The sequence below is a fragment of the Schistocerca nitens genome, chromosome 6 (genome assembly GCF_023898315.1).
Source record: "Schistocerca nitens isolate TAMUIC-IGC-003100 chromosome 6, iqSchNite1.1, whole genome shotgun sequence".
NCBI classification, from domain to species: Eukaryota; Metazoa; Arthropoda; class Insecta; order Orthoptera; family Acrididae; genus Schistocerca; species Schistocerca nitens.
Genome location: NC_064619.1, coordinates 54,391,473 through 54,456,307, shown reverse-complemented (window position 1 = coordinate 54,456,307; position 64,835 = coordinate 54,391,473). Strand labels below are relative to the sequence as shown.

General features: G+C 42.8%; 1 protein-coding gene and 1 non-coding gene across 2 annotated transcripts; one reads left to right on the top strand and one right to left on the bottom strand.

Annotated features, from left to right (window-relative positions):
- Nucleotides 1–4,560: 4,560 nt before the first annotated feature.
- LOC126262428 (putative odorant-binding protein A10) lies at nt 4,561–40,345 on the bottom strand. Its single transcript, XM_049959067.1, has 2 exons — nt 40,056–40,345; nt 4,561–5,032 (listed from the first exon to the last, which is right to left on the bottom strand). The coding sequence occupies exons 1-2, from the start codon at nt 40,312–40,314 to the stop codon at nt 4,836–4,838; spliced, it is 456 nt and encodes a 151-aa protein (XP_049815024.1). The 5' UTR covers nt 40,315–40,345; the 3' UTR covers nt 4,561–4,835.
- Nucleotides 31,525–31,599, top strand: Trnas-uga (transfer RNA serine (anticodon UGA)). The gene has a single exon. It is a non-coding gene; the product is annotated as a tRNA-Ser (tRNA).
- Nucleotides 40,346–64,835: the final 24,490 nt, after the last annotated feature.

Below are 64,835 nucleotides of genomic sequence, written 5' to 3'. Positions count from 1 at the left end.
GTCACTGCACTATTTTCCTACATATGTCACACGTCTGAAACACGAGAGGGTCATGTACTCTTCCACTCTGCCAGTATTTAGGAGGCCACATGGGCCCAAGCCAGTAGCTCAAGTTGCAGAGCCATTTCCTCTTACAGTTCCTCTTCAGTGAGCTACATCCACATTCAATGAGCTGCCGTGCTGTGGCCATTAAGAAACCATCAGTGGACCATCCAGCTTTCGCCATCAACAAATGTTTGTTTCTAACTTTGGTCTTAAGTGATTATCTATCTCTCTTAATTTGAACTTCGCATCTAAGTAATCCGTTACCTCTCTTACTTTGGTCTTTGTCTCCAAGCGACCATTTAAGACTCTTATATTTGACTATATGGAAAAAGGGAGTGTTTGAATCTGGTGTTCGGGGATTATGTCTACATAATCATATCTGGACTTGCGTGATTCACATTCAGAGTTTCACACGATCTAGAGTGAATGCACAGTGACTTTGCTAAATGCGTTGATTTTAGTGGGACTGTACCAATCCAACTAGGCGGAACTGCGTGGTTGGCTCGGCCTCTTCACACATACGTTGAATATATATTACACAATGAGTTACAAAGAACACCACAATGGCATAATTTGGATTTCCACCCACACAGTTTATAAAAATTCTTTCCTAAATCCAAAATTTATTTTGGACAGAATATGCACGAAGAGACAACCCGCCAGGGTAGCCGAGAGCGGTAATGCGCTGCTTCCTGTACTCGGGTGAGCGCGCCGGCCCCGGATCGAATCCGCCTGGCGGATTAACGACGAGGACCGGTGAGCCGGCCAGCCTGGATGTGGTTTTTCGGCGGTTTTCCACATCCAGCTAGGTGAATACCGGGCTGATGCCCACGTTCCGCCTCAGTTACACACGCCGCAGACATCTGAAAACACGTCCGCACTATTTCACGATTCACAGTAGATGCAGACAGTTGGGGCACACTGATTCTGTCCTGGGGTGTACGGGGTGGCGGCAGGGTGGCGGCCGTCCCTAAAACTAACATTGCTAAATCTGTTGTAACCACGGCGACCCTACGATCGCTGCGGTACTATGGTGTAAGCGAAAGAAAGAAAGAGAGATGCATGAAGAGACAAGAACTTAACCAAACGTCAACCAAATTGATTTTAATTAAGAATTATTGTCTCTTTAAGTAAAGACATATGACAGGGGACAGTCAGACTGGTATCCCATTGCTGTCCAGAGTGTCTGCAGACACGTCTTCGGCCTGGAATCTTATTGACTGGAGCATAATTGTCTTCAGTGGTGACTCCCGCTTCGAATTAAGCCCTGGTGACCAGCGAAGACGTTTCCAGAGACGCCCCAGTCAGCGAGGGATGGCAACCTGACTGTCGCCTCTATACGCCCGACGATCAGGACTGACGGTCTGGTGGCCATTTCACTTCATAGCAGGGCCCCTTCAGTTGCCATCCGCCGCAACCTTACAGCAAAGCCGTACTTATACAGTGTTATATGCCCCTTTTTGTTCCCTTTCATGGCAGGCTATCCTGGTCTTACATTTCAGCAAGACGATGACCGCCAACACATGGCGAGAGTTTGTACCTTCTTGCCAAACCCTACATTGACCAGCAAGGACATCGGACCTCTCCCCAATTGAGAACGTTAGGAGCGTTATAGGCAGTGCCCTCAAACCAGCTCGGGATTTTGGCGATCTAACATGTCAATTGTACAGAATTTGGTACGATGTCCCTAAGGAGGACAACCAACAACTATATCGATTAGTGCCAGGCCGAATTACTGTTTGCATAAGTGACACAGGTGTATATATATATATATATATATATATATATATATATATATATATATATATATATATATATATATGACAGTTTCACTGGCTTGCTCAACCTTTGAAGAGACGCTTAAACGTAAGATTTAAACGTGAACACCAGTCGGGGGATAATCATTAAGACTGCTCCGACTGGATGACCGCTCCCCCCAAACCCCCTCAAGACAGAAGAAGGGGCGATCCATGATGGCGTAGCTTGTGAGCAGCATGTCGCCCAAACCCTCAGACATCATTGCCAACACATCACGTGGCCGAGTGGACCAAGCTTCAGACTCACACATGTTAATAAAACGTATGATGAGGTACAGGGAATCGAATCCGGGCCCTTTGGCAACCATTTTTCTTGTGTTTTTTCTCTTCCTGATTCTCGGTCGTTTTCTTCTGAAGCTCTATGCGTCTAATATTTCTGAAACTGAAATTGTTTGCCTGTACATGCACATCACATCTACCGATTTCCGCCCTATTCTAACAATTCCTTCGTGGTGCGTCTTTTTTGTCCTACAGAGTATGTGTTGTTAACTAACGATTTTATTTATTTCATTGTTAGTTATAGGAATCTGATGCGCCTTCGTAGCCGAGGTCACTACCGCACGTCTGCGCGGTGGCGTTCGACTCGGAAGATGAGCCAGTTCGAATCCTGGCGGTGCAAAATTTTCGCTGTCAGTGTTCAGCCGACCAGACGAGGAGAAGTGGCGGCCTGAGGTTTCCGATCCCAGTCTTTGGGTCAGTACCCCGCATTAGAGTCCAAACCTCCACACAATGTCTCAGGAAGAGAGTATCTGTGACCCTGTTGACTGTGATCCGTCCGTCGGATGGGACGCTGAGCTCGGAGCGCCCTCGGAGATATTCGCAGGAGTAGGCTGTGTGTCGGCACCAGATTTCACCCTCTCCCTCCCCTTCATCCAGAACAACACAAACTCAACTCTGCGCTGTTCAAGCGCTCCTCACAGTCATCAGCAGGACACAGATACACGCTTGATACTTGATAACAGGTCAGAGGAAGGCAACTCCAGACCACCTTCACTAGGACATTGCATGAGCGGCGATGCAGGAGTCCTGCATTAGCTCCCATACACTCATCCCGTGAGAACAGGTCCACCTTTTGATAGGAATTTTCTTATGACAGCAATCTGTGTACGTAGAAAATGTCCTGCTTTTCATGTGAATGGTATAGATGAACAAAACAAAGCAAAAGGAAAACCATCCGAGTGTAAAGCTTGCCTAAATTGGAGACGACTTGAGGTTGGGACTAAAAGTTCTTTCATGCACCTATTATAGAACACAAAAAAATTATTTCACCTCTATGTTGTAATTTCGTCTTGAAGAATCAGTCTGCGAAGGCTGTTCTACGAGAAGCATTCTGCTATTAGTACCTTTGAATGAAATTTCCCTTTAGTAGTGAAGAAAAGTAGTAAGCTGGAATCTTTGCTTGTCCTAAGATGACAGTTGGAAAAAAAGGTGCATGGACTGCTTTCATATCTGTTACCAAAAACTGTGCAGGAAAAAGAAGCGTTTAAATTGCAAAAACACTGCCAAAACAATCTTAGAAAACTTCAAGAGGTTGTCTTGTAACATGAGTCCACTTCTTACACACACACATATTGACTACTTACCTGACGATCTATGAAATTATAGTAAAGAGCAAGAAGAAGTCTTTCACTGGGAGATTAAGGCGATCAAGAAGAGGCACCAGTTAAGATGGAATGAAGGTATGAGTTGCGACTATTGTTTTAGGTTTTGAAGAGGAGCATTAAATGAATATTGTGCTAGGAAATCAAAAAAGAGAACCTTTGATAATTAAGTGTAACGGAGTACTCGCAATGCTGCGACGAGAACCGTTTGTAGTTTTTTTTTGTACATGCCTAAATAATAAAGACCTTGATTGATATTTTATTTTAATATTTTTAGTCCCATTACTTAAAAAAAAGCACTCCGTCTTCAGGCCACGCGTGGCCTACGGGGACCATCCGACCGCCGTGTCATCCTCCGAGGAGGATGCAGATAGGGGTGTGGCGTGAGCACACCGCTCTCCCGGTCCTTATGATGGTAGTCTTGACCGAAGCCGCTACTGTTCGGTCGAGTACCTCCTCAGTTGGCAACACGAGGCTGAGTGCACCTCGAAAAAAGGCAACAGCGCATGGCAGCTGGATGGTCACCCATCCAAGTGCTGGACACGCCCAACAGCGCTTAACTTCGGTGATCTCACGGGAGCCACTGCAAGGCCATTGCCCAGTCCCATTACTTAAATCTTTAAAATACGAGACCTTATTCGGTGAAAACACGTGATGTGATAGTATAAAATGAAAGTAACTTTCTGAATCAGCATTACAAATTAGTTCTAGAACACTTATTTTGGAGCAATCATCTGAAAAAAAATTGAAGCTGCACGCTTGTGTTATTGTTGACCTCTTTAGCAGAGTTATCTGAATTATTACCCTACACTACAGAACCTATGAAGTCATCTAGTGTACTGCCGAGTAAAAGACATCTGGCAATGGTGTATTCTTGTGTGCAAAGGCGGGAAATAAGAAAGCTGGGAGTATACAAAACCATTCAGTCGTAGCCGATGCACCATGAGACTCTAAATCGACTGTGAGAGCACGCAAAAAAAGAAAGAAACAGAATTCTCATCAGTATCCTACATCTGTTTATGTCGTATGATGTTTGATGCAGTGATGATTTGGAGATAGGAGATACCTTTATTAGTAGATTATCATCACTAGCCAGAAGCGTTTTTACCTCTTTATTCCAAGTACTTACAGTATTTACTCTGGCTATAACGCATAGTTTTACAAAACACAGAAATATAGTAAAAAACTGATAATGTTGTGTCGGTCGGCAGACGAGTGAAGCCGACCCTTGGAGTGGTGGCGTTGTATGCGTGTTGTTGGAGAGGGGGTTGGTGAGTGAGAGGTGGTTGAGGCGGGCAGCACAGATAGTGAGTGAGTGACTGGGAGAGAGGGAGAGAGAGAGAGAGAGAGAGAGAGAAACAGAAGAGCGGCGCTAGATGCGCACGCCCCGCTGCTCCCAGTGTTTACGGTAGCGACTGCGCAGTTCGCCCGTGGGGTCGTAGCGCGCAACCAGCTTGTTCCAGTCCGACTTCCGTCGGGTCGTCAGGTGGCGGAGCACCTTCTCGGCCGCCGCCAGCTGGCTCTCCGAGCACGACGCGCAGTTCGTCTCCACCGCGGACGCCACGAAAGCTGCAACACACGCAAACGAGTTACGTACACCAAGAAGTACCACAAAAGGCAGTGCGATTGGAGAGCGTTGGGCATCAGTGTAGAGACCGGATTATATGCATCATAAAAACCTTAAAATATGATTGCAAATATGCATGAAAAACGCTTAAAAATGCATAAAAAGTGTCGAAATGTACAAGATCAAATAACATGGTAGTTATTGCGTGCATTACATCTCAGAGCCGAACCTGTGCATATCAACTACGAGGAACAGCTCCGGCCACGCAAAAAATCGATATATTTAGAACGTTAATGTGATTTGGTGATGCTGAGGGAATTAGATTAGGAACTGAGACATTTAACCTTCAAGCGCTCGCGCGGGCGGTGAAGTGACCGCCGCCTTTTTGCAATTTCACTCCATACTTACTCCACAAAGGTAACGAGGCGGCGGGAGGGACATTTATTCTCTAGTTGCACCTTTTTTCGACAGATGCTGCTCAAAGTTCGTCCAAGTCGCACCTCTCTGCTTCCCAGGACAAGTTCAAATAGGTCCGAACACGAGAATATTTCTAGCGCGAGCGCGTGAAGGTTAAAGTAGTAAAGGGGTTTTGCTATTTGGGGAGCAAAATAACTGATGACGGTCGAAGTAGAGAGGATATAAAATGTAGACTGGCAATGGCAAGGAAAGCGTTTCTGAAGAAGAGAAATTTGTTAACATAGATTTAAGTGTCAGGAGATCGTTTCTGAAAGTATTTCTATGGAGTGTGGCCACGTATGGAAGTGAAACATGGACGATAAATAGTTTGGACAGGAAGAGAATAGAAGCTTTCGAAATGTGGCGCTACAGAAGAATGCTGAACATTAGATGGGTAGATCACATAACTAATGAGGAGGTATTGAATAGAATTGGGGAGAAGAGGAGTTTGTGGCACAACTTGACAAGAAGAAGGGACCAGTTGGTAGGACATGTTCTGAGGCATCAAAGGATCACAAATTTAGTATTGGAGGGCATTGTGCAGGGTAAAAGTCATAGAGGGAGAGCAAGAGATACAAGCAGATTCAGAAGGATGTAGGTTGCAGTAAGTACTGGGAGATGAAGAAGATTGCACAGGATAGAGTAGCACGGAGAGCTGCATCAAACCAGTCTCAGGACTGAAGACTGCAACAACAACAATGTCGTTTTCTGAATACTTTCTGGTAGAGGTTAGGAAGGGGGTCTTTCTGGGATTAATTTTTTAAAAATTTGCAAAATGGTGACGCATACCACGTTTCAAGAATTGTTCCTTCTTCGCTGTCGTTATCGGTAACAAGCGGATGCGATGCGAGCGAGTCGCAGCGAAGCAATCGATATGCGCAGGACCAACTTCGAGATACATCGCACGCAGAGGGGAACCCTCAAAAATTCCGTAATGTTTTAGTTAAAAAACAACATACAAACATGAATTTTTTAACATCATCAACCTTTAATTAATACTATTGGACCAAAGCATCATTTACAATTCATTTTACATTTTTCCACTGTCGTAAACGTAAACGACCAAGTACTGTTCCAAATCTTCGGTAGCAAGATTATATCTTCGATCACTCAAATACTTTTATAAGCAGAAAAGGACCGTTCTACATCAACTGAGGTAACTGGGCAGTATTTAAATTTGGGTGCTATGTTGGCACTTACTATTTTTGGTCCCATTAACAAAACTATCAATTTGGCATAAGGTTTCAAAGGCTGGGTTATTGTTTATAATGTTTTCAAACTTTTCTTTAAGTTTTATTGGGAATACCTCCGGCAATGAAGAGACCAAATGTTCAAATGTGTGTGAAATCTTACGGGACTTAACTGCTAAGGTCATCAGTCCCTAAGCTTACACACTACTTAACCTAAATTATCCTAAGGACAAACACACACACCCATGCCCGAGGGAGGACTCGAACCTCCGCCGGGACCATCCGCACAGTCCATGACTGCAGAGCCTTAGACCGCTCGGCTAATCCCACGCGGCAAAGAGACCACTAGAATGATTCCATTCATTAACTGAATAGACTCATTCGACACCAAACCTTGAGTTTCAAGCTTTTTAATACTTGCAGGTATATGGGAAAAATGAGTGTTAATCACAGCAATGTCTTTTTTAATACCGGAATCGTTAAAAGCTTCCTCGCACTGGCAGACTGCCAAAGCCTCTGCACTGTCGAAGTCGTTTACTACCCCTCTAATGGCCTCGAAATGTTCATTGAAAAACAATACAGCTTCTACCCACGTACCCCAACGAGCTACCACTGGTTCAGAAGGTGAAGGCAACGTACTCCATGAGCAAAGCACGTCACATGAATCAAATTGGGATAAAATACTCTGAGGGCTTTTACTGCTTCCATCATATAGGGAAAAGCATCTGAAATAAACACAAACACCCTTTCATCTGCAGAAGGTCCTGGAAATATTTTTCTAATGCCCTCATTCACAAATCTGGCGATCGTATAATGATTTAGTTTTTCAAGTTCTTTGTAGGCCCCTTAACAGGAAGAAGAAGGCTGTTCTTTTAAAGCATCAACAATTAAATTTGCAATGTAACGGCCAAACGTGTCTGTAGTTTCGTCAGCTGAAATCCAGATACTGTTTTCCTTGAGTTCACTGCGTATTCCTTCCAGAACATTTACGTAAATTGCCGGTACGTAATTTTTACACAATGTTGATTCATCTGATATAAAATTTTGATTTAAGCAATGTTTTGCGCAGGAAGCCTTTGAGAATAGGGTTCGTAAGTTTGTGAAGAGGAATATTGCTTGCAATGAATGCTTCAAATAGATCCATGTTAAATCGACTTTTTTGGTTACCTATGGACAAATCCCTGCTAATGCAACTTGATGTTGTCAGAAGTGGTTGTCGTGGTCCTTTCTTCTGCATTCCTGCGATATGAAGACTTGTCTTGACATGCTGGTCTATCTGAAACTTTTTTTTTTTTTTTTTTTGCACGTAACCTTTTTTCTCGCAAACTCGGCAATATAAAACAATTCCGTCATATGCAAATGTTCTAGGATGGTCAGCTATCAACGAAACGACGTTTCTTTTTCAGGGCAGTATGGCGCGCGACACATTACACATACCACATCTTAAACACGTTCAGTTGTGTATAAGTAAATAGAAAGCTAAAGTGAAACAATTAACGTGAGACTAAAAGCTTGCGTAGTTTAATTTGAATGTTGCCCACGTGTACGGTATGACAGCAGAGGGGATTAACCAGGGGCGCGGGCGCAGGAGCATTGACTCTGCCTGCCTGTTCCTGTTCCTCTTCTGTAATGATTTCGCTAGGCAGTAGCCTCTCTGTTAACGATTGCACGCAGTTCTAGGTCGCGGTCAATCTGTGAGACATCAAAACTAGATCGAGCTAGGGACCGCCCGTCAAAATTTTAAAAATATTGTAAACATACAGCGAAAATATTCATCGTAGCGTCACCAGTTTTTAGTTAAAATATGCAATAACCAGTGAAAAGGAGCCAAATATGCACATGCATATGTTGTTGTTGTTGTTGTTGTGGTCTTCAGTCCTGAGACTGGTTTGATGCAGCTCTCCATGCTACTCTATCCTGTGCAAGCTTCTTCGTCTCCCAGTACCTACTGCAACCTACATCCTTCTGAATCTGCTTAGTGTATTCATCTCTTGGTCTCCCCCTACGATTTTTACCCTCCACGCTGCCCTCCAATACTAAATTGGTGATCCCTTGATGCCTCAGAACATGTCCTACCAACCGATCCCTTCCTCTGGTCAAGTTGTGCCACAAACTCCTCTTCTCCCAAATCCTATTCAGTACCTCCTCATTAGTTATGTGATCTACCCATCTAATCTTCAGCATTCTTCTGTAGCACCACATTTCGAAAGCTTCTATTCTCTTCTTGTCCAAACTATTTACCGTCCATGTTTCACTTCCATACATGGCTACACTCCATACAAATACTTTCAGAAATGACTTCCTGACACTTAAATCTATATTCGATGTTAACAAATTTCTCTTCTTCAGAAACGCTTTCCTTGCCATTGCCAGTTGAAAGGTGGCTACACTGAGCCACAGCGCCAGAGATCGCGCTAGAGAGTATTGTTCGGCCGCCTCCATTGGCAGTCATTATTGAGAACTCGTAGTGGGCAGTGCTTTGGGAGAACTCGTGGTAGTCAGTGCTTGTTAAGAACTCGTAGCAGAGAGTGTTTGTTGAGATGTGCTTGTAGGGAGTGCTTGCTGAGATGTGATACTGAAAAGTTCTTGTTGAGATGTGGTAATAGCGAGTCGGTGTGGAGATATATTGTAATGATTAGAGTGATTTTGGTCAATATATGAAGGTAACGAAACTTGATTTATTTTTCATTGTTTTCCCCTTCATTATTCATCATACTGTTCTCCTGTATTGGCGAGTTCGCCATGTCAACAATTTCGTCATTCTGACTATCCATCATTTTTGCCTTTTTCATCGATCGCGTAATCATTTACAAAACATACAAAACTCGTCACTGTACGAAAATTACACACAATGCCTCCTTATTTCCAACAATACCATTCACACGAAATGCTTCCCTCAACCACGATTAATCGAACAATTGAAATCTTCCTAACTGCACAACATTGTCAAACCCGTATACAAGATAACAAAATTAAATTCTGCAGAAAAAAATACCATTAGAAGAATGACAATTACCAAATCTACACATGCAAAATAGACTACAATTACTAAACTACAAATTACTACAACAATACTACTGTCTACTATTTTTACAGTCAGAAGAACCCAAGGGACGATCCGAAGCAGCGGTCGCCACGTGCATGGGGGCTTAATTATTATGAAATGCAAATAATTTTAATTTTTTGCTTTAGTAGCTGTCTATCCGTTTACGCAGTCTCGTAAACGGTTGGCCCTGACTAGTATTATTACGCAATCTGACTGCATAGAACAACAACAAAGAATGAAATGGAAATTTTCATTAACACAATTAATTAATTAAGCCCCCAGCAACTATAAAACCTACGAAACCAAAGCATAAGTATAACTGTTCTGTGTGTGGAAGTGTGACTCAACGTACGCATCTGGCACGGTTCTTCTTCAACAACACAAGAAATTTTAAATATCATTTATACTGAATTAATTAAAGAAAATAAAAATACCATAATTACTCAAGAGAACCAGAATTACACTCTAATCCAAGAACACAATCCAGATGCTTTGTTGACTGAACCTGTAATGAAGCATTACTTACGACATTAAACAATGAAAAATAAATCAAGTTTCGTTACCTTCATATATTGACCAAAATCACTCTAATCATTACAATATATCTCCACACCGCCTCGCTATTACCACATCTCAACAAGAACTTTTCACAGTCTACATTTTATATCCTCTCTACTTCTACCATCATCAGTTATTTGCTCCCCAAATAGCAAAACTCCATTACTACTTTAAGTGTCTCATTTCCTAATCTAATACCCTCAACATCACCCGACTTAATTCGACTACATTCCATTATCCTCGTTTTGCTTTTGTTGATGTTCATCTTATATCCTCCCTTCAAGACACCATCCATTCCGTTCAACTGCTCTTCCAAGTCCTTTGCTGTCTCTGACAGAATTACAATGTCATCGGCGAACCTCAAGGTTTTTATTTCTTCTCCATGGATTTTAATACCTATTCCGAATTTTTCTTTTGTTTCCTTTACTGCTTGCTCAATATACAGATTGAATAACATCGGGGAGAGGCTACAACCCTGTCTTACTCCCTTCCCAATCACTGCTTCCCTTTCATGTCCCTCTACTCTTACAACTGCCATCTGGTTTCTGTACAAATTGTAAATAGCCTTTCGCTCCCTGTATTTTACCCCAGCCACCTTTAGAATTTGAAAGAGAGTATTCCAGTCAACATTGTCAAAAACTTTCTCTAAATCTACAAATGCTAGAAACGTAGGTTTGCCTTTCCTTAATCTTTCTTCTAAGATAAGTCGTAAGGTCAGTATTGCCTCACGTGTTCCAGTATTTCTACGGACTCCAAACTGATCTTCCCCGAGGTCGGCTTCTACTAGTTTTTCCATTCGTCTGTAAAGAATTCGTGTCAGTATTTTTCAGCTTTGGCTTATTAAACTGATTGTTCGGTAATTCTCACATCTGTCAACACCTGCTCTCTTTGGGATTGGAATTATTATATTCTTCTTGAAGTCTGAGGGTATTTCGCCTGTTTCATACATCTTGCTCACCAGATGGTAGAGTTTTGTCAGGACTGGCTCTCCCAAGGCCGTCAGTAGTTCCAATGGAATGTTGTCTACTCCGGGGGCCTTCTTTCGACTCAGGTCTTTCAGTGCTCTGTCAAACTCTTCACGCAGTATCGTATCTCCCATTTCATCTTCATCTACATCCTCTTCCATTTCCATAATATTGTCCTCAAGTACATCGCCCTTGTATAGACCCTCTGTATACTCCTTCCACCTTTCTGCCTTCCCTTCTTTGATTAGAACTGGGTTTCCATCTGAGCTCTTGATATTCATACAAGTGGTTCTCTTATCTCCAAAGGTCTCTTTAATTTTCCTGTAGGCAGTATCTATCTTACTCCTAGTGAGATAAGCCTCTACATCCTTACATTTGTCCTCTAGCCATCTCTGCTTAGCCATTTTGCACTTCCTGTCGATCTCACTTTTGAGACGTTTGTATTCCTTTTTGCCTGCTTCATTTACTGCATTTTTATATTTTCTCCTTTCATCAATTAAATTCAATATTTCTTCTGTTACCCAAGGATTTCTACTAGCCCTCGTCTTTTTACCTACTTGATCCTCTGCTGCCTTCACCACTTCATCCCTCAAAGCTACCCATTCTTCTTCTACTGTATTTCTTTCCCCCATTCCTGTCAATGGTTCCCTTATGCTCTCCCTGAAACTCTGTACAACCTCTGGTTCTTTCGGTTTATCCAGGTCCCATCTCCTTAAATTCCCACCTTTTTGCAGTTTCTTCAGTTTTAATCTACAGGTCATAACCAATAGATTGTGGTCAGAGTTCACATCTGCCCCTGGAAATGTCTTACAATTTAAAACCTGGTTCCTAAATCTCTGTCTTACCATTATATAATCTATCTGATACCTTTTAGTATCTCCAGGGTTCTTCCATGTATACAACCTTCTTTCATGATTCTTAAACCAAGTGTTAGCTATGATTAAGTTGTGCTCTGTGCAAAATTCTACCAGGCGGCTTCCTCTTTCATTTCTTAGCCTCAATCCATATTCACCTACTACGTTTCCTTCTCTCCCTTTTCCTACACTCGAATTCCAGTCACCCATGACTATTAAATTTTCGTCTCCCTTCACTATCTCAATAATTTATTTTATTTGATCATACATTTCTTCAATTTCTTCGTCATCTGCAGAGCTAGTTGGCGTATAAACTTGTACTACTGTAGTAGGTGTGGGCTTCGTATCTATCTTGGCCACAATAATGCGTTCACTAAGCTGTTTGTAGTAGCTTACCCGCCTTCCTATTTTCCTATTCATTATTATATCCTACTCCTGCATTACCCCTATTTGACTTTGTGTTTATAACCCTGTAGTCACCTGACCAGAAGTCTTGTTCCTCCTGCCACCGAACTTCACTAATTCCCACTATATCTAACTTTAACCTATCCATTTCCCTTTTCAAATTTTCTAAGCTACCTGCCTGATTAAGGGACCTGACATTCCACGCTCCGATCCGTAGAACGCCAGTTTTCTTTCTCCTGATAGCGACATCCTCTTGAGTAGTCCCCGCCCGGAGATCCGAATGGGGGACTATTTTACCTCCGGAATATTTTACCCAAGAGGACGCCTTCATCATTTAATCATACAGTAAAGCTGCATGCCCTCGGGAAAAATTACGGCCGTAGTTTCCCCTTGCTTTCAGCCGTTCGCAGTACCAGCACAGCAAGGCCGTTTTGGTTATTGTTACAAGGCCAGATCAGTCAATCATCCAGACTGTTGCCCTTGCAACTACTGAAAAGGCTGCTGCCCCTCTTCAGGAACCACACGTTTGTCTGGCCTCTCAACAGATACCCCTCCGTTGTGGTTGTATCTACGGTACGGCTATCTGTATCGCTGAAGCACGCAAGCCTCCCCACCAACGGCAAGGTCCATGGTTCATGGGGGGCACATGCATATGCAACATGCAAATGCATATAATCCGGTCTCTAGGCATCACCGAAAAAAATTTTGAACCCATCGGATGTTTTATCGAAAAGATTTCTCTGAAGTTAACAAATAAGGCAGAATGGGAAACACCTGACGCGCCTTCGAATGCTGCTCAGTATCATGTACACCATATTTACTACTATTTAAAACTCTAAAATTATAATTTAAACACTGAACTTTAAATTCTAAATCGGTACCACATCGGTACGTGATTTCTAGCGTTATTCAAAAGGCGCGGCAAATGTTTCTCTAATCTATCTTATTTCTTTCTTTTGGCCAAAACATTTCACAAAACGTTTGACCGCTTTTTATCAAGTTTTATTCGAAAAGAATTTAATATAATATTCGTTTTCGAAATCTCATTCACTTTCCTACCGTCTTCCGTTCAGTAACTTCCAGTAAGTTTAACAGGTAGAAGATGCGCATGGAATACGCAGAACCAACAGGTAGATCTGCGATTCAGTAGAGCTACACATCCCTGATATACTTCCGCTTCTTGATCACGTGCGTTGTCGGCAAAGGTTTTGACATCAGTTATCTTCTTTCGCCGTAAACCAATGTCGAAAGAAAAACAGCCTTGGTTACAGGGGAACAATTCTTTCATTGATGTGTCTTGCCCCTCTGGAGCACCATCCGAAGATTTTTACATACTGCAATTTGTGGGGACATTACACAAAGAGGTGTCGGTTCAAAAACCGGTGCTAGCATAGGACCACACCTACAGGTTTTGAATCCACGTAGCGCATTCTGTATAAGTTCGCATGCGCCATGTATATAAGGAGCGAGCAAACAGTTTGCGTTTGAGTGCGATGCTGCACCAAGTTCGTCCGGAACCCTCAGAGCGTGAGTCCTACTTGCACTTGTATGGCTTTATTCTATTTTTTTTTAATGTCAGGGAAAACAGACTATATCGATTTCATCTAGTACGTTATCCATTTCACTTAGTACAGAAAAAGCTGCCATAAAACATAATGATTAAGAAAAAATAAGCTAAGGACGTTGCATTTGACCATCCCGCTTTAATTTCTACAGATATGCAACTTTTCAAGGACGGAAAAATCTCCTGTGCATTGCAGCTTGATTCACTGATATTGAAACCAGTATTCAGTTGTATCCACACTATCAGTAAGGTAAGCTAATAATTCAACACGATAATTTCTCCCAAGAAATAAACAAAATCGTCGTTACAATACCAGAGACAAAAGTACGGCCGATTTTAGTTAACGTTGCAATTAAAGAGCAAGTAAAACTTTTCCGACATCTGAGGTCCGAAATACTTAGTTCTACAAGCAAGACATTGAGCCAAAGTTTAACAAACTCCAAGTCACCAAAAAACTTAGTATAATTTCGTGATTTCCGACATATTTAAACTACAACCAGAAACCATATCTAATAGAGCCAAACAGCGAACACAGTCACAAACTTTATTCATGACGGTAACTGCTTCCTGAACTATTATCACCTCCACCGTCCGCCCCTGGTAGATAAGTGGTCAGAGCGACGGACTGTCATACCTAACGGCCCGGGTTCGATTCCCGGGTGGGTCGGAGATTTTCTCCGCCCAGGGACTGGGTGTTGTATTGTCCTAATCATCATCATTTCATCCCTATCGACACGCAAGTCACCGAAGTGGCGTCAACTCGGAAGACTTTCAGCTGGCGAACGGTCTACCCTTTGGGAGGCCCTAGCCACGCGGCATTTCCATTTCCATCACCTCCACCATTTCCTGTCACATTCACTAACGATGCGCTAGACTCTTCGCGCGAGTTCTGGGTTTGCTCTTTTATTGTCAAGGACACTTCGCGAGATGTATGTTGGACGAAGTAATACGTTGCCTGGCTCTTTTAAACTGTACGCTCTCGGAATTTTAATAACTTAGCTGTAAGTGATACACAGTGCCTCTCTTGTAGGGTGTGCCTCTTGCGCATACTAAATAAGCCAGTTGAGGAACGAGCAGAACTTCTTTGGATCTTCTGTACATCCATATTTTACTGTCTTTTGCTGTATGTGTAACAGACACCCCCCGTCTGAAATATCCCGTGGGAATCATTGTAAAACTGTACATATTTTCTTTGTTTCCTTTATTTTAAATTTTCGTTAGTTATTTTGTGAACTTATGTACGTGATGTGAGGTTGTTATCGAAACTAATACGGTTATTCCGAATTATATTATTCTCAATGTAATTGTGTATATTGTCTACATATTTCTGGGAGCTTCGGCCCAGTACAGAAAATTATATCTGTGTAAAAGTTTTACGAACGCGAGAGAGACAGTTGACGACCAGTTAGTTCAAAGCCGAACGGCGGAAGTGTTAAGTCGATCGGTCGCGAGCGCAGTTGAAATTGTTGGAATTTTTCATCACATTGCGGAGAAAATATTTGTTTTAATTGTGCTGAAAGAGGAAAATGTTTGGAGGAAATCCTAGTAGATATTTTGAAACGGGGAACGTCATTATTTGCGAGGAAATGCGAGTCGAGCATGGAACAATCTGCAAGACATCTGTTGCGTTATTGTTGCTACAGTTTGTTAAAAACTTCAGGTGAAGTAGACTTTACTTTAGAGTCGAGGCAGAAGACAAGAAGACGTCGGGAGAAGAAAGAAGATATTACAACAAGAAGATTTAGAAGATCATCGCAGAAGATTCCGAAGAGAATACGTAATACATCAACAGAATCTTCTGGAATCACGAACAATACAGTTACTAGAGTGCTATTTTATCGTGACGCATTTGAAGAAGACAACGAAATTATTGTACCAATCTGCAAGACGAATTAGACGCTCTGAACTTTGCAGTTTCGTGTACTTACGAGTGAAATTTGATTTATTGTGCTCTGTGCTCCGAACTCTGAATCGATTTCTTCAAAACTGCTGCCATTCAATTCTGAGTCAAAATAATAAAACGACGACTTACTTTTCAAATACACAGTTCGGTAGTCGTCTGTGTTACAAGTGAAGATCTGTGTTCGTAGCAGTAATCCGACTTAATCTCATCCTCACGTTTTCGAGAAAGTTGAAAGCTTTTATTTACAGTGTGTTTCGCTACCAAGCAACGGGCCGGAGCAGCGGCAAAATTACATATCACTCTTGATAATTAATATGCTAAATCAACGAAACTACCATCGCCATCTTGCTCCAGCTCAGCGATATTCACGAACAGTCGAACGTAGTCTCCAGAGATCCACGCTGCAGTCTTCACGGGGTAAGCTACATCTGATACCCTGCTGTCACTAATTCGATGCCTTTTGCGTTGCTGTGTCGAACAAAACAAACCCCTAAGTGAACATCACGTCAAAGTGCACAACATGCAAGGAAAAACAGCAATATTTCTTAAGACGATAATTGACCGACAGTGTATTGATTAAATTTTTAGCACTTAGATTTCTCTTGCTGCCTGAACGTTACAAACAGTCAACCCAAAGTGGTCGCGTTAACATTACAGTTTATGAAAGAGGTACTTTCATTTTTCATTACAACAGTACACTTCACTTTATGGAAATGTTTGGAATTAATTTCTAAACAAGATTAAATATTTAATTAATTTACTGCAACTTCCGAGTTTGAAACAGAGTCTGTTATCAAAAAGGACATTGCATTCCGCTGACAGCCATCTTCAGTTGGAATTTCATACGGTAGCAGTGTTATTATTCTTTACATTCAAAAGCTAGTCACTTTTACAACTAATTTAACTCCAGTTATGGTTCACATCAGTATATAGTGAGAGTCCATACAGCAATTAACAATCTGCCATTACGATGATCTGAAGGTTTGCTACAATGATTGTTAACACACGTCAGCAAGACTATTCTGCTCGCTTACTCTATGCATAATTATTCTGGAAAACGCACTTGAGAAACTGATCCACACATCACATTTCGTATTTTACAGTTGACTAACAGAAATTATGACCTTAGCAGCACCTAAAAAATCTTATGCATTTTTATCTGTTTACATGTTTCATTGTGTTTATGTAAATGTGGTTGTGGGTGTGTCGTGTGTCTCATTGACGATTCCAGCCGGGTGAACGGAGGAAAGCTAATTGCCAGAAATTTTATTAAATACATTCATTCAGGTTGCAAGTATTCCGCCGTAAATTAGATTTCACAAAACGGGCGTGGCATCTCAAGTTACTTTTGGTCTGTAAGGTGTTGTGGTGATTATGGTTCAAATGGCTCTAAGCACTATGGGACTAAACGTCTGAGGTCATCAGACACCTAGACTTAGGACTACTTAAACCTAACTAACCTAAATACATCACGCACTTCCAAGCTCGAGGCAGGATTCGAACCCGCGACCGTAGCAGCAGCGCGGTTTCGGACTGAAGCGCCTAGAACCGGTCGGCCACATCGGTGGTGATTATGTTGTACACCGAATCGTTACGTATTCACCACAGAATATTCGTGCTATTAGAGTTTAAATATACTAATACAGAGTAGGGAGCATATTGATTTTGGTCCTCTGACGTATATGGAAACACTCGTGGTGGTTAACCAGAAAGTAGGAGGAGTAGCTAGGGCCGTTTTAAACGTCTCCCCTCATAGCGTCTGCTACTGATGTGTATTCAGCACTTCCGTAACGCTTTTGCACTTACTAAATACACTCCTGGAAACGGAAAAAAGAACACATTGACACCGGTGTGTCAGACCCACCATACTTGCTCCGGACACTGCGAGAGGGCTGTACAAGCAATGATCACAGGCACGGCACAGCGGACACACCAGGAACCGCGGTGTTGGCCGTCGAATGGCTCTAGCTGCGCAGCATTTGTGCACCGCCGCCGTCAGTGTCAGCCAGTTTGCCGTGGCACACGGAGCTCCATCGCAGTCTTTAACACTGGTAGCATGCCGCGACAGCGTGGACGTGAACCGTATGTGCAGTTGACGGACTTTGAGCGAGGGCGTATAGTGGGCATGCGGGAGGCCGGGTGGACGTACCGCCGAATTGCTCAACACGTGGGGCGTGAGGTCTCCACAGTACATCGATGTTGTCGCCAGTGGTCGGCGGAAGGTGCACGTGCCCGTCGACCTGGGACCGGACCGCAGCGACGCACGGATGCACGCCAAGACCGTAGGATCCTACGCAGTGCCGTAGGGGACCGCACCGCCACTTCCCAGCAAATTAGGGACACTGTTGCTCCTGGGGTATCGGCGAGGACCATTCGCAACCGTCTCCATGAAGCTGGGCTACGGTCCCGCACACCGTTAGGCCGTCTTCCGCTCACGCCCCAACATCGTGCAGCCCGCCTCAAGTGGTGTCGCGACAGGCGTGAATGGAGGGATGAAAGTCGCTTCTGCCTTGGTGCCAATGATGGTCGTATGCGTGTTTGGCGCCGTGCAGGTGAGCGCCACAATCAGGACTGCATACGACCGAGGCACACAGGGCCAACACCCGGCATCATGGTGTGGGGAGCGATTTCCTACACTGGCCGTACACCACTGGTGATCGTCGAGGGGACACTGAATAGTGCACGGTACATCCAAACCGTCATCGAACCCATCGTTCTACCATTCCTGGACCGGCAAGGGAACTTGCTGTTCCAACAGGACAATGCACGTCCGCATGTATCCCGTGCCACCCAACGTGCTCTAGAAGGTGTAAGTCAACTACCCTGGCCAGTAAGATCTCCGGATCTGTCCCCCATTGAGCATGTTTGGGACTGGATGAAGCGTTGTCTCACGCGGTCTGCACGTCCAGCACGAACGCTGGTCAAACTGAGGCGCCAGGTGGAAATGGCATGGCAAGCCGTTCCACAGGACTACATCCAGCATCTCTACGATCGTCTCCATGGGAGAATAGCAGCCTGCATGGCTGCGAAAGGTGGATATACACTGTACTAGTGCCGACATTGTGCATGCTCTGTTGCCTGTGTCTATGTGCCTGTGGTTCTGTCGGTGTGATCATGTGATGTATCTGACCCCAGGAATGTGTCAATAAAGTTTCCCCTTCCTGGGACAATGAATTCACGGTGTTCTTATTTCAATTTCCAGGAGTGTATGTGCGTGGCGAAACGGGCCGATCTTCTTTGAAACCTCTCTGGTAAGGGTCCAGCACTAACGAGCAACACTGAGAATCCGGGTGAACGAGCGTTTTATAAGGTATTTCTTCGGTCGGTGAATCGCATTCCCTTAAGATTCGTTCAATGAACATCAATTTAGCATCTATCTCTGTAACAACTACACCGCTCAAAAGTATTAGGGGGACATAATGGTTCATATGGCTCTGAGCACTATGGGACTTAACATCTGTGGTCATCAGTCCCCTAGAACTTAGAACTACTTAAACCTAACTAACCTAAGGACATCACACACAGCCATGCCCGAGGCAGGATTCGAACCTGCGACCGTAGCAGTCGCGCGGTTCCGGACTGAGCGCCTAGAACCGCTAGACCACCGCGGCCGGCTAGGGGAACATAACTTTGGGCGTCCGTCATAATCCATTGAGCAATAATTCGGGAGTGGTTATGTTACCAAATTATACCTTTAACTTTCACAAACTAAGTACACAACAAAGGATCATTACATCCTGGACCGTTGAGATAAAAAGAACTGAAATGTCTGACAAGTGTCATCCTGGGTGCTTTTCATTGGGCTTTGAGAGCTTCAATAACGTGTATGCCCTGCCTGATACCTATGTGGCATGCTCCATATAACTCTACGGAGGTCACAATGTGATATCCGTTCCCATTCTTAATGAGAGACCATGGGAGTTTTTGGAGAGTCTGTGGTGCAACAGGACGACCAACAACACGTCTGCCAAGCTTGTCCCACATATGCACGACGAGGTTCAGACCGGGACTCACTGCTGGCCATTCGATTACTTCACAACACATCACTGTTGATGTCCGCCACACAGTCCCTGCCATTAGAAGTAACTCAGGGCCACAACCGTAAGCAGCACCCACCGCATGGTCCAACAAGATCTGTTCGATGCATTCCCTGGCGGTAAGGCGACCATGGACAATGACAACACTGAAATCTCCCCACGTGACAGAACCTCGGAAATGTGTCGATTTCCTGGACAACTTCTGACAGTAACGCTCGCTACGGGTCTCCGCACACGAACGCAACTAGCATCTAGCGTCCGAGAATATCTGGACTTGTTTGTGAGTAACATGTTTCACCAGTGACGAAGTGGCCACTTGACGTGGGAACGGCAGAACTGAATGTGAGCTGCAAGATGTTGTCGTGTCAAGCGGGGTACTCGAACAGGACTTCTGGGCCCTAAGGTTCTGAAAACATCTTGCACTCCTTTGGCAGTATCTGTACGACGAAGCAGCGCAAATACGGGCAGATACAGGTCTTCACGTGGAGTTGTAATACGTCGTCAACCTATCCTTACTTGCCTTGTGTGCTGACCTGCCTCCCTACATCATGTCCACAACATATGGAAGACACGCGAAGAGGCATTGGCATCTGTAGCAACATGCCCTGAAGTACATCCTTTTCGGATCAAACAGACCGCCCTTGTGACTTGCGCTGCATTAAGGGGAGGTTTATTATCTTTTAGTTCAAATAATCGATTTCTTTTTAAACTGCATTTCTGAATCCATAAAAGTGTTTAGAATCCACCCCTGAAACGGTTTTTCCGAATACGGAACGGAAATGTTTGTTATTCGCGGTTGAACAAAAAAATGCACCTGCCTGAAATCGGCCTTTTTCACGCACCAGTCTTTTTTTCTTTCGGAGGACGAGTTATTGTACCGGTGCTTGGGAGGAAACACACAAAATTCAAATGAAAGTTTGAATGCGTGTGTTTGGGAGTTAGCCCCCAAGCATTTGCATTCTGGTGCGAAGACTGTGGAGATTGCGACTTTCCTGGCAGTGAGTAGCTTCAACGAAGGGTATTCAGCAATTCTGAAGACCATGACAACGATGGACGTCACCCTGGGACTCTATTCGACGCAGTTCGCCAAGCATTCGGACGACCATCGGATTCAAGCGGCCGAAAACCCCTTGTCACCGGCCGTACGAGCGGCTCTGGAGCAGCGCAGCAGGATGACCCAGATCGAGCAGAGCGCCCTCTATGAGGAAGAGGAAGGACTAGTTTATGGACCCGGAATAGCAGATTGAACGTACGTTGCAAAATATTGCATTTACATGTAGTCAAAACTTCAAACACGTTTTTCTCGAAATGACGTTTTTCCATTGCGCGGTATGGTAACTTCAAATCTACCGAACCGATTGGCATGATTCTTTGTTTCCGACGAAGCTAACTACATTGTCTAGGAGTTGTACCATTTTTATTCCGATCCATCAAAATATAAATATTTTTACATTGCTGACAAAGTCTAAAAATCGATGGAAAAAACCCTATTTTTTTAAATGGCGGTCATTTGGTTTCCTATGGTCCGAATAACTTAAGCGAGGTACAACTCCTAAAGAATCTTATATACTTCGCTAATGTCAACTCAATATTGATTTCAGACGAGCCAGCTGACCTATGACATACCGCGCGTGGAGGTCTACATCGAAATTTTGTTTGGTTCCGACGGCACTTTCGCCTTTGCTCTTCGACATTTCAGGTTTGAAAAATTCCAGTTTGTAGTGGATATATCAATAAACATTTTGACCAAATTTAACATTGATATCTATAACACATCCCGAGAAAAAAATTCTCAAAGAACATGCTTTTTTCGGGCCAAAGATAGTAAACCTCCCCTTAAGATGTCGTATTGCATGTGCTTGTTTGAACACAGCGCCCACAAATGGCAACTGCCATCTGTGTGCCTCACTAGAAAACACTTGCACACCGGTACTCACTTCCTTCTGAAGGGTTGCCTGACACTAATGCATAACACACCCAATAGCTAGCGAATGATTTCAGGTGGTGCCTGTACTGAAAGCAACGATCTCAAGCGGTGCAATAAGGCCACAGATACCGCCTAAATCAAAACAGATTTAACATACCGAAAGTTGATAGAAGTGTACCCCTTGTTCTATTGATTAGTTTATTTTTAAGTGTTCGTTACTCCTTAGGTCGCTGTAGGATTCTACCTTATATTTTACGGTTGTCGCTGTTTTCAGTTATTTGCCATCAATAGTGTAATTTATCAGTAATGTTTCTGTTTATTATCGCCCAGTGCGTTATATTATAAGTGAATTCTCAGTACTTGTAACCAACACTCATCTTGTGAATGTCTTCTTGCGTTTCGACACAGGTTTCTGCAATTACAACTTCCGTGTAGACAACATCATTCGTACACTGCATTATAGCACTTCCTGCGTTATCCACTGCAGTTTTCCGAGCTTCTGTCACATCGCAGGGTGAAACGGCATAAACGTTTCAAAGAACTGGAAATAGCTATCTGCTTAATTGGTTATTTGGAAATTCACAACACGACGGATAGCTGCGTAAGCTGACTACGGGGCTGCTGAGTACTGCTGATAATCGCTCCCCACTTTAAAAGACACAGCGTGTTTCTGCCACATAGCGGTTCAGCACAACGCAGCTGCCGGTTGCAGGGAGACTGGTCACTTTCAAAGGCGAAGGTCGCCCGTTCGAAACCTGTCCCGACAAAGCCAGACAGCCCGCCGATAATGCTGGCTGGCCTTTCAGTAGCGCGGCTGTGGGTTCACGCCTCGGCCTAGAATAATGCTCGCCGCTGAGCTTCCATTGGCCGCGATTGCGGCAGGGAATAACGCGCCACTTTAAGAATGGCTATTCAGCAGTGAACGCGTTTATGTATAGACACCTTAAGCGGTATATTGTTTAGGCAGCACTTCGGAATGCAGTACACAGCATGGCTCGGTTGTGAAATCCTGATTCACACGATGGAGTTACTTCCCAAGACGCTGTTTGCCAAGCACACAGATTGCAACAGAAATACTTTTTATAAAATTTGACGAAACGAGTCATCACTCAAATATGATGGAAAAAATCTTCATTTATGAGTTATTAATGAAATTTTACTTCCAATATAGTTCGGAGCAGTTACACCAGGTGATCAAAAAGTCAGTATAAATTTGAAAACTGAATAAATCACGAAATAATATAGATAGAGAGGTACAAATTGACACACATGCTTGGAATGACATGGGGTTTTATTACAACCCAAAAAAAAAGTTCAAAAAATGTCCGACAGATGGCGCTTCATCTGATCAGAATAGTAATAATTAGCATAACAAAGTAAGACAAAGCAAAGATGTTCTTTACAGGAAATGCTCAATATGTCCACCATCATTCCTCAACAATAGCTGTAGTCGAGGAATAATGTTGTGAAGAGCACTCTAAATCATGTCCGGAGTTATGGTGAGGCATTGGCCTCGGATGTTGTCTTTCAGCATCCCTAGAGATGTCGGTCGATCACGATACACTTGCGACTTCAGGTAACCTCAAAGCCAATAATCGCACGGACTGAGGTCTGGGGACCTGGGAGGCCAAGCATGACGAAAGTGGCGGATGAGCACACGATCATCACCAAACGACGCGAGCAAGAGATCTTTAACGCGTCTAGTAATATGGGATGGAGCTCCATCCTGCATAAACATCGTACGTTCCAGCAGGTGTTTATCATCCAGGCTGGGGATGATGCGATTCTGTAACATATCGGCGTACCTCTCACCCGTCACGGTAGCAGTTTTGCTGTCCAGCGCCATCTGTCGGACGCTTTGTGAACTTTTTTTTGTTGTTGTAATAAAACCCCATGTCATTCCAAGCATGTGTGTCAATGTTTGCCTCTCTATCAACATTATTCCGTGGTTTATTAAGTTTTCAAATTTATACTGACTTTTTTATCACCCAGTATACTGAGGTTACAAATTCATGGGATAGCGAGCGATATGCACATGTACAGTACCTGTATGGCTGCTGTATCGCCTACACAAGGTATAAAAGGTGCATTGGCGGTACACTCAGGTGATTCGTGTGAAAACAATTCCGATGTGATTATTGCCGCACTACGGGAATCAACAGACTAAACGCGGAATGGTGGTTGGTGTTCTACGCATGTGACATTCCATTTCCGATATCGTTAGGGAAGTCAGTATTCCGAGATCCACAGTGTCAAGAGTGTGCCGAGATTATCAAATTTCATGCACTACCTCTCACCACTGCCAACACAGTAGCCGATGGCCTTCACTTAACGACCGAGAGGAGCGGCGTTTGCGTAGAGTTGTCAATGCTAACAGACAAGCAACAATTTGTGAAATAACCTTAGAAATAAATGTGGGACGCATGACGAACGTTTCCGTTATGACAGTGCGACGAAATGGGCGTTAATGAGCTCTGGCAGGAGACGATCGAAGCGAGTGCCTTTGCTAAGAGTATGACATACCCTGCAGCGCCTCTCCTGGGCTCGTAACGATATCGGTTGGACGCTAGACGATTGGAAAACAATGCCTGGTCAAATGAGTCCCGGTTTCAGTTCGTAAGAGCTGATGGTGGGATTCGAATGTGGCTCAGACCCCGCGAAGTCATGGACCTACGTTGTCAATACGACACTGTCAAAGCTGGTGGTGGTCCACAATGGTGTGGGCTATTTATTTGGAATGGATTCGATCCTCTGATCCAACTGAACCTATCATTGACTGGAAATGGCTATGTTCGGCTACTTGGAGACGGTTTGCAGCCATTCATGGATTTAGTGTTCCCAAGCAACGAAAGAATTTTAATGGATGACATTGCGCCATCTTAGAACATTCTGGGTAATGCGAGCGAGCCGGCCGGGGTGGCCGAGTGGTTCTAGGCGCTAAAGTCTGGAACCGCGCGACCGCTACGGTCGCAGGTTCGAATCCTCCCTCGGGCATGGATGTGTGTGATGTCCTTAGGTAAGTTAGGTTTAAGTAGTTCTAAGTTATAGGGGACTGATGACCTCAGCAGTTAAGTCCCAGAGTGCTCAGAGCCATTTGAATCCGAGCGAATGATTTGGTCACACGTATCGCCCGACATGAATCCCATCAAACATTTATGGGACATAATCGAGGGGTCACTCCGTGTACAAAATCCTGAATGGATTCTATCGCTATTATGGCCGGCTATAGAGACAGCATTGCTCAGTATTTCTTCAGGGGACTTCCATTGACTTTTTGAGTCCATGCTACGACGAACTGCTGCACTACGTCGAACAAAATGTGATCCAACACGATTTTAGGAAGCAGCCCACGACTTTTATCACCACAGTGTACAGTTTAGAAGGGTTTTTTTTTTAAGTTTTTGCTTGTCACCCGTGGTGCCTCGCCCTGCTGGTTTGCGGAGAGCTTAACTCTGAATGACACAATGTTCAATTTCTCCATATTCATGAAAACAAAGTGTACGGATATTAATTTTAAGTATTTCACTATGTTCATGATTACTACGCGTAATCTGAGTTACACTTAGTGACGATGGTGTTGTGGTTAACATTGCAGATAGGTACTGATTCTTTAGTAATCATGACCTGAAGATGTTTGTTAATCGACTGAAACGGTAACCAGCAAGTTGTAATTTAATTTTTTATTGCAATGACGACTATTAAAAACTTTTAAAATAACATAATTATTCCACATGCCATGCAAGATGTCTGAAACAGGAAAATATACTCTCCAACTTCAAGAAGAATGTAATAATTTCGTTTCATAAAAGGAGGGAGGTGCTGACAGGTACGCATACTAGCTAACCAGCAGTCAGGAAGTCGAAGTTGCAAAATATTGACACGAATTATTCTCAGAAGAATGAAAAAACCGGTAGACACCGATCTCGGGGAATATCATTTTGGGTCGCAGAAAGTTATTGGAACACGTGAGGCAATACTGACCCTACAGCTTATCTTACACAATAGGATAAAGAAAGGCAAACCTACATTTATATCATTTCAACATGTAGAGAAACAATCTGAAAATGTAATCAATCAGAAGGATGGACAAAGAAAATTTTGAAAATATTGTCTGAAATGCACCATTTGAAGTTTTGAAGGTAACAGGATTTATTCAGGGACCAAAACGTTGTTAACAAATTGCACAGACACCAGATAGCAGTTATAACAGTCGAAGAACATGAAATGGAAGCCTTAGTTGAAAAGGGAGTAGCAAATCTCCGATGTTAGGTCTGTACATTGAGCAAGCCGTAGAGGAAACCAAGGAGAAATTTGAGAAGGGAATTAAAGTTCAAGAAGTAGAAATAAAAACATCACAGTTTGTCGATGACAGCAAAATTAAGTCAGAGACGGCTAAGGACTTGGCAGAGTAGTTGAATAGAACGTTTGGTGTCTTGAAGAGAGATTATAAGACGAACATAAATAAAAGTAAAGCAGAGATAATGGAATATAGTCGAGTTAAATCAGGCGATGCTGAGGGAATTAGGTTAGGAAACAAGACACTTAAAACAGTAGATTACTTTTGCTATTTGGGGAGCAAAATAACTCGTGACGGCCGAAGTGGAGACGGTATAAAATGCAGACTGGCTACAGAAAGAAAAGTGTTTCTGAAAAAGAGGAATTTTTCTGAAAATATGTCTTTGGAGTGTAGTTTTGTATAGATGTGAAACGTGGACAGTAGTCAATTAAGATAAAGAAAAGATATAACCTTCTGAAACATGGTGCTCTAGAACAATTCTGAAGATTAGATGGGTAGATCGAACAAGAAATGGAGAGGTACTGAATCGAAATGCGGAAGAAAGCAATTTGTGACACAACGTTACTAAAAAAGACAGCGATTGTTAGGACACATTCTGAGGCATCAAGGAACTGTCCGTTTGGTAATAAAAGGAAGTGTGGCGGCAAAAATTATGGAAGGAGACCAACGTTTGAATACGGTAAGAAGACGAACAGAATATTGATGTGAATATTGTTTGGCTTATCGACGAAGCCCACTTTCATTTGGATGGGTTCGTCAAGAAGCAAAATTGGCGCATTTGGCGGACTTTACCCTCAACAGGTGGCTGTGTGGTGTGCAATGTCCAGTCACGGAGTAATGGCACGGTGACTAACGAACGGTACGTGAAGGTTTTGGAACATGATTTCATCCCCATTATCCAAAGTAATTTCGACAAGATGTGGTTCATGCAAGACGGAGTTCGATTCCATCGAAGCAGGAGAGTGATGTCATGGAGGAGCGCTTTGGAGACAGCCTTCTGGCTCTGGGGTATCCAGAGGGCAGTGGCATGAGCCTCGATTGGCTGCCATATTCTCCGGATCTGAACACATGCGACTTCTTTTTGTGGGGCTACATTAAAGAAAAAATGTACAGCAATAACCGCAAAACCATTGCTGAGCTGAGAACAGCAACTCAGGAGGTAACCTACAGCATCGATGTTCTGACACTTCAAAGGGTCATGCAGAATTTTGTTATTCGTCAGCGCCACATCAACGCAAATGTTGGCAGGCATGTCGAATATGTCGCAACCTAAAACTGAGTATCTGCAACTACGTTTACATGTTGAATAATGCGTGTGCACGCCGTATTTTGTAACTAATTTATGTTTTTTTCACGTAGTTCAATAATTGTCACCCTGTACCACACTGTAGTGTCATGGATAGAGGCGCGGAGCTGCAAAGTCAGACGTAGCTCTTTCGCGACCAGCTTCCAGTAAACAAGTTTTTACTCACGTCCGTAGAATAATGTGCTTTCTTATTAATTTAACAGAAGTATGTTCTGTAATATCCGAAGCCATTTACAGAAAAGAGTGCTCTCTCACAGGAATGAGTTGGTTCGATTTTGTGAACATGCCAGGGAACATGGACCAATGAATTGCAAAGTTGCTTTCTACGTCACGGCCTGATTCGATCGCAGTTAAGTACTGTATTTATTTATTCATTCAAAAGACTTTCCAGACTATGGCGTGCTCACTACCTTTATAAATATCATGTATGACTGTAGAAGCACACATATGCACTGAAGCGCCAAAGAAATTGGTATAGGAACGCGTTTCAAATACGGCGCTGCGGTCGGCAGCGCCTATATAAGACAACAAGTGTCTGACGCAGTTGTTAGATCGGTTACTGCTGCAACAATGGCAGGTAATCAACATTTAAGTGAGTTTGAACGTGGTGTTATAGTCGGCGTAAGAGCGATAGGACATAGCATCTCCGAGGTAGCAATGAAGTGAGGATTTTCCCATATGAGTGTTTCACGACTGCATCGTGAATATCAAGAATCCGGTAAAACAACAAATCTCCGACATCGTTGCGACCGGAAAAAGATCCTCCAAGAACGGGACCAACGACGACTGGAGGGAATCGTCCAACATGACAGAAGTGCAACCCTTCCGCAAATTACTGCAGATTTCAATGCTGACCCATTAACAAGTGTCACCGTGCGAACCTTTCAACGAAACGTAATCGATATGAGCTTTCGGAGTCGAATGCCCACTCGTGTACCATTGATGACAGCACGACACAAAACTTTTCGCCTCGCCTTGGACCTTCAACACCGACATTGGACTGTTGATGACTGGAAACATGTAGCCTGGTCTGACGAGTCTCGTTTCAAATTTATCCAGTGGATGGACGTGTACGGGTATGGAGACAACATCATGAATCCATGAACCCTGCATGTCAGCAGGGAAATGTTCAAGCTGGTGGAGGCTTTGTAACGGCGTGGGGCGTGTGCAGTTGGAGTGATATGGAACCCCTGATACGTCTGTATACGCCTCTGGCAGTTGACAGGTAAGTTTGGATCCTGTCTAATCAGCTGCATCCATTCATGTCCATTGTGCATTCCGACGGACTTAGACAGTTCCAGTAGGACAATGCGACACCCCACACGTCCAGAATTGCTACAGAGTGGCTCCAGGAACACTCTTCTGAGTTTAAACTCTTCCGGTGGCCACCAAACTTCTCAGACATGAACATTATTGAGCACATCTAGGATGCCTTGTAACGTGCTGTTCAGAGGAGATCTCCACCCCCTCGTACTCTTACGAATTTCTGGACAGCCCTGCAGGATTCATGGTGTCAGTTCCCTCCAGAACTACTTCAGACATTACTAGATACCGTGCCACGTCGTGTTACGGCACTTCTGCGTGACGCGGCGGCCCTACACGATATTAGGCAGGTGTACCAGTTTTTTTGGCTCTTCAGTGTATAATCGTGTATGTACGATCTTAAGTGCACACACACACACACACACACACACACACACACACACATATTGCGTTTTCTTGTTTAAAGTCCTATTCTAAAAATTCTTCTAATGAAGAGAATCAGTGATCCAGTAAGAATGCTTTAAGATTTTACTAGGAATGAAGAAATAAATTTTGTATACGTGGAAGCGTATTGTAAATTTGTATCGCTCTGTTTACAGTGGAATTGTTATGGCTAGCAATTGTGCGCCATCCGTTTTCGTAAACAAACCTTGTGACATGTGAGTCAGATGTAGCTGACAACAGCCACTGGCGAGTGCTGTTGGAGAGTCGTAAATCATAATGAGGAGCACGTTCTGTGCTATGCAGTAGCTCATTCTTAAGCTTACACCAACAACAATGTAAGCCTCGTCGAGTGTGCTTAATGATGATAAAACTTGTGAGGAAGACCTGACAGCCACGCAGGCAAACGTGCTAACCATCTGACGCGATCGTTTACGTTGTGTGGACCAGCAGTCGTTTGCTGCTCCATACGACACTTTTCCATCCACTTGTCCTGCGCAGCACGAATAACTGTTGTGCCAGTACACATTATGCCAGCCAACAAGTCATGGTATGAGAAATCCACTTCTCGGATTCTGGTCAATATACACTCCAACACTCTCTTAGACAAATCAAAATGACCCACCACGAAGGAATTATCCGAATGGGACAAACATTGGTAAATGCGACGTGCATGTACAAACAAACAAATGATTACAGTTTCAGGAAAATTGGATTTTTTGTTCAAGACAAAGAGCTTCAGAAACTAAACAAGTCAACGAGGCGTTGGTCGACTCTTTTCCGTTTATGGAAGGCATTGACTGATAGAGTTGTTGGATGTGCTCCTGAAGAACATCGTACCAAATATTGTCCGATTGGCGCGTCAGACCCTCAAAATCCCGAGCTGGTTGGAGGTCCTTGCCCATAACTCACCATACGCTCTCAATTGGGGAGAGATATGGTGACCTTGCTGGCCAAAGTTGGGTTTGGCAAGCACGAAGGCAATTAGTAGAAACCCTCGCCATGTGCGGGCGGACATTTTCTTGCTGAAATGCTCAGGATGACTTGCCGCCGGCCGCGGTGGCCGAGCGGTTCTAGGCGCTTCAGTCCGGAACCGAGCGGCTGCTACAGTCGCAGGTTCGAATCCTCCCTCGGGCATGGTGTGATGTCCTTAGATTAGTTAGGTTTAAGTAGTTCTAAGTACTAGGCGACTGATGACCTCAGATGTTAAACCCATAGTGCTCAGAGTTATTTGAACCATTTGATGACTTCCCATGAAGGACAACAAAACAGGGCGTAGAATGTCGCCGACTTACCGCTGTGTTTTGTGGGTGTCGAGGCTGACAACCAAAGGAGTCCTGCTGTGAAAAGAAATGGTACCCCAGCCCATCACTCCTGGTTGTTGAGCCATATGGCGGGCGACATTCAGTTTACTATACCAACGCAGTATGGGGCGTCTTCAGACACGTCTTCGACCTGGAATCTCATTGACTGGACTAGAATTGTCTTCAGTGATGAGTTCCGCTTCGAACTGAATCCCACTTGCCAACGAAGACGTGTCTGGGAACGCCCCGGACAGCAGTTGGATACCAGCCTGTCACCCGTCATAAGGCCCACATGCATCACATCCAGGAGTGATGGTCCTGGGTGGCATATCTTTTCATAGCAGGACCCCTTCGGTTGTCATCTGCGGCACCCTTAAAGCACAGCGGTAAATCGACGATAATCTACGCCTTGTTTTGTTGTTCTTCATGGCAAGTCATCCTGGGCATATATTTCACTAATATAATATCCCACCCGCACATTCCGAGAGTTTCTACTGCCTGTCTTCGTGCTCACCAAACCCTAACTTGGCCAGCAAGCTCGCCGGGTCTCTCCCCAGTTGAGAACTTTTGGGGCATTATGGGCAGGGCCCTCCAACCATCTGGGGATTGAAACTTCCTGGCAGATTAAAACTGTGTGCCAGACCGAGACTCGAACTCGGGACCTTTGCCTTTCGCGGGCAAGTGCTCCACCAACTGAGTTACCCAAGCACGACTCAAGCCCCGTCCTCACAGTTTTACTTCTGCCAGTACCTCGTCTCCTACCTTCCAAACTTTACAGAAACTCTCCTGCGAACCTTGCAGAACTAGCACTCCTGAAAGAAAGGATATTGCGGAGACATGGCTTAGCCTCAGCCTGGGGGATGTTTCCAGAATGGGATTTTCACTCTGCAGCGGAGTGTGCGCTGATATGAAACTTCCTGGCAGATTAAAATGTGTGGTACTGGCAGAAATAAAACTGTGAGGAAGGGGCGTGAGTCGTGCTTGGGTAGCTCAGTTGGTAGAGCACTTGCCCGTGAAAGGCAAAGGTCCCGAGTTCGAGTCTCGGCCTGGCACACAATTTTAATCTGTCAGGAAGTTTCATCTCAACCCACACTCCGCTGCAGAACGAAAATCGCATTCTGGAAACTTCCCCCAGGTTGTGGCTAAGCCATGTCTCCGCAATATCCTTTCTTTCAGGAGTGCTAGTTCTGCAAGGTCCACAGGAGAACTTCTGTGAAGTTTGGAAGGTAAGAGACGACGTACTGGCGGAATTAAGGCTGTGAGGGCGGGGCGTGAGTCGTGCTTGGGTAGCTCAATTGGTAGAGCACTTGCCCGCGAAAGGCAAAGGTCCCGAGTTCGAGTCTCGGTCCATCCACACAGTTTTAATCTGCCAGGAAGTTTCATATCAGCGCACACTCCGCTGCAGAGTGAAAATCTCATTATGGAAACATCTGGGGATTTTCAAGATCTAAAGCGCCAATTGGACAGAATTTGGCACAATATTCCTCATAAGGTTACCCAACAACTCTATTATTCAAAGCCAAGCCGAATAATTGCTTGCATAAAGGCCAGAAATGGACCGCGTGTTATTGATTTGCTCAATTCCTTCGTGGTGCGTCGTTTTCTCTCCCTCCCTCTCTCTTTCTCTCTCTCTCTCTCTCTCTCTCTCTCTCTCTCTAAGTGTACTTCACTCCCTTGCTGATATTGTGCCTATTAACGTCACCACGGCGCACTTGTTTCCAAGTTTCTGCTTCGTTCGGTGGCTCTCCATTGAATGTTCTTGGTGTAAAATAAGAATGCGAGTCTTTACGGTCAAATTCAGACTGGTATTTTGTTATGAAAATGTGCACTCTAATTTACTTATTGTGTAATAATTTATGTTCACGAATTACTAACTTTGCAACGTTAAAGATCAGTGTTTGCTGTAGAATGTTATTCATGTTGCCTGAAAATCTCAGTATCGAATGTGAGTGTCCACTCCCCACATTACATTTGTGTTTATAGCAGGAAGTGTACTTTGGAGAGCAACAGAAAGTTGTGTGTCAATGTTACTGCGACGCAGTGTACGAGTATCTTTTATGAACGCATAGAGTAGCGTATGCTAAGTGATATCTTCTAGTCTGTCTTGCAATATGGAATAGCTTTCATTATATTCGTACATTGCCTACAAGTGCATCTCGTGCTGCTACTGTGGAGAAGCTAGCATCTTACTCCGTTTACTGATGTGACTTCTAAATGACGTGCCACTCGATACAACCACAAAACGCGAGCCGCGATGGTTCCTTTGAAAAGGCACGGCCGATTTCCTTCCCAATCCTTCCCTAACCCGAGCTCGTGCTCCGTCTCTAATGACCTCGTTGTCGAAGGGACGTAAACACTAACCACCACCACCACCACCACAAAACGCGACAGCCGTCAACAAATGAAGAACTTCAGAGACGCCATATTGGATTTCGTCGTATTTCGCTGTTTTCGTGTTTTAACTTGTGTGTTATGACAGCAGGTCGTTTACATTGCATTGAAGATTTATCATAAACATGTTACTCTTGGCACGATTTGTTATTATAAAATATCAGTTAATGATACATCGGCTTGTCACAAATATTTGGCTGTTTATCTCGCGATTTCCGAGGAGATGGTTAGGCAGGAACCTACGAGCACTACTAAAACTACATATTCTTAATTGTCATTTAACAAAAAAGGCCTTAAATACATTTCTTTTTTCATTTGATGACGTTCCAGAAATTTTTTGAAATGTCACGAAATGTAATAGCAATTTAAGACAATTCGCACTTATTATTTAGTGTGAGTAGCTGCGTCAGCAACGGGTGTCAGTAAGTCATATCAGGGTGTTGCGTATTGCATCCGTGACTGGATTTCTAATAAATCACCAGAGAACTTTATTGTGACTATGTCACAACTTGTGAACAACAAAAGTCTTTACGTAGGGCACACTACCTCGTGTTTCAGGTACAGAAGAGAGGGTACTGTCGGGCCTACGTGTACATCTCGCTGCAATTTTAGACACCTATTGTTCGAACACTACTCTACGCGTCTTCTATAACTGCATTCATACAGGCTCTGTTTTCAAACTTTTTTGTGACTATATGATCTCTCGATAATTCACTAACCATTCGCTATGGCTCGAATGTTCAAATGTTTGTGAATTCCTAAGGGTCCAAACTGCTGAGGTCATCGGTCCCTAGACTGACACACTACTTAAACTAACTAAAACTAACGTATGTTAAGAACAACACACACAACCATGCCCAAGCGAGGACTCGAACCTCCGGCGAGAGGGTTCGCTACGGTCCTACTTTCCGTCTCATGAGCCATCGACAGCTTATTGAGTAACTGATAAAGAAAAGATAAACACTTTTAAGAAAGTTAAAGTACGGGACAAATGCAGTAATTCGATGATACAAATCAATTGTTGTACTAACAACACCAAAACAGCACCAAAGTTGCATCTGGAGATCAAGCATCGTCTGTCACGGTCAAATGGTTATTTGCTAAAGATGTATTTCTCCTCAGTGCGAGACGAATTTTTCCTTGCCGGTGAGTGGAGTGTATAATACAATAATATTTCTATTTGATTTGATTTCTATGCATTTCTGTAACTTAGCATGGGACATGGTGACACACAGAAATTACTACATTAACACACGATTTTCTGCAGTCAAAGTTTAACAAAATATTTGTTTTCGCACTTCATACGCCAGCCTCCCAAGTTTATTTCCGATTTAGAGGGCAACATACATTTGCAAACAGACATATGATGATGAAAAATGGTCAGTTTTCTGTTATCTATCAATTCCGTCAATTGTGAGTCGATTGCACGCCATGAACTTTACGTCTGGTTCTCTCAAAAATTTGGGGAGTGTTGAGCCCAAATGCCGTTGAGTCTCATTTTATGTTGTCCTCAACCGACCTACCAAATATGAGCCTAATCGGATGGCCTTATTTAGGCCTTCACCTTATCAGTGTCCTAAATATCGCAGTCTGTATTCTTACAATGCACCTACAAATTTAACAACGTATTTTTCTTTCTGTAGTGTATATACACGATCCTTGCTGGACTTAACAATTTTAATGGCTAGCAGTGTATTTGAATAACATGTTTTGCATGTGGTATGCAGTGGAGAGCGTTTACTTAGAGGATAGTGTGCCTGGGAACACACGACGTTTGTTGGTCTTTGCTTCAGTCTAGTGACTGGTTTTATAAGCAAACGAAAGAAGGCGCACTAGAGATCGCCTTATTGATTTTTTACCATTTTCTACAGTTTTTCATGTTGCTAGAAATCATGTTCTGTTTTGCTCAGTTTTTTAAATATTTCGCTTTCTGCACATTTAAGAGCCGTATAATATATTGATTTTATCAAGGCCTTCGATAATGTTGATAGAGAGAGACTGTGGAGAATTGTGAAGAAAAGAGTGTATTCACAGCATCTAATAAATATTTCAAAAAGTCTCTATATAAACACATGACTGTAATTTTGGATATGAATGGAACTATAACACAGCCTACAGCCACAAACAGAGGAGTAAGACAAGGGTACAACTTTTCACCCACACTTTTTAACACTCATTTAGATGACGCACTACGGAAATGGAAAGACATTTTTAACACGAGAATTAAGATTAACTACAATTCCCGCTTGAATTGTGTTTCAGGTATATGCAGACGACGGTACACTGCTGGCGCATAATGAAGATGATCTACAAATGAGAATAGAATTAATTAGGTGAGGTTAGGGGAGTGCACCATTTGAAGATTCTAGGAATGAAGACGAAATCAGTGGCTCGCAAACGGAAGTACCCTCTACGGTCAAAAATTGTGATCAACAATAGAACAATGGAACAGGTCTAACATTTTAACTATTTAGGATGTGACGTCACATGTGAGTAAGACGAAGACATAAAGAAGAAAGCAGTAAAGTTTGGGAGTATATGTGGAACAAAGAACAGATGGGTAAAAATATAAAACGAGGAAAGAAACGAGATCGAAATTTGATAAGACAACGGCAGTTTCAGTGATTTTTTACGGGAGTGAAACTTGTGTTATAAGTAAATGTCAAGAAAGCCGCATACAGGCAACGGAAATGACGTTTCTGAGAGGAGTAAAGCGATGCGCAAGAGCCGATAGATTTCGAAATTCGGAAATTAGGGAAGAGCTGGACACATTTAACGTACTCAACAAAATAGAAGAAAGTAGCAGGAACATGTCGAAAGAATGAGTGGAGAAAGATTGCCTCTCCAGACAAGAAGATTTAAGCCAGTCCGGAGAAGAAGTCAGGGAAGACTGAGGAAGCGATGTGCACAGTAGCTGGCAAAACAAGAAAATGGATTAATGTTTGAAGAGAAAATGATGATGATGATGTAATATATTGTTAATTCTTCAAGAACAGAATTTTATGGTAAGATGCTAGATACTTTTTGAACTATTTAACCACTCGTGGACAGTTCCGCCATACTTTGTTGGTCGTGCGCCCGCATCTCGTGGTCGTGCGGTAGCGTTCTCGCTTCCCACGCACGGGTTCCCGGGTTCGATTCCCGGCGGGGTCAGGGATTTTCTCTGCCTCGTGATGGCTGGGTGTTGTGTGCTGTCCTTAGGTTAGTTAGGTTTAAGTAGTTCTAAGTTCTGGGGGACTTATGACCACAGCAGTTGAGTCCCATAGTGCTCAGAGCCATTTGAACCATTTTTTTGTTGGTCGTGCTCCATCTTGTTCCTTGAAACAGAAGGTCTACAGTGGAACACATGACAATTGCAAATAAGCTGAATTTGTTTAATGTCCTGTCAGTCTTACCTGTCTTGATAACAGAAATTTGTGTTAGCTACGAATAGCTTCTATTTCAAAATTTATTTTACTAGTAACTGGTTTTCGATAATACACTTCTGCTAAATTTGGTTTCACTTACTGTTTATTGGGGTGTAGTAGAGTAATAATGGAAGAAGTAAATACGGTACTGACCAGATTTTCTCTACTGCAACGCTATTACATTTCAATCGAATATTTGTTCCCGGGTACATAAACATGTAGTACCCCTTCACATTTGGAAAAACATTAGTTTACGGGGGTAATTTTTGTAATTTCAGAAAAAGACTGCAGTATATAAAAAGTGAATGCCTTCATTTACAAACGGAATAAAGAATTATATTAAACTTCTGTTAGAGAGTGGCCAGAGGCGAAAGCGTGAAAAGTAATCGAACACTTTCCCCTGCCACTTAAAATTTAGCCTCTCACGTGATGAAATAATAGCAAAATAAAGCGGAGATGCTAAGTCTGCAGATAGGCACAAAAAAAAAAGACTGTCACACAACAAGCTTTCGGCCAAGAAGACCTTTGTCAAAAAAAGACAACGGACACACACACACCCATTCATGCATTTACATCTACATCTACATCTATATGCATACTCCACAAGCCACTGACGGTGTGTGGCGGAGGGTACTTTGAGTACCTCTATCGGTTCTCCCTTCTATTCCAGTCTCGTACTGTTCGTGGAAAGAAAGATTGTCGGTATGCCTCTGTGTGGGCTCTAATCTCTCTGATTTTATCCTCATGGTCTCTTCGCGAGATATACGTAGGAGGGAGCAATATACTGCTTGACTCCTCGGTGAAGGTGTGTTCTCGAAACTTCCACAAAAGCCCGTACCGAGCTACTGAGCGTCTCTCCTGCAGAGTCTTCCACTGGAGTTTATCATCTCCGTAACGCTTTCGCGATTACTAAATGATCCTGTAACGGAGCGCGCTGCTCTCTGTTGGGTCTTTTATATCTCTTCTATCAACAGTATCTGGTACGGATCCCACACCGGTTCAAATGGCTCTGAGCACTATGGGACTCAACTTCTGAGGTCATTAGTCCCCTAGAACTTAGAACTAGTTAAACCTAACTAACCTAAGGACATCACAAACATCCATGCCCGAGGCAGGATTCGAACCTGCGACCGTAGCGGTCTTGCGGTTCCAGACTGCAGCGCCTTCAACCGCACGGCCACTTCGGCCGGCTCCCACACCGGAGAGCAGTATTCAAGCAGTGGGCGAACAAGTGCACTATAACCTACTTCCTTTGTATTCGGATTGCATTTCCTTAGGATTCTTCCAATGAATCTCAGTCAGGCATCTGCTTTACCGACGATCAACTTTATATGATCATTCCATTTTAAATCACTCCTAATGCCTACTCCCAGATAATTTATGGAATGCAAACGCAACTCACACACACATGACCACAGTGTCTGGCAGCTGAATTTTTGACAAAGGCCATGTTGGCCGAAAGCTAATTGTGTGACAGTCTTTTTTTTTGTGCCTGTCTGTAACTCAGCATCTCCGCTATATGGTGAGTAGCAGCTACCGTTTTCATAATATTGTTACATTCCATCCTAGATTTTCCATTGTTTAGTAGCAAAATAAAGTTGTATAGCAACCTTTGGTGGTGTATATAAAAATGACAGTAGATGTACGTCTAATAGGAGACTTGGGCTGATGAATAACCGGCTACGTAATCGGGTACTGTGTTGTGAAAATATGCCTCAAGGTTCCAAGCCAGGTCCTGGCCTTTCGAGCCGATGCAGCCCGGATCACTTGCGAGCCAATGCTGCTGCTTGCGTAGTACCAGCCAAACGTTCCTTGCCTGATCTCGACACGGCTGTGTCTCTGCAGAAGCAGTGAGGCTAGAGATTAGCCGGTACAGCACAGTGGGCCCGGAGCTGCGCTGTAGAGTACGTCTACATAAACACTCCGCAATCCACCATACGGTGCTTGGCGGAGGGTACCTCGTACCACAACTGGCATCTTCTCTCCCTGTTCCACTCCCAAACGGAACGAGGGAAAAATGACTACCTATATGCCTATGTACGATCCCTAATCTCTTTTATCTTATCTTTGGGGTGTTTCCGCGGAATGTAAGTTGGCGGCAGTAAAATTGTACTGCAGTCAGCCTCAAATGCTGGTTCTCTAAATTTCCTCAGTAGCGATTCACGAAAAGAACGCCTCCTTTCCTCTAGAAACTCCCACCCAAGTTCCTGAAGTATTTCCGTAACACTCGCATGATGATCATACCTACCAGTAACAAATCTAGCTGCCCGCCTCTGAATGGCTTCTATGTCCTCCCTCAATCCAACCTGACAGGGATCCCAAACGCTCGAGCAGTACTCAAGAATAGGTTGTATTAGTGTTTTATAAGCGGTCTCCTTTACAGATGAACCACATCTTCTCAAAATTCTACCAATGAACCGAAGACGACTATCCGCCTTCCCCATAACTGCCACTCCATGCTTGTCCCACTTCATATCGCTCTGCATTGTTACACCCAGATATTTAATCGACGTGACTGTGTCAAGCGCTACACTACTAATGGAGTATTCAAACATTACGGGATTCTTTTTCCTATTCATTTGCATTAATTTACATTTATCTATATTTAGAGTTAGCAGACATTCTTTACACCAATCACAAATCCTGTCCAAGTCATCTTGTATCCTCCTACAGTCACTCAACGACGACACTTTCCCGTACACCACAGCATCATCAGCAAACAGCCGCACGCTGCTATCCACCCTATCCAAAAGATCATTTATGTAGATAGAAAACAACAACGGACCTACCACACTTCGCCCGGTGTGGCCGTGCGGTTCTAGCCGCTTCAGTCTGGAACCGCGTGACCGCTACGGTCGCAAGTTCGAATCCTGCCTCGGGCATGGATGTGTGTGATGTCCTTAGGTTAGTTAGGTTTAAGTAGTTCTAAGTTCTAGGGGATTGATGACCGCAGATGTTAAGTCCCATAGTGCTCAGAGCCACTTGAACCATTTTTGAACCTACCACACTTCCCTGGGGCACTCCAGATGATACCCTCACCTCCGATGAACACTCACCATCGAGGAAAACGTACTGGGTTCTATTACTTAAGAAGTCTTCGAGCCACTCACATACTCGGGAACCAATCCCATATGCTCGTACCTTAGTTAGGAGTCTGCAGTGGCGCACCGAGTCAAACGCTTTCCGGAAGTCAAGGAATATGGCATCCGTCTCATAGCCTTCTTCCATGGTTCGCAAGATATCATGTGAAAAAAGGGCGAGTTGCGTTTCGCAGGAGCGATGCTTTCTAAAGACGTGCTGATGCATGGACAGCAACTTCTCTGTCTCAAGGAAATTCATTATATTCGAACTGAGAATGTGTTCGAGAATCCGGCAACAAACCGATGTTAAGGATATTGGTCTGTAATTTTGAGGATCCGTCCTTCTACCCTTCTTATATACAGGCGTCACCTGCGCTTTTTTTCCAGTCACTCGGGACTTTACGTTGGGCAAGAGATCCGCGATAAATGCAAACTAAGTAAGGAGCCAATGCAGTAGAGTACTCTCTGTAAAAGCGAATTGGAATCCCATCAGGACCTGGCGATTGATTTATTTTCAAGCCATTCAGCTGCTTCACAGCCCCAGGGAAGTCTGTCACTATGTCCTCCGTACGGGAATCTGTACGAGACTCAAACGGCGGTATGTTTGTGCGGTCCTCCTGCGAGCACTCACCCTTGACTGCCTTCCCCTGCTCTGAGCAGGGTCCGTCGCCCCGCGCCACCACGCAGCGCAGCAGCGCCGTCAGCGCGCGCTCGCTGCCCAGCACGGCGTCCACGTCCAGGTCGTCGGCGCCGGCCGCCGCCGCCGCCCCCGCGCCGCCCCCGCCGCCGCCCCTGCCCCTGCCCCTGGCCGCCCCCCGCCGCTGCGCCTCCACTCCGGCCAGCGCCACCAGCACCACGGACGCCACGAGCAGCTGCAGCGGTCTCGCCATCCTGTCAGTCCGTCCCTCCTCGCACCTCCGGGCTGCCTACTGTCTCCGCGCGGACCGCCGCCCCCGCCTTATATACCGTGCCGCCGGCCTTGGCCGGGAAAGCGGACCGCTGGCATTTCGCGAGCACCGCTGCGGCGCTCCAGAGCGACACGCCTAGCGGCTGCTTCCCCGCCTCCATTGTCAACAACGCCCGCAGTCGCAGCTACAGCTGCGTTCCCGTGCCCGCAATGTGTTGCCGACCCTACTAAACCAGACGTACCTCACCAAGAGATCATAGTTTGTTGTCGAGAAGCCAGTAGCTTCAAACAAGTAGTTTTGGAATTATGCAACGAGTGCCAAGACGAATCTACGTCTACAACTATAGTTCGCAATACCTTCCAGTGTGTAGTGGAAGGTACTTCTGATACTCCTGTCGCTTACCCTCTTCCCTGTTAAATATGCTACTGATCAGTAGGACGAATTTTTTAATCAGTCCTCTGCCTGGTCTGATTCCACAACTTTCTCTCCCGTGCCACCCTCTTCATCTCAGAATAGATCTTAAACCCAGCACCCTTGTTTGTTGGGAGACAGGGATAATGTTGACAATTTTAGACTTATTTCTATGCCATCGGTGTTTGCTAAAGTTATCGAGAAGGTTGTATACAGGGTGTTACAAAAAGGTAAGGCCAAACTTTCAGGAAACATTCCTCACACACAAAGAAAGAAAATATGTTATGTGGACATGTGTCCGGAAACGCTTACTTTCCATGTTAGAGCTCATTTTATTACTTCTCTTCAAATCACATTAATCATGGAATGGAAACACACAGCAACAGAACGTACCAGCGTGACTTCAAACACTTTGTTACAGGAAATGTTCAAAATGTCCTCCGTTAGCGAGGATACATGAATCCACCCTCCGTCGCATGGAATCCCTGATGCGCTGATGCAGCCCTGGAGAATGGCGTATTGTATCACAGCCGTCCACAATACGAGCACGAAGAGTCTTTACATTTGGTACCGGGGTTGCGTAGACAAGAGCTTTCAAATGCCCCCATAAATGAAAGTCAAGAGGGTTGAAGTCAGGAGAGCGTGGAGTCCATGGAATTGGTCCGCCTCTACCAATCCATCGGTCACCGAATCTGTTGTTGAGAAGCGTACAAACACTTCGACTGAAATGTACAGGAGTTCCATCGTGCATGAACCACATGTTGTGTCGTACTTGTAAAAGCACATGTTCCAGCAGCACAGTTTGAGTATCCCGTATGAAATCGTGATAATGTGCTTCATTGAGCGTAGGTGGAAGAAACTAAAATGAGCTCTAACATGGAAATTAAGCGTTTCCGGACACATCTCCACATAACATCCTTTCTTTCAAAGTTTGGCCGTACCTTTTTGTAACACCGTGTATACAAGGTTACTGGAGCATTTAAATTCACATAATTTGCTGTTAAATGTTCTGTTTAGTTTTAGAAATGGTTTAACAACTGAAAATGCTATATTCTCTTTTCTCTGTGAGGTTTTGGACGGATTAAATGAAAGGTTGCGAACGCTAGGTGTTTTCTTTGATTTAACGAAGGCTTTTGACTGTGTTGACCACAAAATATTACTGCAGAAGTTGGACCATTATGGAGTAGCTTACAATTGGTTCGCCTCTTACTTTAAGAACAGAAAGCAGAAGGTAATTCTCCGCAATATTGAGAGTGGTAGTGATGTTCAGTCCCAATGGGGCACTGTTTAAGTGGGGCGTTCCCCAAGGGTTGGTGCTGGGGCCACTGCTGTTTCTTATTTATATAAATGATATGCCTTCTAGCATTACAGGTGATTCAAAAATATTTCTGTTTGCTGATGACACCAGCTTGGTAGTGAAGGGTCTTGTGTGTAATATTGAAACAGTGTCAAATAATGTAGTTCATGAAATAAGTTCGTGGCTTGTGGAAAATAATTTGATGCTAAATCACAGTAAGACTCAGTTTTTACAGTTTCTAACTCACAATTCAACAGGAACCGATATTTTGATCAGACAGAATGGGCATACTATAAGCGAGACGGGGCAGTTCAAGTTCCTAGGCGTTCGGATAGATAGTAAGCTGTTGTGGAAAGCCCACGTCCAGGATCTTGTTCAGAAACTAAATGCTGCTTTATTTAGCATTAGAACAGTATCTGAAATAAGTGACAGTTCAACACGGAAAGTAGTGTACTTCGCATATTTTCATACACTTATGTCATATGGTATTATTTTTTTGGGGTAATTCTTCTAATTCGAAAAGGGTATTTTTGGCTCAAAAACGGGCTGTTCGAGCTATATGTGGTGTAAGTTCGAGAACCTCTTGTCGACCCCTATTCAATAGTCTGGGAATTTTGACATTGCCCTCACAGTATATATTTTCTTTAATGTCGTTTGTTGTTAGCAATAGTAGCTTATTCCCAAGAGTTAGCAGCTTTCACTCGGTTAATACTAGGCAGAAATCAAATCTGCATGTGGAATGCACTTCCTTGACTCTTGTGCAGAAAGGAGTGCACTATTCTGCTGCATCCATTTTCAATAAGCTGCCACAAGAACTCAAAAATCTTAGCAGTAGCCCAAACACTGTTAAGTCTAAACTGAAGAGTTTCCTCATGGCTCACTCCTATTCTGTCGAGGAGCTCCTGGAAGAGCTGAAAAATTAAGCAAATTCCAGTGTTACATTGTTGATTTTCCTTATTTAAACTTACGAATTGTCGCCTGAATATGTTTTTTATGTTTCATTTTATCTGTTTCTACTATCGTGTTATAATTCCATGTATTGACTCGTTCCATGACCATGCATACTTCTCCTTTATTTGGTCCCACGGAACAATTAGTAAATAAATAAACATTGCAATCACTGTGTGGTACTATGTGTAGTGTAATAAATATGTAATGTACTGAATCGACTGTGAGAAAGCTAAGTGGCAAAGACGTTATCTGAGAGACTCTATGATAATTATATCGTTGACTCGGAATATTACTCTCTCTGTGGTTTACTCGTAACTAAGGGTAACGAGAGTTTTCTGTTCGCTTCTTTTGATGTTATGTGGATAATTGTACAAGAGACACAATAAACCGTTATTATTTAATGAGAACAAAGGTGAGCGTCACGACCTTTATTAGTATTTTTGGAAGTACTGAAATAGCAGAATTGTATCAGATTGAATGCGACGTGTACGGGAAGAGACGTGGACAACAGCACTCGAACCTGCAATCTCATGTATGAATAGTTGCTAAAAATATCCAGCCGTCTCTCCTAAGACTCTTCATACGCCCAACAAACAGTAATTCTTTTAACAGCACTATCAGAGACAATTTTATCACTTTGTTACGACCTTTTACTGCGAGCGTAATACATCGACAACAGACAAATAAAAAATAGACAAACACATAAAAGAATCTACCACATTTGGCGACAGATGATCAGGACACCATACATGAGCACATACACACGGTTGTCATAGCAACAAAAGTTTGTATGTGTATTGTGATTAATATTGTATGATGTTCATTGTATTTTCTTTTTCATGTAACCATTTGTGACGAAAAGAGAGAACAAAGCTACAACAAAGGATATAAATAGCGGAGATATGTCAGGCTATTTCGCAGTTATCTACAAAGAGTAAGTGTACGTTGTCATATTCTATTCTGCTGACTCGTCTATGGGTAGTAGCAAAGAGTTAAGTGTAGATAGGCACATACTTCCTTAGTAGATAAGCGGTAGTTTGTGTTACAAATTGTGTGTCTGTTCAATACGACTATTTGTCACAAAACGGTCATCTGCATAACCACTAGCACGTCATTAGCTACTGAGTAAACAGTATATATTACACTACATATGGAGATTATTCCATGAACTCTTAAGACATGTTCCGTCATCCTGTCCATCCTTCGTGTCACTGTCTTCCATGTGTTCTTTTTCTCGACGATCACCCGGAGAACCTCCTTATTTCTTATGTCCACCGAATTTTCAACATTCCTCTACAGCGCCACATCTCAGACGCTTCGATTCTCTTCTTTTCCATTTTCCATTAAGTCCATGATTCACTATCATACAATGCTACACTCGAGACGTACATCCTCAGAAGTTTCTTCCACAACTGAAGACCTACGTTTACGACGGACAGGCCTTTCCTGCATAGCAATGTTCTCTGTCTTTGTCTGTGCTAGTCTGCATTTTACGTTCTCCTTGCTCCGTCCGTCGAACGTTATTTTACTTCCAATAAAGCAGAATTCCTGCACTTGTTCTACTCTGTTTGATGCCAAGTTTCTCACTAATCTCATTTCTGGTACTCCCCTTCACTGTCGTACACTCTAAATCCATGTCCTGTGCCTGTACGAGTATGCTGTTTATTCCAGGCAGTATGTCCTGTAACACTCCCTGACTTTCACTAAGGGCAGCAGTACCATCAGCGACTCCTACCATTGTTATTCTTTCACCATGAATTTTAATTACACTCTTGAACCTTTCTTTCCCTCATTGTTTCTCCGACATTTGGATTCAACAGCAGAGGCGAAACAGCACCTCACTGACCTACATCCTTGCTGATGCCAGCTCTTAGTTCTTGGTCTTCCAGTCTTACTGTTCCCTCTTAGTTCTTCTACATTTTCTTAGTTTTTGGTCTTCCATAACTCAAAACTTTTTTCTGAGGATGTCAAATCTCTTGCACCGTTTTTTGTTGACGACTGCTTTTTATAGGTCAACAAGTTCTACGAAAGTGTCTTGATTTTTCTTTTGTCTCGCTTCCATTATCAAGCGCCACATGAGAACTCTCTCTCTCTCTGGTGCACTTATCGTTTCGAAAGCGAAACTGACCATCTGACAGATATTCAATTTTCTTTTCCGTTCTTCTGTGTCTTATTCTTTGATTCATGATCTGTTAAATTGATTTTGTGTAGTTCTTGCGGTTATCTGACCATGGTATCTTCGTAATTTTATGGATGGCATTATTCCGAAAGTCTGACGGTTTGTCTCCAGTCTCATACACACCGACATGAACAGTTATTTCGTTGCCATTCCCCCTATTATTTTACCAATTCCGAAGGAATATTATTTATTTACTCTGTCTTATTAGACATATAAAATGGCTAGTATATAAAATGTAGACTGGCAATGGCAAGGAAGGCGTTTCTGAAGAAGAGAAATTTGTTAACATCGAGTATAGATTTAAGTGTCAGGAAGTCGTTTCTGGAAGTATTTGTATGGAGCGTAGCCATGTATTGATGTGAAACGTGGACGATAAATAGTTTAGATAAGAAGAGAATAGAAGCTTTCGAAGAGTGGTGCTACAGAACAATACTGAAGATTAGATGAGTAGATCACATAACTAATGAGGAGGTATTGAATAGAATTGGAGAGAAGAGAAATGTGTGGCACAACTTGATTAGAAGAAGGCATCGGTTGGTAGGTCATATTCTGAGGCATCAAGGGATCACCAATTTAGTACTGGAGGACAGCGTGGAGGATCAAAATCGTAGAGGGAGACCAAGAGATGAATACACTAAACAGATTCAGAAGGATGTAGGTTGCAGTAGGTACTGGGAGATGAAGAAACTTGCACAGGATAGAGCAGCATGGAGAGCTGCATCAAACCAGTCTCTGGACTGAAGACCACAACAACAACAACATTTGACCACAAGCCTTCCGAAGCTCTGACAACTTTGACTGTAATACTGAATTCCTTACATCAGAAACTGACTTCCCGTTCTTCTTATATCACGTCATCAGTCGGTTCCTCTGCTTCATAGAGGCCTTGAATGTCACGTTTTTCCTATACATTTAAAAGTGGAATTACTCCTGCACACTTACTGTTGACAACTTTGATTTTAATTCACCGTTGGCTATTTTCAATTTTTTATGTGCTGAATCTCTCCTTCTTTACCACGACCTTTTCATTTTCTGTTTCTTCACATTTACTGCAGCTATTTCGGTTTCGCTTCCCTGACCTTCTACTTTATTACATTCCTAAGTGACTTATATTGCATTCTTAAGTGATTTATATCTTGCGGAGTTTTGTTCTTCCTCCTTTCGTCGGTCAGCTGAGAAGAGGAACTATCGATAAACCTGTGTTTTAGCCATAATTCTCTCGTTTTCTCGTCGTGTTCCTTTTGCGAGTTGTATCTGAGAGAAAGTAGTACAGAGGGGTCCAAAAAATGTATCCACTGTTTAAAAGTCCATAACTTGCAAACTATTTGACCGAGTTGTCTCATTTTTGGTGAAAGTGTAGCTTAAAGTCCAACTTAAAGATATCACTGTAGGTGTTCCGAAATGGTCACCACTAACATCCACACACAAACGATGCCGCCGAACTGCAGCAGGAACTACTGACTGCAAATGTTCAGTTGGATATTTGCACATGAATGTACGATGGATTCTCTAAGTTCATCCAATGTGCGTGTTTTGTCGATAAACGACGTCCTTTAGTGTTCCCCACAGGTAAAAGTCCAGAGGAGTCACGTCTGGGGAACGTAGTGGATACTCTACAGCACCTCTACGGCCTATCCATCTTCCTGGTAGATTTTCGTCGAGATACGCCCTAACACGATTTTGGTAGTTGGCCGGAGCACCACCTTGTTGAAAGTAAACTCTTCCGTCTCCATACAAGTCTCGGATGGCAGGTAAAATGGATGTCTGAAGAATGGCCCAATCAACCCCCGTAAAGACAACCCACACTACACATTTACTCCTGGCAAATTCACGGCTTTGTCTGCATGGACGTTCGGATTTTCGGCGGCCCAGTAGATGCAATTGTGGCGATTTACTGTACCATTGAGTTTGAACTGTACCTCATCAGACCACACACTGATCTCTGCAAACTCTTCATCGTTGCGCACCATGTTGAAAACCACTCGCAGTACTCCATTCTACGATGTGGGTCGTCCTCGTTCATTGTGTGTAGCAATCGTGGGATGTAGCAGTTCCACTTTGCTGTCTTCGAAATTCGCCGAACACTTGAGCGACTCACTCCAGTTTCACGGGCACACTGCCTCACAGACTCCTGTGGTGAGCGAGTGAATTGTTGTAACACACGACGGGAGTTAGCTGGACTTGTTACTGTTACAGGTCGTCCAGATCGTTGTTTGTGTACATCTTTAACACAGCCTTCGGCTTTAAATTTGTCTCGAATGCGACGAATCGTGAAACGTGTCGGTTCCTCTGTTTGATACTCATTTCGCCATTGCCGTTGAACCTCATTAATGTTTTCGTACTTAAAATACCACTTCAAAACTGATTTCCTTTCATCGAATGTAAGCCTTGCGCCAGCCATGTCTACTCGAGTAATTAGGTGCAACTAAGAACAAAACACTGTTACCTGGCGACTGGAATCTGACAAAACAAAACAACGCAATACAACGCTTGTGTGGTGATTGCCGGAACTACAAACTATTACACTTCCAAAGACGAGACAACTCCGTCAATTAGTTTGCCAGTTATGGACTTTTAAACAGCGGATACATTTTTTTGGATCCCTCTGTATGTTGCCCAACTCTTCTTGGATCATTTGCTGCCATAATTCCAGCAGCAGACTTCTCCGTGACACTTACCTGTCTTGTAGCGTCTGCCATTGAAGTTTATTGTACATCTCTGCAACACTTTGGTGCCGGCTAAACCATCCCATGACGAAATTTAGCGCTCTTTGTTCTACCTTCTCTATCTCTTCTATTAACTCAACCTGGTAATGGCCCCAAACAGATAAACAAGACTAGGGAATATTACAAGACCTTCCTCTTCTACTGAATATCATCCTAGCATTTGCTTTTTGTATGATTAATTCGATATCACCATTCCACTTTAGCTGGCTCTGGACGTTTACACATAGTCTATTTTTCGGTTGTTACACTGATTTATCGACAGTAGGGTAATCGAACAGTAGCAGAACTCTCCACCTATTTATACACAGTACACTATATTTATTAACCTCCATGGTGAACTGCTAGTCCTTGCAACAATCACCGATTGATCCTCCGCGGGTCTTCCTGCATTTCGCTACACTCTGGTGGCGTTTGCAACCGTTCTGGAAACAACTGCGGCGCCTTCGAACAGCCCTATGAAGCTTTCGTCGCCATGCGCTAGATCATACATGTATACTCAAAACAATAACGGCCTTGTCACATTCCTCTCTGTGTACTCACGAAATTACACCACCTGTCGATTTCGTCGCTTTAACAACAACATGTTGAATTGTAGCTGCAAGAAAGTTCTCAATCCTGTCACAAATCTGATCCAATACTCGGTAAGCTCATGTTTCGTTCACTAAAGGACGGTTCGGTCCTGCATCGAATGCCTTCCGGACGTCAAGGAACACTGCATCACTCTGAGCTCCTTGGTCCTCGGTGCTATCGACGAAGAGGGCGAGTCGTGTTTCTCGAGGTCTCTCTCTGTTTGTGGGGAAAAAAATTATAGAGGAGATTTTCATTCTACAAGAACGGCACAATGCGTCAGAGTAAACGTTTTACTCTTTACAGCAATTTGTTGTCAGCGATTTAGATGTACAATTATGTTGCTGGGTCTCTTGGACGAACAGAGTGAGATTGGTTTTACATGATCGGTGTTTGTGGAATCGGTGTCGATTCTTACAGAGGAGATTTTCGATCTCCAGGAACGTCACAACAAGCGAGCACAAAATATGTTCTAGATTCATACAACAGTCTAAAGTTAGCAATATACTCCTACAGTATTTTGCGTCTGGCCACGACGCTTCACCAAATGGGAATCACTTGCACTGTTACCAACAACTTAGCCGCGCGGAGTGACCGCGTGGTTTGAGGCGTCATGTCACGGACTGCGCGGCCCCTCCCGCCGGAGGTTCGAGTCCTCCCTCGGGCATGGGTGTGTGTGTTGTTCTCAGCATATGTTAACAGAAGTAGTGTGTAAGTCTAGGGACCGATGACGTAAGCATAACACACATTTGAACATTTTTGAAACAACCACTTGACCGTTCATAGCTCCTCTGGTGTACGTTACACTGCTCCTAGATGGGGAGCAATTTTGAAAAGAAGTGCTTAGTAGCCAAGCCAACGTCAAAAATAGTTCTAACGTATAGAAATACTAAGGCCTTTGTTCATAGTCCATTACCATTATTCTCAGCTGACCAGTCTTCTGAACTAAAAGCGACAAGTGGTTGAACGTTGTCGTGGAAGCAGCGCGACTTCCCCTGAACAATTTCTTCTTAACCCTGTGGTGCATGAATTTCACTGCAGTGGACAACTTATAATGGTCAATTTTCTGGCGTTTTCAGTCAGTCATGAGGCTGCAAATGCATGCAGGACACAACACCAGTAGGGAGTGCCAACTGCAGTGAACTGGGTGCATTTGCAGCCTCAGGACTGATTGAAAATGCCAAAGAAGAGACCATTCACAGCTGTCGACTGTAGTGGACGATATGCGCCACAGGGTTAAGATACGCAGACTGTCGACGATCTGTGTCGTGGTGATCCATCGCTTATAAGGAATATACTCGTCAGCGACAGATGCGCTTTATAAGTTCTACAGGTCTCCTGGATCCTGCTGGGGTCAGTCGGAACTACTGAATACAAAGAAATGAGAAACAAATTTATCAAGTTCATTTGCGCAGTTGTTGTCATCACTCGAGGACTCTGAGGAGACAGAAAAGGAGTAAGAAGTAGGAGCAATGGAGATACTGGTAGGGAGGAAGATCATAAAAATGTCCTCGGCTGGAACGAAATGCGATGAACAAAAAACAAGAAGAAATTAACTGGAAAAGACCGCTGTGCAAATAACATAAGAAAAGAGAAACAAATTAAATTTGGTACATTACTGAGCACTATTATACCGTAAACAATATTCTCCATGGAGAGTACTTGGGATGTGGTGTAGAGATAACGGTAAGCCACATTTTAACTGAATATACTTCACATTTTTACAGGAGGTTAACTACAAGTTTGCAGGTAGATCTGTCCCTAGTTCAAACGAAGGATGTAGTTCTTATCTCAAAATTTTGAGTAGCGTCTAACCACCTGCCCAATTGTCAGGTTCAAATGCTTCAAATGGCTCTGAGCACTATGGAACTTAGCTTCTGAGGTCATGAGTCGCTTAGAACTTAGAACTACTTAAACCTAACTAACCTAGGGACATCACACACATCCATGCCCGAGGCAGGATTCGAACCTGCGACCGTAGCGGTCTCCTATTCTGTTTCAGTAATCGTATTTCAACAGCATATTTTAAAGCGAACATGATATTAGCAGTTTTAAGCTTTGAATGCTTCAGGTTAATTGTGTTTATGAATACAAGGCGGTATGAGAGCAGATGTGATTCTACGTAATAGTTTAATGATATTAATATTTGAATTTTAAGTCAGTGGCTAATACTAATGCTGTTGTCTGCCCTAAACAAACTAACCACTTAGCCAACAGAAAATCTTGAGAAGAAAATCAGCAGACAGGTCCCGAACCTTGCTGAGTGTAACCAAAGGAAATAGTGCAACAGCTGTAATAGCTACTTCTCTCTCTCATCAGCAGGTGAGAGAGAGAAGTAGTTAGCCACAGCAGCAAGGCGTTACCTTTAGTGTCTGTTGCTTGCCGTCCATAGTAAGTTGGAATCAGATGTATCGTTGATGGTGGGATAATCAGCGACAGAGCACAAGCTCGGTTTCGTTGAGAATGGGAAAGAAATCAATCATGACTTTGTTTAAGGAATTATATCAGCATTCCTATGAACGGATTTTGACGTACATCGAGAAATCTAAATCAGGGAGGTCGGAGAGAGTATTTGAACGCCGGTCCTTCACTAAACGGGCATGTCACCTCACTCGGTAGTAGGTTTAGTATCTGTTTCACTTACTTTTAGTGGTTTAAACACTGAGTTCACACTTGGAAGAAATCTTCGTGGAGTCGTCGCAATTCATGTTCTCCCTGATTTCCCTAAGTTAACATTAGTTTTGTGATGGTTCCTTCGAGAAAGTTAAGGTCACGTGTCTCACCATTCTTTTCCATCAGACTTGTTTATTCTTTCCTAATGAAGACGTTGTCTCCAATTAATTAAATTATACCCATTCATGCTTTTTTTAGCTCCCCAGCTTCAGTTTCTCTTCTTTCCTTGTTATTTTCTGCGTTTCCAGCTATCTTTTATTTTCTCCTCGTGTTGCTGATATCTTTTATTTGCCTATATTAGTGTCGATTTCTCATTCTTTCCCTTTAGTAGCTTTCTAAATTTAACATTATTTTTTTGAACGAGAATCTTTCGATTTTGAAATGTCCATTTCTTTGCTTTGCTGCAATCCAAGCTATAATTCAGTTCCTTTTTTCTTTTTTTCGTAAAATACTGACCTTCTTTGGCTAATCTATTATGATTTATTTTGTAGTTTTTTCATTTTCCACCATATTTTGCTACACTGCAAATTTTGTTTTCCCAGTGTTGTCTTTACCTAGTTGCCCTGCTATAATAAAGTTTAAATTTTGTAGTTAAGCTTTCGCACGAATATAAGCAAACTATTTTAGCATAATACCTTCATTTTGCATTTATGGTATATGTGTCATGTTACAGATGTACTTATTTAAGGTTTCTTGCATTTTACGTATGTCCGTGTTTACAATATGAAACCGAGGGACTGACATACTGTTTTAGAAGTGAAACTGAACATCAGCTACGTGTATTGGCTAACATCAATGAAGCGTATCAAAGGTCAGATCGATCATCCTGTTCTCCTAACTCCACTGTTGAATAGGAAATCGACTGCAGCCAGTTTTTAAGTTACTTCATAATAACCAGATTCGACAGGATCTGGCTGTCATCATCTGGCCTACAGTGTACTAAAGTTAAAGCCATTACAAAGACATTTTATTGCTGTGTACAAAACTGAATCTCAGGGATAAGATGTGTATAATCACTTCTTCACATACCTTTGGAATTTCTAAACTTGTATACATGCCACTAATACAATGAAAGGACCTTTCACTCACAGGAAACTACATCACGTTGTTTTTTAAAACTCATATAAAGGAACATATACGAAAGTCATTCAATAATTAAAGAGAGAAATTGGTCTGGAGAAAAAAGCTTTTAGTTTTACAAAACAATACTTTTTCTAATTTTCAACATAATCACTCTGAACATTTATCCACTTGCTCCAACGGGCTACAAGCTTTTTTATTCCGGTTGCAAAGAACTCTTTATCCTGTTGTTTGAATCAATTTCTCACTAACTTTTTCACGTCCTCGTTGTCCTGGAACCTCTTCCCACGTCGTGCCTCCTTCAGTGCAGCAAAGAAATGGAAATCACTAGGCGCTAAATCAGGACTGTAAGGGGGATGAGGCAGTACTTCGCATCCTATTCTGTCGATGGTTTCACGGGTTAGTTGAGCAATATGAGGATGTGCGTTGTCTTGCTGGAGAATCACACCTCTCCTCTGAGATCTACGACGTCTCTCTCTCATGGCTGGATTCAACTTGTTTAAAAGCAAATTAGAGTAGTATCGGCTGTTCGTTGTACACTGCTCTTCGAGGTAATCACAAAAAACTGGACCTTCAGCATTCCAAAACACCGTTAACATGACTTTTCCTGCTGTTGCTTGGGTTTTGAATCTTTCCTTGACAGGTGAGTTGGTGTGCTTCCACTCCATGCTTTCTCTTTTTGATTCTGGCCCATAATAATGAATCCATGTTTCATCACAAGTTAAAATTTTGTTGAGGAAGTGCTCACCTTCTCTTTTATAACGTTTCTTTAGCTCTGTGCACACTCTCAACCATGTTTCCTTGTGTAGCCGTGTCAACTCCTTTGGGACCCATCTTGCACATGTTTTTCGGTACTTCAGCTTGTTATGTTATGATCTGTAGTAGTAATAACTTCATCCTTATCAACTATAATTTCCACACTCACACGGCGTTTGGCACCAGTAATGTCATCAATTAGAATTTCAAGATAAGGAGTTTAATTGCAACTGGTCGGCCAGAACGGTGTTCGTGAATCACTGAATCCATTTTTGAACTGCTCTACCGACTTGTAAAAATTTCCACTATTATATAATCTTTACCATAAACTTTGGACATTCTACATTATCCAGGGTGGTCCATTCACAGTGACCGGGCCAAATAGCTCACGAAACAAGCATCAAACGAAAAAACTACAAAGAGCGAAACTCATCTAGCTTGAAGGGGGAAACCAGATGGCGCTATGGTTGGCCCGCTAGATGGCGCTGCCATAGGCCAACCGGATATAGGAACCCCCATTTTTATTACATATTCGTGTAGTACGTAAAGAAATATGAATGTTTTAGTTGGACCACTTTTTTCGCTTTGTGATAGATGGCGCAGTAATAGTCACAAACGTATACGTACGTGGTATCACGTAACATTCCGCCAGTGCGGACGGTATTTGCTTCGTGATACATTACCCGTGTTAAAATGGACCGTTTACCAATTGCGGAAAAGGTCGATATCGTGTTGATGTATGGCTATTGTGATCAAAATATCCAACGTGCGTGTGCTATGTATGCTGCTCGGTATCCTGGACGACATCATCCAAGTGTCCGGACCGTTCGTCGGATAGCTACGTTATTTAAGGAAACAGGAAGTGTTCAGCCACATGTGAAACGTCAACCACGACCTGCAACAAATGATGATGCCCAAGAATGTGTTTTAGCTGCTGTCGCGGCTAATCTGCACATCAGTAGCAGACAAATTGCGCGATAATCTGGAACCTCAAAAACGTCGGTGTTGAGAATGCTACATCAACATCGATTGCACCCGTACCATACTTCTATGCACCAGGAATTGCATGGCGACGACTTTGAACGTCGTGTACAGTTTTGTCACTGGGCGCAAGAGAAATTACGGGACGATGACAGATTTTTTGCACACGTTCTATTTAGCGACGAAGCGTCATTCACCAACAGCGGTAACGTAAACCGTCATAATATGCACTATTGGCCAACGGAAAATCCACGACGGCTGCGACAAGTGGAACATCAGCGACCCTGGCTGGTTAATGTATGGTGCGGCATTATGGGAGGAAGGATATTTGGCCCCATTTTATCGATGGCAATCTAAATGGTGCAATGTATGCTGATTTACTACGTAATGTTCTACCGATGTCACTACAAGATGTTTCACTGCAGGACAGAATGGCGATGTACTTGCAACATGAGGGATGTCCGGCACATAGCTCGTGTGCGGTTGAAGTGGTATTGAATAGCATATTTCATGACAGGTGGATTGGTCGTAGAAGCACCATACCACGGCCCGCACGTTCACCGGATCTGGCGTCCCCGGAATTCTTACTGTGGGGAAAGTTGAAGGATATTTGCTATCGTCATCCACCGACAACGCCTGACAACATGCGTCAGCGCACTGTCAAGGCATGTGCGAACATCACGGAAGGCGAACTACTCGCTGTTGAAAGGAATGTCTTTACACGTATTGCCAAATGCATTGAGGTTGACGGACATCATTTTGATCATTTATTGCATTAATGTGGTATTTACAGGTAACCGCGCTGTAAAAGCATACGTTCTCAGAAATGATAAGTTCACAAAGGTACATGTATCACATTGGAACAATCGAAATAAAATTTTCAAACGTGTCTATGCTCTGGGTTTTAATTTAAAAAACCTACCTGTTACCAACTGTTCGTCTAAAATTGTGAGCCATACGTTTGTGACTATTACAGCGCCATTTATCACAAAGCAAAAAAAGTGGTCCAACTAAAACATTCATATTTCTTTACGTACTACACGAATATGTAATCAAAATGTGGCTTCCTATTCTTATAAAACCGCAGTTGATATCCGTTTGACCTATGGCAGCGCCATATAGCGGGTCAACCATAGCACCATCTGGTTTCCCCCTTCAAGCTAGACAAGTTTCGTTCTTTGTAGTTTTTTTCGTTTGACGTTTATTTCGTGAGATATTTGGCCCGGTCACGATCAATGGACCACTCTGTATATTCACTGGTTACTCGCCTTCAGCAAGTAAAATGCGAATAACAGAACGTTGTTGAACTAAAGTGGACATTTCAAGCGGACTCGCCATCTTGGAATATATTTTTGAGGTTATAAACAAAACAATGTCGATACTTCAGCTGTTCAGGGCTCATCCCAGTGATGCCAACTTAAAGCTATAAAAGTACCAAACTTGCCCTGCTATCAGTTTTTTTCCCAGACTAATTTATCTCATTTACTGAATGACCCTTGTAAAATATCCATTGCATCAAGTGCTTGCCTATGAGTGGAGGTAAACAAATAGAAAGTACAATCGTAGTCCACGCACATCACAGGAAGAACTGAGAAGGCATCCAGCCTACTGCAGAACGAACCGTTACATGAACCGCCAACAGATGGCGTATGTGTGCACATCTACACTTAACATCTTACAGAAATACACTGGAGAATCATTCAGTGCCATTCATATGCAAACTACACTGGAAAATTATTATACCATGGGATCCAAAATATATTGTAAGGTCATATCAGTATGATCATACGATGGCTGGCACTCTGGCCAACATTTTCGTTGTTGTTGTTGTTGTGGTCTTCAGTCCTGAGACTGGTTTGATGCAGCTCTCCATGCTACTCTATCCTGTGCAAGCTTCTTCATCTCCCAGTACCTACTGCAACCTACATCCTTCTGAATCTGCTTAGTGTATGCATCTCTTGGTCTCCCCCTACGATTTTTACCCTCCACGCTGCCCTCCAATACTAAATTGGTGATCCCTTGATGCCTCAGAACATGTCCTACCAACCGATCCCTTCTTCTGGTCAAGTTGTGCCACAAACTCCTCTTCTCCCCAATCCTATTCAGTACCTCCTCATTAGTTATGTGATCTTTCGTTAATAATTTAGAAAGAAATTTTTTTGCTGACAATCTCTTACGTAAAGAAAAGAGTATATAATACAAGCGATACGTCGATGATGTGATTGCTTTAATTAAGGGTGACAGTAAGCGACATCCGTAAATATTATATGACTTCAATGCTATGCTAAAAGATATGCTGTTTACTGTTGAAACTGAAAAAAATATTAGTATAAACTTTTAGGATTTGACTATAGAAACAGCTTATGGTAAACAGCCGTCGATCTAAGAGAAGACTGATAAGCCTATGTCACATGGAATAAAAACAGGCCTTTTTGTATCTTCCGGGTGACAGGGGTTGGCACTGATAACCGTATGTGTACTGGTTGGCTTTCGAAAAATATTAAACTTGTGTTTACTGGAAGCTGCGTTTATAGTCAAATCCAAGAAATTAATATGGTTATTGTTTTCGATTTCAACAGTAAACTGGATGTCTTCACGCTTAGGATTACAGCCAAGTAAGTATTTATGGATGTCGTTTACTGTCACATTTAACTAAAGAAGTGCCGTCCATCGTATGATCCTACTGGTGTGATCTTACGATATATTTTGGATCCCATGGTATAATAATTCTCCAGTATGTATGAATGGAACTTAATGTATCTCCAGTGTATTTCTGTTTGATGTGAAGTATCGATATATGCGCACATACGCCACCTGTTGGCAGTTCATGTTCGTTCTGTCGTAGGCTGGATGCTTTCTCAGTTCTTCATGTGATGTGTGTGGGCACACAATTGGCGCATTGGATATTTTTTATGTTCCTTTTTATGTGTTTGACAACCAATGTGGTGTCGTTTACTATGAATGGAAAGTGCTCTCATTGTATGGTGGCATGCACGAGGGTTGGAACTTAAATAGTGACTACTATTTATTCACGACCGATACAAAAGAGTTACATGTTTTCGCCTGTTACTGTCCGTCAAAGTAGTCACCAGCGTTGTGTAGAACCGATTGATAGCGATGTGGAAGGCGTAGTATACAGTTAGCAGAGCCTGTTCTGATGATGGTGCGAATGGAGCAGTCGACTGCCTGTCGAATCTCTAGAACAGTTCTGAAGCGAATGCCGCGAAGCCAAAACTGAAACGCCAATCCAAAGAATGGCGTCATTATGGGTCGCAACGAAAGTCGAAAGTGCGTCAGGGCCCCAGTATGGTGAAAGTTATGCTGAATCTCGTGTACGACAGAGATGATGTTATCCTAACGCATTGCGTTCCTCCATGGCAGACCGTCAATGGACAGTATTACTGTTCGTTTTTGGAGCATCACCTGCGAACAGCTTTGCGAAAGAAGCGGCGACACTTTCTGCGCAACCCACCCATCATTTTGCACGACAATGCGCGGGCGCATACAGCGCAAGCTGTGGCTGCTCTCTTCGGTCGATGGGACTGGAAAGTACTGTACCATACACCATACTCCTTCGACTTAAGTCCTTGTGACTTTGATTTGATTCTGAAGATGAAGGAACCACTTCGTCCCATTCGCTTGAGAACTGTTCCAGAGATTCGACAGGCAGGCTCTGCTAACGGTATACTACGCCTTCCACATCGCTGGCAACAGGTTCTACACAACGCTGGTGACTACTTTGAAGGACAGTAACGAGTGCAAACATGTAACTCTTTTGCATCGGTTGTGAATAAATAGTTGCCACTGTTTAAGTTCCAACCCTCATAAATATGTAAATATGAAATTCCAAGGATGTATAAAATGATGCTTGTGTACATCTCATCACTGAGGTCTGAATTTGTTCACTCTTATAAATTCTTTTTGTAATGCTTTTACTTTTTGTCCGATGATAACAGCAAGATTCCGTCGAAACCAGTTATTGTGAAATAAAATAAAAATACCAAGCGATCTTAACTGTAGCATAATTCCTATTCACCAATGACAGATCGCTCACAGCAGACATGTGCAACCTACACACATTCGTTGTATTAAGGTATGTGAAAATTGTCAGGTACGCCACTACAGGTGAAACAAGAAGTTTTTCTTTGTAAGTATTCGCCCCTGCTGGAGACATTCGTCTTGACTGGTGGAGTTGAGTGGTGAAGTGCAATTAATGGTGGTTGCATTTATGTGTCATCAGATAATTAGACTTTGAATGCCGCATACGAATTTAATTTGATAAACTAAGAGATTAAGTGCACTACCTGTAGGAATTTCAATACGTCACTTTGGAATAGCTTTATTTGCATAAAATGTTATGTTGCGACCTATTTCAGTTAGGCTTAACGAAAAAAAATGCAAAACGTCAGAGTCTTCCTATCATTATGATAAAAGTAAGAAATCATTAATACCACAAGATATATTTTCTTTACTGTCGTTTCTTGTTGAGAATATCAGCTTATTCCCAAGAATTAGCTGCTTTCACTCAGTTAATACTCGGCAGAAATTCAATCTGCACTTGGATTGGAATTCCTTAACTCTCGTGCAGAAAGGTTATAACACTCCTGTCTGCTACTGCTATACCATAACCTTAAAGCTGGAAACAGGTTGTGAAATAAAACTATTTTATTAAAGCAATTATAGTACAACCCAACAGAGCAGTGTCACCCTCTGAGAGGAATTTTGTTATGTTGACCGTGTTGTACCTAATGGAGGTGGCTTATCGGAAAATGAAAGTCAGAATTACGTAAATATTCGAACAGTAACAAACAAGATTTTTGCCTATCTACACTGTTTAAAGAAGAAGGAAAACGGTCGCCAGCCTAATTAGGCAAGAGAAAGATTAACGTTCTCGTTTAAGAAAGTAGGTATGCGTAACTTTAACGGACAAACACAACCTAGACTTGGCCACACGCAAGTGCAATGAACTCTGACACCTGCATATGTTAACGTTAAGGTTGAAACAAACAACTAGAGCAGCACAAACTATTCGTAAAATTATAATAGATAACGAAACACACTATTACTTTCAGGGCTTATTCAAACTGAATGGTCTTTATGTTACTGTTTATATTCACTGCAGAATCATTAATTGGATATAGGTTAAGTCTCTCTCAGTTAAATACTTTACTATTTAAAATGAAAGTTAATTGGAATCCACTGAAAGGTTGCTTCTCACTATCATTTGAAGAAAGAAATTATGATTTTCATAATTAATGGTCTTTCCGTTACTTGTTACGTAGCATTAACACAATAGACAAACTTTGGATCCAGTTATACTACTAATATGCACTTCCAATACACAAGAGAGACAAACACTTAGCAAACATGAGTATATAACGTTTCACAACTGCAGTTTTCCACTTTTACTACCGTGAGACACAAAATTAACATATATGTAAGATACTGACTCACCTTCTGCGATTTACAACAGGCAGTAATGTGATCATTTACTAAGCAAAACTTTATAATCCTCAGTCTTAAGAACTTTTAATTTGAAGTTGGCAACAACACATTAATAAGCAGTTTTACTAGGAAAATTATTTTTATCAAGCATCATTAACCTTATCTCACTCTCTTGCCACATTAACTTTCTTTTAACTATGTTCAAGAGGCATCAATTAGCAAAACACTGGGCTTTAATGTTCTTTCAGTAAGGACACTCGGATATCACTTTAGTTCAAACCGAGAGGAACCTGAGAGGTGTTATGATGAGGAGAAAAATCAAGATAGGTACATAAATTCAGATATAAATTACCTTATATTTGAGCACACTAACACATTCATTAAGCTGATCCTTCACTGTACATCATTGTAGCATTCCGATGCAATGATTGCGCAATGTGGTGGCAACTGCATGTTGGTAGGTGGAATTGCAGGTAGAATTGGTGGACTCTGTCAGTTCTTGGTGGCGATGATAGATACAAATTCCAGAATAGTTCCAGCTATTTATCCATCCATCCAAGGCATTGGAAAGTAGCAGAAAAAGCCTCTCTCGGAACCAGCACTATATGCATCTTTTACATGGCAGTGCACAGTTTGGTAGCTCGTCCCCGACTCGTAGCTCGTCCCCGACTGACTCTTGGTTCCACCTTTTCTACCTAGGCCAACCACAATTTGCGCGCGCTACACAGTTCTGTTCCCGAGGGTAACCACAACATCGTTTACATACTAAAGAACTAAGAACCCTAAGTGAGGATCAGCAATTTACATAACAGCAAAAAAACATTTTAAATAAAACAGAACATTTGCACATATTGACATTTCTACAAAAAATTATTCACACAAAATTACAATTATATACAGTAAGTTTTGTCTCCCTCCAATTGAGACAAAGAATTTAAATGGCAGATATACTAATTTGCATAGAATCAAATCACGACATCAAAGTTTTAACAAAGGAAGGAGTATACAGTTTTGTGTTATCAATTCAATCAATATTTACAGAAGCTCAACGATGTAACATTAAACCAAAGCAAAAGGCAAAATAAATCAGTAGAGTATTAGAGCTGTGGTGTTACAAGGTGTGCAGTATACTGCTGCATACATTTTCAATAAACTACAATATGAATTCAAAAATCTTAGCAGTAATCACGCGCTTTCAAATCGAAGCTGAGGAGTTTCCTCATGGGTCAATCCTATGCTGATGAGGAGTTCCTTGAAAAATTAAGCTCATTCTTATGTTATATTGTTGACTGCGTTTACTTAAACTTATGGCTTGACTTTTTTGGGTTCATAAATATTTTGTTTTATATGTTATTACTTTTACGCTGTAATTTCACGTACTGAAACATTCCATGACCTTGAAAATTTGCTGTTCAATTTGGTATTACGGAACTAGACGTGTAAGTTAAAACAATAAATGAAATTAACGGATATCCCTCTGGATTGCTTTCCACAGTTTATTGTTATTCTAAAACGAACGAAACTTTGTTAGTTGTACTATAACATGAGCGTATCCTTACAAATTTGTGCGTAAAGAGTGTGCATAACTGAAGAAGCTATCCTCTTGGGACGGCAGTATATTGCCAGGTTTGCATATGTGAAGACTGCAAGCGGGGAGACGGCGGTGGTCAGATGGAACTGACCAGGTAACAGGTGACCATGACTCACAGACGATCATCGTTTACATGGGAAAGCAAAGATTTCCTATGCCAGCTAACAGCAATGTGCACTATTGCAGGCCCAGTAGCGAAGTGTCTCTCACCAATCTTAGCATCAACGACCCCACACTCAGAGGAGCTCTCCTCCAGCTTTCTGCCAAGTTTTATACGACCTTATCCATGCATGTTAGCATCAACGACTTCACACTAGGAGGATCTCTCCATCACAGTTCTGTAAAGTACCCCTGCATTTGATGTGGTACGTGGAAGGAGCCCCAGCGAATGGCTGCTGCGCACTATCGAAAAGTTAAACTAGTGTCAACGGCTAATCCTTCTACCACCGGGAAACATCGGAGAAAAATGACAAACACACGAAACTGGACTTTTTCAAGACCAAAAATTGTGACGACTTCATTAATTATTGAGAGACTCTCAAGAGAGAAATAAGTCTGTCAGAGAAATGCAAACGATATACTTGAGACATTTCATCATTGCAAGAAACGCACAGAGAGGTGAACGACCGAAGACCAAAAATTGAAGGCATGAAGGTGGTATTAGAACGCCCTGATGAACAACATGGTAGTGCTGCCTTTGGAAACCAGATATAGAAATCAACTCAGCAAGAATCACAGACAGAAACAACGCTGAAATTTTAGCAGTTGAGCTACAGTCGTGTACAATTACACCAGTCTGCAAACGACCTAATATTGATTTTACCTTCTCTAAGCCAAATAACTTTCATAACCAAAATATTAAGATTGTATTGGCAGCTGTTAACTGGAAAGCGTAAATTGGCGATATAACTAAACTGATAAAAATGGGGAAGAACTAGAAAGCTGGACTGAAAAAGAGGGGCTGAAGCTTATGTTTGATCCTGAACTAAGACCATCATTTAAAAGCAGCACACGACAGAATCTTCATCACTGAGAATATTGCTCATTCTGTTACGAAAACACTAAGAGAACCGTTCCCCAGGCCGCAACATTGCCCTATAACTTGTATAGTGTCTAGAGTTGTCAGAGTAGAAACTGTACCTTCCAAACGCCATTTTAACTTCTAGGAAGCGAAATGTAAGGCTCCCAGAAAAGAATTGGATCTTGAAGCTGAAAACATAGAAGCAGACACAAAAAACTACAAGGAATTTGTTGAAATTGTAAAGAAAACATCAAGGAGTCATATTCCTCGTGAGTTTAGGAGCCAGTTTATATCTGGCCTTGACTCAAGTTCACAAGACCTCTTGAGCGACTATCGTAGCAACTCTAATGCAGGTCCCTTATCAGCAAATGCAACTGAAGTGGGAGAAATACTACTCCGAAACATAGCTGAACAGAGAAGGGAGAGATGGATTAAATTACTATTCGATCTGGACATGAAACAGAACAGTCAAAGAGCGTGGAAGTTGATAAAAAAATCTTAGGAATCATTCTACGAATCCGCCATTGAGTACAAATGTCACTCCGAATCAGACTGCTCACCAAGGCGACTAGAAACGTTGGAGGAGAGAGCGAATCTCTAGAAAGTCCATTCTCACCTGTAGAACTGGGAAGAGCAGTGCGAGAACTGACAGAAAATAAAGCAGCAAGGCCTGATGACATACGAACTGAACAAATAAAGCAGTTTGGTCCAAAAACTAACGAATGGCTAGTGAGGACGATAAACAGATATTTGGAAACATTTCAGATTCCCAAACTGTACAGGAAAGCATTACAAACGCCTGGCAAATAGCTGACTGCGCCAAAAAATTTCCAACTATTTTTTTAACCTGCTACCTATATAAGTTATTTGAAAGAATGATTCTATAAAGAATAGCAACCAATACCTATCCCCGAGCAAGTTGTATCCAGTCCAGCAAGTTGTATCCCGAGCAAGTTGTACATGCTGTAGTCAAATACCAAATCTGACTCAACACATTGAAGACGATTTTGAAATGAAACTGATAACTGCTGGAGTCTTTGTTGACCGTTATGCTGCGTGTCATACAGTAAAACACCAGTTCGATTGGCAAGAAGAACATCTCACAAAAGCCTACGAAATGACGAGGACATTCGGGCTAACTTACCTGTTAAGAAACATGTTGCAGAATCGAAGATTGTACGTAACCACCAAAGGGTAGAAAAGTAGTTGGAGAAATCATAACAATGGATTACCACAATGGAGTCTTCTTTCCCCTGTTTTGTACAATATGAGCACAAATCACCAGCCACACCAGCCAGAAATAAAGAGATTCATATGTACAGACGATGGCCATTGCTGCTCAAGGACGAAGATTTGGGGATGTTGAAGGAAAACTGACAGGGGATTTGTGTACCTTAGGGAACTACTAAGAATAAAATCATCTGCTACGTAACCCAGAAAAAACGCAAGTACGCACATTTCACCTGCGTAACAGAAGCCTCAAGACAGCTGCAAACAGAAGGGAGAGGGGTTTGACTACAGACTGCACCAAACTAAAATATTTGCGAGTCACCCTAGACACAACACTGTCATTTAAAAAACACTGCATTGATCTACAATGAAAAATATCTACAAGAAACAATATTATATCTAAACCGTCTGGTTCAACATGGTGAGAACAACATGAAGTTCTTCAGTCATCAACAGTGGGATTCTGTTTTGCAACCACAGAACATGCAGCAACAGTACGGGAGGCATATAGCCACTCCAAATAAGTACTCATCACTTTAAATGAGACTGTCAGGACTGTCACCGGATACCTAAGACCTACATTTGTCCACAAAATTTACCCACTTGCAGCCATAGCACCACCAAATATCACATTCAAAGTAGCCAGTGAAACAGAGAGGTAAAAGCACCAAATCGGCCTACGGCACATAATGTATAACCACCGAACAGTTCCAACTCGTCGTAAGTCAAGGAAGAGCTTTATCCAAAAGACAATGCCGTTAGAAGGCCGATCTGTGACCAGCCACCTATCTTTATGGTTAGAGTCTCTCCAAAAGTACAAACCTGCAATGAGGAAACCACACAAGGGCAGAAACTACTTATAGTACACGGACAGCATTGAGTAGATTAAGAATAGGAATCACAAAATACAAAGTAAACACGGTTAAGTGGGGCTACTCTGAAGATGACCAATGTGAATGTGGATAAACACAGACAACCGACAACTTGCTCATGTCCCACCGGATGGAGTTTGTTAACAGAGCAGAAGATCCATTTTTGTGCAATGACAATGTCATTCAAGCTGCAGAGTTTTTGAGGAATAGAGTTTAGATGTTCTTGCCAGGACACAGAAAGTATGGCAAGTGTGTGTCTGATTTGGCAACTCCATCCCTGTCTCAGGCCAAAACACGATCAGTGTGCACAACTTCCACTCCAGTCAGACAATGGTGCTTTAAGGCCCTCTGGTACTGTCTGGCTCCACACAAATGTGGTCAGCTGATTCGTCTGTTGAGTGAGTCTGTGCTGGCAAGGTCAACCTGTGTATGTGGGTTCACAGTCTGGTCTGTGGTCTGGGTGCGCCAGTTTGACCAGTGAACCTCTACCTCCATGCTTCTACCAGTACCTGCCAGCATGCAGTCCATCATTGCATGCTGGTAGGGCCCACCAAATAGTCACAGGTGTCCATACACAGTTGGACAGGTCAGCAAGTGAGTGAGCAAGGGACTCGGCACACCAGGTGCAGGACCCAAGCCTCCCATAAGCAGGTTGGTCTGGCAGGCAGCACGGCCCATACCTCCCACACTAGTCTACAGCCCTCCATTCATAGACTGACCAGT

Coding starts and splice junctions, on each gene's coding strand:
- LOC126262428 (XM_049959067.1), bottom strand. CDS start 40,314: ATGGCGAGACCGCTGCAGCTGCTCGTGGCGTCCGTGGTGCTGGTGGCG. Junction 5,033..40,055: donor GCAGGGGAAGGCAGTCAAGG/GTGAGTGCTCGC, acceptor CGTGTGTTGCAG/CTTTCGTGGCGTCCGCGGTG.